General features: G+C 33.4%; 8 protein-coding genes across 8 annotated transcripts; 5 read left to right on the top strand and 3 right to left on the bottom strand.

The window, feature by feature from the left end:
- Positions 1-6,872: 6,872 nt before the first annotated feature.
- LOC125873346 (uncharacterized) lies at positions 6,873-11,011 on the bottom strand. Its single transcript, XM_049554258.1, has 9 exons — positions 10,753-11,011; positions 9,783-9,979; positions 9,332-9,513; positions 8,869-9,153; positions 8,730-8,788; positions 8,588-8,624; positions 8,408-8,479; positions 7,556-7,880; positions 6,873-7,460 (listed from the first exon to the last, which is right to left on the bottom strand). The coding sequence occupies exons 1-9, from the start codon at positions 10,865-10,867 to the stop codon at positions 7,068-7,070; spliced, it is 1,665 nt and encodes a 554-aa protein (XP_049410215.1). The 5' UTR covers positions 10,868-11,011; the 3' UTR covers positions 6,873-7,067.
- A 3,629-nt stretch (positions 11,012-14,640) lies between these two features.
- On the top strand, positions 14,641-17,566 carry LOC125873164 (flotillin-like protein 3). Its single transcript, XM_049554051.1, has 3 exons — positions 14,641-15,065; positions 15,818-16,446; positions 16,918-17,566. The coding sequence occupies exons 1-3, from the start codon at positions 14,768-14,770 to the stop codon at positions 17,443-17,445; spliced, it is 1,455 nt and encodes a 484-aa protein (XP_049410008.1). The 5' UTR covers positions 14,641-14,767; the 3' UTR covers positions 17,446-17,566.
- A 795-nt stretch (positions 17,567-18,361) lies between these two features.
- On the bottom strand, positions 18,362-32,765 carry LOC125875206 (trafficking protein particle complex II-specific subunit 120 homolog). The gene is made up of 10 exons (XM_049556305.1): positions 32,228-32,765; positions 30,326-30,532; positions 30,026-30,208; positions 28,641-28,750; positions 27,387-27,446; positions 25,914-26,199; positions 24,215-24,507; positions 20,978-21,855; positions 19,102-20,013; positions 18,362-18,815 (listed from the first exon to the last, which is right to left on the bottom strand). The coding sequence occupies exons 1-10, from the start codon at positions 32,636-32,638 to the stop codon at positions 18,595-18,597; spliced, it is 3,561 nt and encodes a 1,186-aa protein (XP_049412262.1). The 5' UTR covers positions 32,639-32,765; the 3' UTR covers positions 18,362-18,594.
- On the top strand, positions 32,167-58,546 carry LOC125875208 (uncharacterized protein At2g39795, mitochondrial). The gene is made up of 4 exons (XM_049556308.1): positions 32,167-32,171; positions 55,325-55,554; positions 57,577-57,905; positions 58,307-58,546. The coding sequence occupies exons 2-4, from the start codon at positions 55,333-55,335 to the stop codon at positions 58,464-58,466; spliced, it is 711 nt and encodes a 236-aa protein (XP_049412265.1). The 5' UTR covers positions 32,167-32,171; positions 55,325-55,332; the 3' UTR covers positions 58,467-58,546.
- LOC125875207 (transmembrane 9 superfamily member 11-like) lies at positions 33,562-35,712 on the top strand. The gene has a single exon (XM_049556306.1). The coding sequence runs from the start codon at positions 33,645-33,647 to the stop codon at positions 35,610-35,612; it is 1,968 nt and encodes a 655-aa protein (XP_049412263.1). The 5' UTR covers positions 33,562-33,644; the 3' UTR covers positions 35,613-35,712.
- LOC125875210 (uncharacterized) lies at positions 37,336-39,904 on the top strand. Its single transcript, XM_049556310.1, has 3 exons — positions 37,336-37,396; positions 39,280-39,456; positions 39,547-39,904. Exons 2-3 carry the CDS (start codon positions 39,283-39,285, stop codon positions 39,637-39,639), a joined length of 267 nt encoding a protein of 88 aa, XP_049412267.1. The 5' UTR covers positions 37,336-37,396; positions 39,280-39,282; the 3' UTR covers positions 39,640-39,904.
- On the top strand, positions 48,946-50,734 carry LOC125875209 (ethylene-responsive transcription factor ERF003-like). The gene is made up of 2 exons (XM_049556309.1): positions 48,946-49,181; positions 49,854-50,734. Exons 1-2 carry the CDS (start codon positions 49,099-49,101, stop codon positions 50,359-50,361), a joined length of 591 nt encoding a protein of 196 aa, XP_049412266.1. The 5' UTR covers positions 48,946-49,098; the 3' UTR covers positions 50,362-50,734.
- Positions 58,547-61,339: 2,793 nt separating the features above from the next.
- LOC125874214 (mitogen-activated protein kinase kinase kinase 20-like) lies at positions 61,340-62,468 on the bottom strand. Its single transcript, XM_049555061.1, has one exon. It carries the CDS (start codon positions 62,466-62,468, stop codon positions 61,437-61,439), a length of 1,032 nt encoding a protein of 343 aa, XP_049411018.1. The 3' UTR covers positions 61,340-61,436.
- Between the last annotated feature and the right edge of the window lie 2,016 nt (positions 62,469-64,484).

Raw genomic sequence — 64,484 nt, 5'->3', positions numbered from 1 at the left:
CCCCCCCCCCCCCCCAACCAAAGTACACATTATTTTTTATTACTCGATCTCTATTTATTTGTCAAATATTTTCTAATTTGATTTTCCTTTTTTAATTGTCATTTTTGACAAATCAGGAAGGAAAATTTTTTTCTTTCCTATTATATCCTCAACTTATTAACATTTTGAGTTAATATTTTTGAAAAATATAGTGTGTAAATATGTTTAACACTCTATCAATTAATAGGGATAAAATTATAAATTTTTTATATCAATCATTGTTTTCTTAATAGGTATGTCTAGTCAAAATTTGACAAATAAAAAGGGACTAAGGGAATAATTGTTTTTATATCTATACATGATTCAAGCTGAAAATAGTTAGTTTGACCTTTTATTTTATTTTTCTCTCATTGTTTCCTTTTTTACTTCTTGAGGTTGTTTGGCTGAAATTAATGTCAGAAAGTATCATGTTTAAAATTTGTAGAGCATGATCTAATATAATGTTATGTCTTTTTATTTGTTGAAAGGCATATTTAGACAATAGTATAAAAGGTTCATAAGTTATATTAAAAAATTAAAACAAAAAAAAGTCAATTACTAAATTGTCATCATGAAAAAGGACCACAAGGCAAAAATTATATTCATGGTAACGATCAAAAAGAAGTTGCAATAATTAGGTCATTTGGTTCTTTGATGATAAGAACAATAATGTTATTCAAATTATATTGTTGTTGACCTTATAAAATCACCCTTTGGGACACACTAGGGTTGCTTTATAAAATTCTTCAAGAATTTTCTTATCTTGTTAGTAACGTTATGTTGTTGTTGATGATTATCGATGGTCACTTTTTAAAAATAAACATTTTCTCTAGTGTTTTAAAAATTTGATCAGACAGTCTATATCATGATCTGATTAGTGAGATAATTATGTGGCATTAAACTAACTTAAGTACTCCTCAAAAAGTAATTACCCTATTCCTTTTAAATTAAAATACTTATTGGGGTTACTTTTAAATGAAGAGTAGTCAACAAGGAATAGCTCCACTTTTAAGACTTAATTAAGTTTTTAAATAACATAGAGCATAAAAGAAGCTTCTAAACGCTTGTTTATTGGTTAAAAATCATGTCAATTATATTTTTCTCTACACCAACTTGTTTAAGGTAATATAAATTATATCGTATGAGTTATGATCATACTTCTATCATTTTTTTTATTTTTATCAACCAACTTTTAGGTGGGGATTGGATTTGAAATTGTAATTGTGTGATACACAAGTGATTCAAATAAGATTAGGACGTGTGTCAAGACGGAATATCATATTACAAATAAGATATTTTCTTGTAGTTAGCTGATTTGAGCCGAGAGTCTATCGAAAATATATTTTCTACCTTCATATCATAAGATAAGTAAAAATTGTACACACACCTTCCTACTCTTGCACAATTTATAGGATTACACTGAGTAATGCATGTTGTTGTCTTTAAGTACTTATAAGATATATGTTTATTCAGAGAGCATATAGTTTATGCCATATATATAAATTAAATCCTATGATAATGTTAACGAGCCAATTTTTGGAGGGTACTGCTTTACTAAGATTTTAATTATGCTATTAAAGTGGTTAAAGCATTTTATTTTGTAAATATTCAATGAAGTTTTTTCTTTCTTTCATAATAAGATAGTTTATGCAACATTTATAGAATGAGTAAAATAAGTAAGTTATCTAACACCCATTCTTTATGACTACTGACTTTTCCTTCAAAGCAAAATTTTCAATGAAAACCTATTTTAGCCCAACCAGTACAACATTGTCTTTGACTCTGACATTTTGGCCATCAAACTATAGTTAGCCACAAAAAGAAGTAGTAATTAAGTGAATGGGAAAATTTTTAAAATGTCAAATATTTTGATATTTAATGGGTTTTCTTAGTCACATTTTTAATAATTATCTAAAATGTCAATATTTTAGTTTGTTATGTATTTGATTTATGTATTTTTTATTTGTTTGATTTTCAAGATTACAATTATTTAGAAAGGAGAAAATCAAGGGAGATAATATTTTTAAAAACAAGGAACATATCACTTAAAATTCTCATCAATTACAATTTCAAAAAAAATCCCTTTTTCATTCGATTGGATAAACTTTCCTTTTTATTGTGTTTTCATTATAATTGTATACCAATAATTTTTACATTTGATGTGCTCACTTTACCATTCAAATTAAAATTGATTTTTTTACTTTTATAGTGAAAACTACAAATTGTATTTCAGTAATCAAAATTGTATTACTTGTTTGCCAAATATATTTTTCTTTTATTTGTATTACAAAAATATTACTGATTGTATCTCAACATAATCTAATCATTACATATGAATATGATTTATGAAAGGATACAAGATTCTGAAAAAAAAAATAGCATACGGGTAGAAATAATACAATATGTTAAGGACGGATATAATATTCTAAAAAAATAAATACAAATTGACTATGAAAGAAATAGGGATACAAGATTCTGGAAAACAAATAGCATACATAGTGAAAATAATACAGTATGTTGAGGAAGGATACAATATTCTAAAAAAAATAAAATACAAATTGATTGTTAAAAAATAGGATACATCTATGCTTAAAAATAAAAATCCATTTGACATACCTATTTGAATGACTACAAACTAAAAAAGAAATACAATGTTCTTAATAAAAATACAAATGATGAGTAAAAGAAAAACAATTGACAAACAAAAATTAATATGAATACTATTATGTTATGAATACAATTTTGCAACCTTCTTCTTTGACTCTCTCTTTCTTCTTCGTCTGCTATGTTCCCTTTTTCCGATATCTTTCACCAATCCCAAATCTGAATTTGTATTCACTTGTGCATTAGTAATCCTATAAGCAAAATTCGAAATTATTAAATATGAATATATAAAAAAATCAAACAATATATTATGTATGAATGCTAATTTAGATTACTACAAATTACAATCTACTAAATCTCAAATATGTAGACAATATCACAAAAAAATCGAACAATAGTGTTTAAAATACTACAACAACAACAACAACAACAACAACATACCCAGTGAAATCCCACTAAGTGGGGAGTGTTTAAAATACTAAAAATCCAAAATGCATAAATATTTGATGAGTATGTTAACAAACTCACATAAAAAATTAAAATAAAAAGACGGAGATCCGTAATACATACAATCCAAAATTCAACATAATTTGTGATTTTGAAAACAAAATCTCATGAAATCTCGCAAAATAAATGATGACTTCGAAAATACCTTTATCAATTGAGAGATTTCTTGAATTAATTGATAGATCTGAACAAATTGGTATGAACTTGAATAATTAGTTCATCTTCAACAATGAGGGAGAGAATAATGGTGAAAATTTGATGAAAGAGAAAAAAATNAAAATTATATTCATGGTAACGATCAAAAAGAAGCTGCAATAATTAGGTCATTTGGTTCTTTGATGATAAGAACAATAATGTTATTCAAATTATATTGTTGTTGACCTTATAAAATCACCCTTTGGGACACACTAGGGTTGCTTTATAAAATTCTTCAAGAATTTTCTTATCTTGTTGGTAACGTTATGTTGTTGTTGATGATTATCGATGGTCACTTTTTAAAAATAAACATTTTCTCTAGTGTTTTAAAAATTTGATCAGACAGTCTATATCATGATCTGATTAGTGAGATAATTATGTGGCATTAAACTAACTTAAGTACTCCTCAAAAAGTAATTACCCTATTCCTTTTAAATTAAAATACTTATTGGGGTTACTTTTAAATGAAGAGTAGTCAACAAGGAATAGCTCCACTTTTAAGACTTAATTAAGTTTTTAAATAACATAGAGCATAAAAGAAGCTTCTAAACGCTTGTTTATTGGTTAAAAATCATGTCAATTATATTTTTCTCTACACCAACTTGTTTAAGGTAATATAAATTATATCGTATGAGTTATGATCATACTTCTATCATTTTTTTTATTTTTATCAACCAACTTTTAGGTGGGGATTGGATTTGAAATTGTAATTGTGTGATACACAAGTGATTCAAATAAGATTAGGACGTGTGTCAAGACGGAATATCATATTACAAATAAGATATTTTCTTGTAGTTAGCTGATTTGAGCCGAGAGTCTATCGAAAATATATTTTCTACCTTCATATCATAAGATAAGTAAAAATTGTACACACACCTTCCTACTCTTGCACAATTTATAGGATTACACTGAGTAATGCATGTTGTTGTCTTTAAGTACTTATAAGATATATGTTTATTCAGAGAGCATATAGTTTATGCCATATATATAAATTAAATCCTATGATAATGTTAACGAGCCAATTTTTGGAGGGTACTGCTTTACTAAGATTTTAATTATGCTATTAAAGTGGTTAAAGCATTTTATTTTGTAAATATTCAATGAAGTTTTTTCTTTCTTTCATAATAAGATAGTTTATGCAACATTTATAGAATGAGTAAAATAAGTAAGTTATCTAACACCCATTCTTTATGACTACTGACTTTTCCTTCAAAGCAAAATTTTCAATGAAAACCTATTTTAGCCCAACCAGTACAACATTGTCTTTGACTCTGACATTTTGGCCATCAAACTATAGTTAGCCACAAAAAGAACATAGTAATTAAGTGAATGGGAAAATTTTCAAAATGTCAATATTTTGATATTTAATGGGTTTTCTTAGTCACACTTTTAATAATTATCTAAAATGTCAATATTTTAGTTTGTTATGTATTTGATTTATGTATTTTTTATTTGTTCGATTTTCAAGATTACAATTATTTAGAAAGGAGAAAATCAAGGGAGATAATATTTTAAAAAAGAAGAACGAACATATCACTTAAAATTCTCATCAATTACAATTTCAAAAAAAATTTCTTTTTCATTCGATTGGATAAACTTTTCTTTTTATTATGTTTTCATTATAATTGTATACCAATAATTTTTACATTTTATGTGCTCACTTTACCATTCAAATTAAAATTGATTTTTTTACTTTCATAGTGAAAACTACAAATTGTATTTCAGTGATCAAAATTGTATTACTTGTTTGCCAAATATATTTTTCTTTTATTTGTATGACAAAAATATTACTGATTGTATCTCAACATAATCTAATCATTACAATTGAATATGATTTATGAAAGGATACAAGATTCTGGAAAAAAAATAGCATACGTGGTGGAAATAATACAATCTGTTAAGGACGGATATAATATTCTAAAAAAATAAATACAAATTGACTATAAAAGAAATAGGGATACAAGATTCTGGAAAACAAATAGCATACATAGTGAAAATAATACAATATGTTGAGGAAGGATACAATATTCTAAAAAAAAATAAATACAAATTGATTGTTAAAAAATAGGATACATCTATGCTTAAAAATAAAAATCCATTTGACATACCTATTTGAATGACTACAAACTAAAAAAGAAATACAATGTTCTTAATAAAAATACAAATGATGAGTAAAAGAAAAACAATTGACAAACAAAAATTATTATGAATACTATTCTGTTATGAATACAATTTTGCAACCTTCTTCTTTGACTCTCTCTTTCTTCTTCGTCTGCTATGTTCCTTTTTTCCGATATTTTTCACCAAACCCAAATCTGAATCTGTATTCACTTGTGCATTAGTAACCCTATAAGCAAAATTCGAAATTATTAAATTATGAATATATATAAAAATCAAACAATATATTATGTATGAATGCTAATTTAGATTACTACAAATTACAATCTACTAAATCTCAAATATGTAGACAATATCACAAAAAAATCGAACAATAGTGTTTAAAATACTAAAAATCCAAAATGCATAAATATTTCATGAGTATGTTAACAAACTCACATAAAAATAAAAATAAAAAGACGGAAATCCGTAATACATACAATCCAAAATTCAACATAATTTGTGATTTTGAAAACAAAAATCTCATGAAATCTCGCAAAATAAATGATGACTTCAAAAATGCCTTTATCAATTGAGAGTTTTCTTGAATTAATTGATAGATCTGAACAAATTGGTATGAACTTGAATAATTAGTTCTTCTTCAACAATGAGGAAGAGAATAATAGTGAAAATTTGATGAAAGAGAAAAAAAATGAAAAAACGGGAATGATGGGGATGGTGAAAATTGAAAAGTTGATGAAAGAGAAAAAAAATTGAAAACGTGAAAGATGGAAAATAAATTTAATGGTATTAAAGCCTAGGAAGAAGTGTAAATGGATAGTGGATGTATTTCATGTTGGATTGTTTTGAGAAATAAAAGGAAAGACAAGTAATAGTATTTGGATACAAATTATTTTCTAAAATATTGACATTTTGACATTTTAAATAATTATTTTAAAGTGTAGATGTTTTTACAAATTAAGTTAGGGATTGTGACTAGTTTGCTAATTTTCCCTTAAATAGAAGTATAGAACCTAACACTACCAAGAAATGCTAGAGTCGTGCATATCCAAATTATTTTATCGAGTACCTGCTAATAATATATGTTACAACTAATTATGTCCATCAAAGCTTAGATAGATAGATGAGAAGAGATCACCTATCGTTTGTTGTCTCTATTGAAATATGAACCCAATCTCTAAGATTTATATCCATTTCAATGACCATTAAGTCACCTAAAAGAAGAATAATATCGGTTTTAAGATTAAGCAAATTTATTATCTGAGTTACGGATTTGTTAGAACTCAACAATTTTGACTCAAATTCTGTATTTGTGTTAATGTATAAATATGTCCTGAATCCAAAAGCAAAAAATTTCATGATTCAACATAGTTAAACTAGAAATTTTGAATCCGCCTCTATGAGAATCATGGTTGGTTCACTAACATCAAAATACAATATTTGCTATGTTCAACACATTGATGGTTCAATCCCTCAAACTTTTTGGGAACCTCAACAATTAATACACCATAGGCTCTTTAAACTGCCACAAGTGATTCAGTATATACAAAAAAAACCAATACAAGTTACAACAATAACAATACATCTCTCAGCTAGTACTATTGCACAAAATGAAACAGATCACTTTACTCTTCATGAATAATTTTATCCCCTTCAACTTCAATTCCTTCATCAAGTTTGGACAAATGTTCTTTCTTATAGACGCGGTGGTGCCTCTCTCTCGCGTATATTATCCAGAATGTAAGAGAAAGTAACACTGCAACAGTTACCATCACTAGCCCAACATACACTCTTTTGCTGTAATGCAGCAGACCAGGACAATGTACATTATATATGTCACCAAAAGTTTGCCTAACAAAATCACAATTTTGCAGGTCAACCAGGAATGGACCATATTGATACAATCCATAGCTCATGTTTACAGCAGCAGCCATCTGGCTGTAGAGTGTTGGAGTCAGACGGCCTGGCGTGACACAAACACCACTCGGAGAAACTTGACAAACATAGCTGTTCAAAACCTTCACAGAGCAAAAATTGAGTTTACGTTATATACACTGACAGTATAAAGAAATTTTACACTATCAATGCAATTCAATCTGATAGCGGGTTATACCTGAGTTGCATTGTTTAAGTCCACTTCAGCAGGACCACAGTTGTGAGAAGTTAAGTCAGGATTAAACAGATTGCAAAGTATTGGCAACACAGGTCCTGATTGATTGTAGTAAAAAGGAGCAAAGTTGGGAGAGAAATTGATGTTAGAGACATTTGTAATAACCTGGTTGACAATATCGACCAGGTTATAAGTCACTTCCTTGCTTTTAGTAAGAGTCTCTTGTGCTGTGGCATAGTCCACACAAGGCAATATGTCATCCAAAGCTGTATGAGCTGTGGGGTTTTGGATCCACTCATCCATTGCTACACAAGTGTCTGCAGTCACACTGAAACGTTAAACAAAGAACGATTAGGGATGTCCAAATGCATGATATCGAAAGGACTCATTAATCAACTACTTGATTGTTCTTAACCTTCTATAACAAAAACCTATTAAACCATCACTGTTTAACATCATGCTGTCCTCCCTGTTAATTTCTGTATAGGGTTCGACACGACAGTATCCCAGGAGACAATATAAGTAATTACAACATGCCTCTTGAGACTGTTGAACAAGAATAAACACACAAACTCTCTATAGAGGACAATATTCGAATATTCGTGTATGTTAATCACTTCTAGGATGAGTCTGTTAGTTTATGTTTACGCAATCAGCAAACTCTGAAAGGTTCTTACGCAGCATTTTAGTTATACTAATACCAAAAGAAGCATCAGGAAGCACCAGTTAACTCTGTTTCCAGGAGAAGCTGAATGCATAAGACGAAGACTTGCCTAATCTGAGAAGAGGTGTCATGACTAACTCTCAATAGCTTAGTGAAACAGCAAAAATAGTGGAAAACTTGAAAGAGCTTACTTGTGGAGAACAAGAAATATGCCACATAAAATCAATGTCCCAGTGATGAGAATCCATCCAAAAATAACCAAGCTGCACAAATAGAACACGAGATCGTTCTTACAGAATGAAGTACGTGGGAAAGGAGTTAATGGAAAGACACGAGACATAATTATGTCGTGACGCACAACATTAACTCACATGTAGACAAAGACCTGCATGCCGAACATTGAGAATACTGAAAAGACAAAGTACCAGAGCATATTTATTAGGAAATTACGAAGAACTTGTTACAGAATTCTAAGGTATGCATAATTTAGTTTAATGGTCAAGGAAATCTTACCAAATCCAAGAAATGTCAAAGCAAGCATAGCAACAGATAGAACGATAAGAGCCGTTCTCCTGCATTTATATAGCCTCAGGATATTTAGTGGTAAATTAAGTGCCCTGAATTTTAAAATATTGAAATGCCATTCACTTACACTGATTCTATCAGGTGTTCTATGTCATCCTTATTATCAGCTGTTTTAGTGGAAAGGGTACTAGCAGAAGAAGTGATCTTCGTTTGAACGTAATCAATGTCTGTTTGGACATTAGCAGGGATCAAAATTCGATCCACCGCGAGCTGTTTGGCAGCTGCTAGATAAACAGACACATTCATGAGAGTATCAGCTGTGACATTTGCCTGATGCACCACATAATCCAAAGTGTTTAGTGTACTGCTGTGGAACTTCTCTTGGCCTGTGTACAATATGACACATCCAATGCTGCATATCGAAAATCAAATTAGAACCAAACTCCAAAAGAGAAAGCACATAAATGAGAAATTAATTCATTTAGCTATCCAAAAGAGAGAAAAAACGCTCTGCATCTTCCGAGGATATTAAGGTTGTGAACAAAGGAAAGTCATCCATTTTGTGAGGAGAAGGGAGAGAGAGAGCATACATTGTAGCAATGGTAAAAAGCGCAAGGAATATGAGGGACAGAGCATAAGCCATCGAAGAGTATCCATAAGGTTCTCTTTTGCAGCAACGCGAGCAGATACAGATGAACAATAAGCAAAGTCCAAAGATCACAAACCAGATCAGCGTGGTGATAAAGAATGGAACGGCTGTATATGCCACAGACTGCACAAGAAACAAAATTATAGCATGAAAAACAATCAAAGGAAAACCATGTTTAAGACCACAAGATTAATTCCAACTTTCTACGTAACACGTTTTAGACCATAAGATTAATGCACATTTTGGTACATTCTACATATATTTAGTTTAAGACTACAACATTCAAAGTCTTCACTAATTTCTTAAACTTTATGTCAAGTCAAAACCAGACAAACAAATTAAAACGAATGAAAATAGTACATTACAAGAAAGGTAAAATCTTGAGGACTTACAGCCCAATAATGGCGGTCATCGATGTTCCATCCTCCATTATATCTCTTAAAACCATTGAGAGGGTCTTTTCTGTATGTTCTCTCAGCAGCCAATATAAGTGATGAGCTCTGCACTGGAGCCTCAACAATATTGGGACCTTCAGCAAATAGCCTTGAAAATACCACATTATCTTCATTTCTTCCCTTCCTAAATTCATCTAAAATTGTCCCATTTAATCAGCAACAACAACATACACAGTGTATTCTCACAAATTGAGGTCTGAGGTTGTATGGCATACATAGACCTTGCCCCTACTTGGGGTAAAAGAGAAAAGGTCATTTTCAATAAACACTCGACTCGAGAAAAAACAGTTCAAAGTAGATCGAAAAAGGAAATAACGGAAATAAAGAATATGAAATTAGGTCTTAGGCCTAACTCACACCCCAAAAGCTTAGCTCAAAGGGAGGATGATTGTCAAGCCTTATAAGGAATCCAATCATCTCATTAACCACCAATGTTAGTATTCTTTTAGCATTTAGTGCATGGTCAATTTTTTGATTTTGGGGGACCCAACATTGGGTGAGATGGATTTTGCACTAGTTACCATATGAAATTTGGTCTTATGCCTAATTCACGCCAAAAGTTAGCTCAAAGGAAAGAGGATTGCTCAAGATTTATATTGAGTCCATCCATCTCATTAATCACCGACGCACGCGAGACTTTTATCATTCTTTAACAAAGAAACTATAACAAAATACAAAATACTATAGAGAACATGACAAAATATTCTAAACAGAAATTACAACAAAACAATACAGTAACGGAAGTATAAAACAGAATCTGAATAACAAGAAACTACAAAAGTAATGCTACGAAAGGATAAGCGACACCACACTCTACTAATCAACAAAAAAAGAAAAAAAAATCTTAAAATAAAAAAAGAAAAACTTTGAACATGGAAAGTAAAAAAGAAAGTGGTAAGTAAGCTACCTGATAAAGGTGGTGATTGAAAATGAGAGTCTTCCCCTCCATCTCCATGGGTGAAGTTAGAGAAAAAGATGAAAATGGTTAAAAGAGAAAGTAGCATTGGCCATTTACATAACATTGTTATAGTGAGTCAATTATTCTTCTTGTTCCTTAATGACTTCCAAAATGTTGGAAAAACAATGAACAAAGGAAAGTAACTTCTTGAATAAAGGTTGTGTACTCTGTACATACTCACTGATGAGAGTTTTAACTGTTCAAAAACATGTTGTAATAAAAGCATATGCGTTTACACTAACACTTCAACAAATGCCTTTACCACCTAGTCACAAATTATTTGTCATTTTACAAGTTTAAATATAAAATTAGTTATTTTATCCTTAATTGTTTTGAAGACTATAAATACTTCAATATCACACGTAAATACTCAGTGAGAGATTATATTATAAGATATAAATAAAGGTAAAATTACTCTAGTTTATATATTTTCTTAAGAGTTGTGTAAAAAAGAAACATGACAGATAATTTGAGACGAAGAGTATACACATGATCCATCCATTCTTAATTCGAGCTCTAATATAAAATAGCATCTTGCTATATGAAGGTATTTCCATTTTAATGAGTCTTACTTACTTAACACAGATTCATATTACTCAAAGGTTGATTATGCATACTTGACATCAGGTGGAAAAAATATATTTTTCAACGTGTTATACCAAGTAATCTGTTTTATTTTATTTTAAGAAATTCTAATTTCACTTAATATAAATGATTACCTATAATTATTTTTTTATTATTTAATAAAATTTACAAAATAAAAAAAAATTAAACAGGTTGAAAGCATGCTATGAAACCTAGTGAACCTGGGGATGCAAGTCCATTGCCCAGAATGTAAGGGACACATCCCCTCTCCCCCTCCCCAACACAACACACACAAAAAAAATTAAGTATATACTCTATTAATGTCTTTAAAAACAAAAAAACTTTTAGTGTTTGATTTTTGAAGAGTGAATTGGATAACTTTTTCCATTTTCACTACTAAATTCGAAAAAAAAATAGTCTCAACAAATTAATTTAGGACTATAAATTATTAATTATCAGTACTTTTGTAGGGCAATTTAATTTACAATCAATAATAATAAACTCAACGTATTAATTTAAGCTAAGTTTCATAATCAAAATCTAAGGTCACATTGTAGCCTTTTTTTTTTGGTAGTATAGTTATGTTACACTAAGCAATCAATACGTTAGAGATTTTAATGTTGCAACTGTCATATATAATTAAAGGAGTTTTTGTTGTTATCGACATGGTTGTATTAAATATTTTGTTTAGTTTCTTTCTTTCTTAAAATTAAGATTTGGCATTTTGTTTTTCTTTCATAATTGAATAACTTTGCACGCAATGCTACTTTCGGTGGTGACTGAGTTGATTGAGCAAGGTATTTCTCGGATAGGGAGTCCTAAGTTCGATACCATTTACATGCCTTTTCTAATAGAGTTTATCGCACGAAGCTTGTCTAGTGTAGTTTATATTTTTTTTTTTTATGTAACTATTATACTAGAGCAAACCTTACGTAAGTACACCAAAAAAATAGCCCAAATTTCTTGGTAGTTAAATATATATATAAAAAAAAAACTTTGCTCACAATTACACATCATCTTGAGAAATTCCTTGCAAGTTTTTTTTTTTTTTTTTGAATGAAAACTTTCTTGATTAAAAATTCAAAGAGCTTTTGGTATTTGGTGAGGCTTCCAAAAAAAAGGGGGAAAATGTTGGGGGCTCATTCTCCTAGACAAGAAAGATGGGGCAGCTAATTCGGCAACTTTTTGACTTTGGATACTAATGTGGGCCTACTATCATTCCAATTCACCTCAATCAGGGCTAAGTGTACAAATATCTGTTTTAGGTCGTCATTACATTTTGAGATAATTTACATAAATTTTATAGTGTTAAAAAAAAATTATATTATTTTTATATGACTTTCGGATACATAAGTAGACATGTGGATACATAGGGGAGAGGATAGGATAACTGGACACATATGAGAGAAATGTATCAGAGAATGGAGGGATGTATTCAAAAGGGGATAAAAATGTATCATAGGAGGTGAATGATGTATTAGAGAGGAGATTTTTGATTTTTTTTTTAAATGATAGGAAATTTTTGAAATTATAATAAAATAAGATTAGTATTTACTATTTAGGTAATTTTACATTTTTATGTAAAGTTAAATTATTTAAAATAAATTTATTGCTTCACACACAATTTTAGATATTCGTATTTGAAGCGTAGCATTGATAAGATTAACTATTAAATATTTTTTATCTGAAGTTTGGTATGATCTTCACCACTTTAGATGGATTCTTTGTCCCTTTTTTTTTAATTTGAAAGAGAGGGATCTAACTTATGAAAGACAAATAAATGAATCAAGAGGCAGAAAAAGAAACATGGTGTGATTGGTGTATCACTGAATCAATGGAACAATCTGTAAAAAGGCAAACCCATCAAATTCACGTCAGAAATCGCTAACATAAACGCAAATGAAATCTTGAACTGAATGGAGAAAAAAAAACGAACCACTTCTAATATTGTTAAAGCTGAGGTACTTAAAAAATAACACTTTCTCCTTTTTAACTATAGTTAGGACATGTCTTTTTATGTCTAAAAAGGCACAAATTTTTTTTCTTCAATTACCTCACTGGCCTTTCTTCAAATGTTACCTCTTAAATTCAGACCATTTTTTTAATTAATAGGACAAATCTTGAGTTTGAAAATCAATAACCGTGGCGGCAAAAAAGAATAGACTTTAAATTTTAGTCCTAAAAAAAATAATTAAAAATTAGGTGAGAAAAATATATTAAATAAGGCATATTAATCCAAAGAAGACTAGAGTAATTCTAAGTACGCAAGGGAAGAAAAGGTGACTGGGTCAGCGGAAAAGGGTGTGGGCAGTGATCAATAAATGGATGTAACGATGATCGATGGTGATAATTGTTAAACGATGAATGATAACTAATTTTGATGGATAACGATAATGATAATTGTGGATGATAATGATAGTTGATAATGGTAGATAGCAGTTCGGTATAAGGAAATTTTAAGCAAAACATTTCAAAACCAATACTTTGTTATTAATAAATTATCTATGAGTTGTAAAATAAAAATAAAAACAAGATACTTAACGGATAAGAACTTAGTAATAACATTCAGGCCTACAAAACCTGTACAATGATTGAAATCTAGTGATTTAAGATCAAGACCTTATTAATTGCAAATAAATGAAGCTTATGTTAATCTTATTTTTAGGTAACCGGTAAGTTTCCACTATTCTATCGAAATACTATTAGAGTTTAAACTATGTGCACGAGAAGTGTATAGAGTTTTTTATACATCAAATGAAATTGACCTATCAAAATAATATTTTTTTTGATTAATCCTGATATATTTAACCTTGAAAAAATACAATCAAAACTTGCTACTAATTCTACATGTTCCCACTTTTCTCTAACATTGATAATAAGCAGCCCTAGTATCGGGCTCCAAATCTATCTGACTCGTAAGAAGTTACTGCTTTTTCATTAGTCATTGTATTAGGCAATTGCTATGAAGCTGTAATACCGATTTAATTAGTTGTTAACTTGATGGTATGTCATTAGTCAGTTTTCTATAATCAATTGTATATTATATTAGAAGTCCAACAACTATTTTTAATGTACAACTTGTAGAATACTACTTGCATTACTTCGAAATTTCAGAAGTTCATTTTCATATGTACATCCAATGGTGTGTTCATATTTGACACATTCAAAGTAAACTTCCATATATATTAACTCTCTAGAATATCATCCTAATACACTACTAATTAGCCACATATAGTAAAAAATTGTTAGTTACGATCAATTCAACGACTGATCAGTGACACAGTTCGTAGCTAATTCCAGTTTTATTTGGTAGTGATACCTCCTCCACCACCTCTAATCCACCCAAAATACCAAAAGAAGTTGTGTCCAAAAACAAAAGATGTATAGAGTTGCAAAAGCATCAGAGTACTTGGTGGTGACAGGGGCAGGGATCAATGATATAAATATAACAAAGAAAGCATGGATACTTCCAGGACAATCATGGACAAAATTTGATGTTTCGCCTGTGAATTACACATTTGAAGTCCAAGCTATGAGTGCTGAAAAGCTCCCTTTTATTCTTCCAGCTGTTTTCACAGTTGGTCCTAGACTTGATGATGAAGCCAGCCTCTTGAAGTATGCAAAACTTATCTCTCCACATGACAAATACTCAAACCATGTCAATGATCTTGTTCAAGGTATGCCCCCACCAGCTCTTTTTTGTGTTAAATAACGGTGGTGACTGAAGCAACTTACGTGCAACTCGACTATTTTACAGGGTGCTTATATACCGATATCCCACTAATATTGGTACAAAGTAACTTTTCCCGCCAAGATTAGATAGATGGAAAAAATTCACTTTTATAATATTGTTTTTTCGCTCTATTGAGAATTGAACCATAGTCCCTCCATGATTTTGTAGTATTCCTCATTTTACCCTCCATTATACTTTGTGGTCATTTATACCCTTAACATTAAGCAAATTATCGTATAATTTCCCGATCTCTAACATGAAGTATAATAATGGAGAATAAATATGAGATGATTTGTCAACAACTATTTTCTTGGTGGGATTTTGGGAAGGGAATATAATGGGGTTCGAACCCCTATCATTAGGGTGAGGATGTAGGCAGCTCTCCAACTAAGCTATACCCCACTTGTTAAAGTATTTTAGATTATAGATGGAAAAATTTGGCCATGTACCCCCTTTTGGCAATGGCGATAATAAGGGCAGTTCGGGCACATATTTACTATTTCAATGCATACCTGCTAAATCCTATCAGCATAGGTACCAAGTAACTCTATCTACCAAAACATAGGCAGACGAAAGAATTTAACTTAGCGTTTCTTTTGCTGTTGATATTTGAATACTGATCTTTCGTGATTTTCACTCCACTTCATTAATAACTAAACCAGTGCTATATTAATTTGGTTATTCCTCTTTTTCAAGGTATCATTGAAGGAGAAACTAGAGTTCTTGCTGCATCAATGACAATGGAAGATATATTCAAAGGAACCAAACAGTTCAAACAAGAAGTATTCCAGAAAGTCCAACTCGAACTAAACCAATTCGGGCTCTTAATCTACAATGCCAACGTCAAACAACTCGTTGATGTTCCAGGACATGAGTACTTCTCCTACTTGGGTCAAAAGACTCAAATGGAAGCTGCAAACCAAGCTAAAATAGACGTGGCGGAAGCCAGAATGAAAGGGGAGATCGGGGCAAAGCTAAGATCAGGGCAAACGCTACAGAACGCAGCTAAGATCGATGCAGAAACAAGGATTATATCGACACAAAGGGAAGGAGAAGGGAAGAAAGAGGAGATAAAAGTGAAGACAGAAGTGAAGGTATTTGAAAACCAGAGAGAAGCAGAAGTTGCTGAAGCAAATGCAGTGTTGGCAAAGAAGAAAGCAGGGTGGGCTAAAGAAGCACAAGTGGCAGAGGTGGAGGCAGAGAAAGCAGTGGCATTGAGAGATGCTGAGTTGCAAAAGGAAGTTGAGAGGATGAATGCTTTAGCCATGACAGAGAAACTTAAGGCTGAGTTCTTGAGCAAAGCTAGTGTTGAATATGAAACTAAGGTTAGACTCATGACTCCTTTGACAACATGAAATAATTAACCTCTACTTAAATTGGCAATGCTTCGTGACAAAGTTTGAATAGACAAAGAGTTTAAGAAAAATATGGAGACTTTTGAAAATGATCATAAACATACCATAACGTTAGTGTGATTATAAGACTTTTGAAACTTAAAGAGTCTGAAAGTTTCTCATTAAGGGAAAAATGTGATGCTTAAAGTTTAATTATATCTAAATTTAATAAGTTGTCATTCTTTTTTGAAACGGACTTAAAAGAAAAAGTTACCCCATAAATTGGAATGGAGGAAGTAACATCTTTAATTATAAGAGAATCAACAATAATTCACACTATCTGTGTAGTTTAACATGAAAGTAGATTGGATACAATTATTATTAGGTTACTTTTTACATAAAGCTTAAAACTTACAAAAAAATGGTAACTTTGAAGTTTCTAATGCCTCATTGGTCTAAAAGGTGCAAGAAGCAAATTGGGAGCTCTACAAGAAACAAAAAGAAGCAGAAGCATTTCTCTACGAAAAGGAGAAAGAAGCAGAGGCACAGAAAGCAACTGCAGAGGCTGATTTCTACAGACGTAAACAGATCATCGATGGAGATTTATATGCAAAGATGAAGGAAGCGGAAGGACTTAAAGCTCTAGCAGAAGCTCAAGGCACATACTTGCGCACTCTCTTAGAATCTTTGGGCGGAAACTATGGTGCTCTAAGGGATTACTTAATGATCAGTGGTGGGATGTTTCAAGAACTTGCCAAGATTAACGGTGAAGCTATTCGAGGCCTACAACCCAAAATCAGCATTTGGACAAATGGAGGATCTGAGTCAAATGCAGAAGGTGGTGGAAGTGCCCTAAAAGAAGTTGCTGGTATCTACAAAACATTGCCACCACTGTTTAAGACTGTTCATGAACAGACTGGAATGATGCCACCTACATGGATGGGCACCTTGACAAATGATTCTTGTTCTCCTCAAGAAAAAATGCAATGATCAAAATGTCACACGTTCGTTATTTTGTTAAAATAAGAACACCAAGGGATTGGTATATTGGATAAGTGTTCAGTCAGGTCAAGAGTTTGATTCAATTGTTGAACTTAATGAAGTTCAACGGCTGCGATTTGTTTACATATCTTTCTTACATGTTGGGATTTTGAAATTAGGCATCTTTGAATTGATCAAATTATTTACTAGTTGAGCTCAGCAACATCAAATGACTACCTGTATCTGAGAGCACCAGCATTGAGAACCTTTAATCAAATGAGAAAAACCAGAGGAACATTAACAAAGACCTGGCAAGCCAAAAACAGAAAATAAATAAAAGAACACAAGACGTCTAAAAATAAATAAATTAAAGGAGATTCGAAGCAAAAGAAAGAGGTAATGTGTGTACTGCAATAGAAGACAGTATGTCTGCAACTCTAGATAAAACCACAAAATAAAAGAAAGTTTAAGTAGATGGAGAAATAAATGGAATAGGTAGTAATAAGAAAAAGGATATGCCTCGTTAACGAATTATAAAAAATCAAAACATATTTTTTTTTTTGATAAAGGTAACTCTAAAATCAAAACATATTTGAATGTCCTAGTTGGTGCTAAACAAGAAGTAGCTAACAGGGAAAGGCTGATAGCAGAAACCCAAATAGAAGAAGAAAAAGCTTCTGCTCATTTCTCTTTTCAAGACTTGGATCTGGCCAAAATAATATGGGCAGTATAGAGAGCAAACAATCAGTAGATCCCTTGGGATAATTCTTTTGCTTATATTTCAAGGTATCACGTAGACTCTTTAGTACCCGATTCCACAAGGACAAAATAAACAACTAGTCCACAGTTCATCATAGAAACATCCACTTTTAAGGCTAAAGCAACTCAGTCACAGCCACAGGCAACAAAATCATAAAGCTGTAAATTGCAGGAATAAATGTCCAGCTCTTGATTGAACAGTACAGCTTTACAAATCACTGTAGAATCCTATTGAATATCAATCGGAAACTGAGTGATACAGTTTTCTCCTAAACAAAATGGAACTCTATATAAGGAGGAATTACAAGAAATACCAAGTGCAAATAACAAGTTCTACAAATAGTTGAGGCTGGAAAGTTTCACCTGGTTTAGTAAACTATGGACACTTCAATAAGGACATCACATAGTCCCATTCACTCGGATATGGAACGGTGGCCCACGACAAAATATGGACTCATCACATGAAGTAGCTCTTGCTCTGGCTCGGAGCATTTCATTAGCATCATCAATCACAGCAGCAGCTAATAGTGTGTACTCACCTGGAACCAGGAAATACAAGGAGAACGAATGTCTATATTCCTTCAATGGAGGTACCTCCATGGTGACACCATTCAGAACACCTAAAAAAGATCAAGAAAGGTCAATACACATATCAGATCAAGAGTAAGTTTGGTCTTCAATTACACATTATGCGTATAGTTGCTCTCTTAGGATGTGTTTGGTACGAAGGGAAATGTTTTCTACGAAAATAAGTGGGTTTCTGGCTTATTTTTTCGTGTTCGGTACATAAGCAAAAAATATTATTCTAAAAGCAAATGCTTAAATGATACACATGCAGATACAAAATTACAGAGGTATTTTAACAAGAAAATGGAGATGGAAACGAGTAACGTTTTAGACTAGTACCTGCCCATAGCACTGTCGCTTTATCACCCTCGACGCAGTTCTCCCCAGCTATATCTCTGCATGTGATGCTAAGACTGACTCTAATCATTTCCTTGGTATTATTGCGAACCAGCACTTCTACTGGTGTCGTGTCATGAGCTCTTACTGAACCTTTACATGCACCCTGAATATTAGATCCTTCATCCAAATTAAGGTCAGCAAAATCTTGCGAAGTATTATTGCCACACCTAAACCCAAAGGTCAATGGATCAGGTAGTAATACATCCATCATGGATGATTGAAGCGCAGCCTGTATAGCGTCTTTTATGTTTAGTTCTCCTGAATTGTTTCGGCCAGATTGCCACCTGACTTTGATTTTAGAAATTAAATTTTTGATGGAAGCATTAAGTTCAGCTTTGCTACTTTTCTCAGAGAAGCTTGATTTTCTAGTAGCGGTCCCATTCATTTGAGACTCCTTAACCAGGAAAGTACCATCAAGAACCGGCAACTTAAAATGTTCTAATGGTATTAGCACCCTGGCAGTGTAATCTCTGTCAATCCTAGTTTTAGGATAATCATACTCAGGATTCTCCTCAGTGTTCGAATCCTCCATATTGACAGACACACCAATCTCAAAGACAACATCAGTCGGATTGGATAACTCAAGCTCGAGGAAACGCAGGCCCCAACTTCCTCTGTAAGGATCAATTTTCATGAACCTATCAGTACGAGGGGATCCTTCAGCAGAACTGGTTTCCACTTGAACTTTTGAATGATCCTCACCAACATGAGCAGGGATCTCCATTGATAACAAACGGGCCTTCATAAGAGATAATCCCTGTGAAACACATATATTAAGGGGAACAACCAAGCGCCTACCAGGAGGAATAGATCCATTTGTTGATGCATCTCCTCCAGCATAAGTAAGTGGACCTGATAAGAGAAGTAGATCAGTCAATATAGAAGAAATTCTATGCTACCCAGCCCCAAACACCAGTTAGTGAATCTAAATATCCAGGATGAGTTAATGGACAACAAGAGTAGCAAATCATTAGGTAATACAATTAGATGTTCATGAAATCCAACAAGTGGGGTCTGGGGAGTGTGGTGAGTATGCAGCCTTACCCCTACCTATGAGGTAGAGAGGCTGTTACTGATAACCAGTTAGAGAATCCAAATAGTAATAAATCATAACAACAAAAATTGGCAGGTAAACAACAGTCTAAATCATGAACCTCAAATGCCTGATTAAAGCATGAGGCTAATACATTTCAAAAACAAAACGAAAAGTCAAAACAAATAAAATCTCATCCCATGCTGCACAATGTTCTCTAACTAAAATTCTTCTGCACGTAATCATGTCATGATTAGTGACCAACTAATTGACATCCTACACTTCCATCATTTTACGTTGTCTCCTAGTATTGTGCAAAAATATTCCATGTATACCCACAGCGTAATTTCTATCTTTGTTCCCAATTTCGTGGCCAATATTTGATTTGATCCCTAACATTTATCTCTCTCAATTTTCATCCTAAACAAATATGATTCTCATGTTGGTGCTGAAGCTCACCACCAGCCTGACTGACCCTTCCAGATTGCAAAAACAAGTGGCTATGCAAGAAAAATTAAAAAGAATAGTCATATCAACATCCATATCCAAATCCACATGCATTGTGTACATTCTGAGTCATATGGAAACAAAGAAAAAACAGGACCCCTCAATATTGATGGGAAAGCAACACAAACAAGAGGGGCTCCTAGAGAGCAGGGACTTTCCCAGCTTGTTGCACTGATATATGTCAAATCGTAGAACCGGGATGCAGCATCCCAAGCACAGTGCTTCATTTTCCTAGTCTATCACATAACCTGCAACAATCAGTATTTGAATGCTCACCCGCATAGTGGATCAGCAGCACAGGACTGCATCCATCCTTGACTTGCCTCCCGGTGCTTCCAGATATGTTCTTACCAGGAGCAGCAGCTGGATCCAAAAATCCGAGCTGCCAAGCCTTTAAAGTGACAGGTATTCTTACTTCAGCACCGGGCTTCAAAGGAAGGGAAGACTTCAAGGTTTCATAAACAATTAACTGGATTGAATCTTGATTTTTCCCAGATAATGAGATGTGGGCTTGCTCTATTGGAACTGTACCTGCATTGGCCACGCTTATCTGTACTTCACGAATCTCTCCTTCATATAAAATTATAGCACCATCACTACCCACAACACGTGATATAAGCAATGGCAGCGGGGGGACCACTGAAATATTTGGAACCGTAACATTTTTCAACTTTGGTGACCCACAACAGCGGAAAGGGTCAGACAGCACAAGTCCTTGAGCTGCTCCCACTAGAAGATTATCCACATCTTTAAAATAATGTTCAGTGATAACACCAAAGCAATGAACAATGCATCCTGGAATTTTTAATGAACCTACTTCAGTAGGAATTCCAGATAATGCAATCACTTTGGAGGAATTAGGAGGCAGACTAACACTGATGGGAAAAGCATCAAAATTTCCAGAATGAACAGATAGATATATACTATCCACCTTCAAATCAAAACCACAAGGATTTGCCAACTCAACGAACACTTGTACTGCTTCACCCACAACCCAAATCAGCTCCTGCTTACTGCTTTGACTTGGCTCCCCTTTGCTGAAAGGAGTGTAAATAAAAGGTCCTGAAGGAGCAGACCCTGCCCACCAATCATCTCTCCCATGATTACGTTTTACTATGTCCTGTTGGGAGGAATGAAGTGGAAAAGAATGCAACCTGGGAGCATATGTATTGAGGAAAGGAAAATTAGGCTTTTGTGAAAAAGGAAAAAAAAAACTCTGATGATAAGGTCAGCAATTGCAGACACCATAAAACACAGAACAGTATCAGTCTGAAGAAAGAAATAAGCCAGCAACTGTAGACACCATAAAATTTAGAGTATCAGTATGCAGAAAGATCATTCTGAAACAGCAAAACTAATAATTGTAAAATCTGAGGGAACTATGAAGATTGAATCAGATTAAATTTACTGCTTTCTGGGGAGACTAGTGAAAAAAGTTCCAAATAATCCTTTGCAAGTTTACCACCATTAATAATAGTATGTTAGCTACAGGAATACATCAAAAGAATAGTTTTTATGATAATATAAGGCTATACCTGACGGAATTAGAATTGTTCTAATTTTTATGAGCTTATTGGTAAACTCCTAATTATATGCTGAAGATATGGTCAATACATGTATTGGACTAAAAACAGGTAATTTGAGAATCTTTCAAGCCTGATCTAGTTAGTAATGTGCAATACAATAAACGCTGAAGTTACACCAGCCTTTACAAAGGCAATTTGAGTATCTTTCAAGCAAGATCTAGTTAGCAGTGTCTAATACAAAAAACCCTGAAGAAATACCAGCATCGCCAACATACTTCTGATTCAACATAGAACATCTCACTCTAAATTTACATATACATGGATGCTTGGATTAGAAACTGAAAAGAATGAAGCAAGAAAGACAACTACCATATCAGTACATCTTTCTGAATTGGTAAGCTCAGTTCATTTACTCTACCTATTCCTCCTTTGCTCGTCTCATACACAATAAAAGATGATATAACACTGCAAGAGGAGAACCAAACACTTCTACGGTGTGTTCTGTATGGAGGAAAATATTTTCCAGAAAATATTCTGATTTTCTCATGTTTGGTAGGTCAAAATTTTTGGAGAATATTTTCTCTAGGAAAATAAGTTCCTTTAAAATGAGGAAAATGACTTCCCTAATGGAAGTAGGAAAACAAGTTACACAAGTGACATTTCACATTGATAGTGTCCTCCTCACCTTCCAACACACCTCATCTTCACCCCCACCCCCTACCTTCCACCTTCACCTCCTATAGTATATGTCTAGATTCTATACAAGTGCTTTTAGGATATTATTTTTTGCTTGCATACTGAACACAAGAAAATAAGTAATAAACCCACATCTTTTCCAAGAAAACATTTTCCATCATACCGAACACACCCTAAGCATCTAGTTGAGGGGCAACATAAGCAACCAACAAACAGAAAACCAAAATAGGAATCGAGGAAAGCAAACAATATCAAAAGATCCATGTAGACTATTAAAAGATATCCTTTATAGAAATACCATTTGTTTCATCCTTTTCTTCATCAGAGATAACAGAAAGGCCACAAATGACAAACATAAGTCTGGCATTACCAAGATAAAAGCTAGAATCACAACTCAGATGATATTTCAGCTCCTATTATCTATTGATACATCTCATCTCAGTTTCTCGTCTCCACTTATAGCCACCAGGAGAGGGAAATAGCTGCTACAGATCATTAGGTTAGCTGATCTGTCCTGATAGTCTGCTTTTCAAACTTACCCTTACTCGACATGGGCACAGGATGAGTCCATCACTGGCGTACAACTTAAATCTTTCATCAACTGCTAATGGTCTAGCACATACACAAGCCAGTGAAACAATTTCTTCTGACAATTCAAATCATTTTAATTCATGTCACACTGAAACGTTATCGTCTTTACAGAAGGTATAGCATTAATCATACACAAGTATCAATCCAGCTATCTATACAAAAGAGAACATTTTCTTGACACCAAATAAACAAATGAATCAAAAACCTTCTTTGGCAATTTAGTGACATGACTTAAAAGAAAACGAACTTCTCTTTTTGCACGTCACATTACATCAAACACAGGAAAAAGCAGAATTTTGTGAAAATTAGACACCAGCAATGACATATAGTACAAGGACCCCAAGCTTCCCCATCTGGCATAGGGCAATGTGCCATCTAACATCTAAAAAATACAAAGTGCAGAACAAGGTGATTTACATGGTTTCCGTGTACAAAACAATCTATTTCCTATTTTGATGCTTGGGTATTTGGAACCATACAGTTCAATGTAACAACTGGCTAGTGCGTGCCAAAGAATAAGACACCAGCTTCCTGTACCCCTGCCTCTGGAAATGAGGGGAATTTACCAGCTTTGAGACAAGATGAAAAAAACAGCTGAGCTGAAATTTTTGCTTAATTATGAAGAGACAGACTACTCTATAACAGAAAATATAAGAATCTCCATCACATAAGAAGCTTTGCTATACTTTACAAGCAATACCTTATAAAAGGCAATGCAGGATCAGCACAGCGAGTTCCTGAGGGAAGTCTCTCAGATGCATTTGAAAGTGCACTTGCAAGACCATTTTGCCCAGCAGGTGTAATAAGAGGATAATAGGACCTAAGAAGACGTGCTGCTGCACTCCATGCAGTAAGAGGATCTCCACCACGAACAGCTGATAGAAGTATTTCCCTCAGAACAACCATTTGAATGCTACTCCATTGAGATTCAAATAGTGATACTATCCAATTGTGATGCGCTTTTCCACCATCAGCATGATTTTGTCCACTTTCCTTCATATATAATGAAGAGAGACAGAAAATAAATGTTAACTCTTTTATTGACACCAGGGTGAGTTAAAAGAAACTATGATAAAGACGCTCATGACACATTCACTTAGCATGTATTTTGACTCCAAAATAATCTAAAATGTGCACAGACAAGATCTGCTAAAAAAGCCATTGATCCGATGTATATGACTGACAGCCAAGATGAATCCACATACAGACTCTAGCTTTCACTATAAATCATACCATAACTGATAATGATAGTTTAATCTAGTCTAATATCTCCAAAATTGAAGCACTGAACTGCAGATTCCCACAGCAAGCCACATGAATTCCTTTGGAAACTGCATCGTCCTATCTTGATATGCATTTTCAAGAAGTTTTTATGACAGTATCAAATCTCCATTATGTTATGGATCCAAGTCATGCTATATGCCATAGGAGGTACACCAATTCCAGTAGACACAATTTAAGTGCCCCTCCTTGTAAATACAAAATTATGCACTCTATCCTGAATGCTTGGGCATTTGAAATTTTAAATGTTTGAGGAAATATTAATCCATCAAGTAGATAGCTGTGACACTACATTTTCTCTCAAGGATCACGTCAGCAACACTACAAACCAAAACCCGTCGATAAACAATTTTAAGAGAATTTCTGTGAATGTCCAGTTTCTCACTACCCATACTCTTTGGTGCAACATAACACAATGCTAGTAAATCAAAACATTATATTCTTTTTGCCATATATTCAATGACTTCCCATTGATTTTTCTTTGTATTCACATGGAAACCTCCTACTGATGAATAAAATAAATTACTCCCTCCGTCCCATTTTATGTGGCGCTGCACAGTGTTTAAGAAAAAAAGGAAGACTTTTTTAACTTGTGGTCTAAAACAATCATTAGATATTTGTGTGGTTGTAAATCATGGAGAATTTTAAAGTGAAATTTCTAATAATTATAGTAAGATGACATTTTTTTGGGGACAAACTAAAAAGGAAAGGGGTGTTACATAAATTGGGATGGAGGGAGTAGTTGTTTTCTCAGTCATTCGCCAAAGTTATTATGGAACTGCAGGTGGTGACAGATCTATATTCCGTCTTCAATTGACACGCCCAAAGAAAGTATTCATTATTTGAAATTCATGTTTCATAAGCCTGAGAAGACAGTTCATTGGAAAAGTTATGAAGACTTTGTACAACCAATTATATCGGATCAAGTATGTGAACAAAAACAGTTCCCAACCCATACTGTAGAAAGATTTTTGCTTCTTTAAAAGCCAGTACAACGTGTTTGTGTCCTTCCCCCCTAAGAACCAGAAGGAGCAGGACTGTAGGGTGCAACTCAAAGTGAAGCCCTGCATGTAATCTGTTTGTTGCATCATGAAAAACAATATGAATTTTTGAGTCACCTGATAAAGAGCATGGTCAGTAGAGGCTCTACTTTGAACACGATAAGCTTGTGTGGTCATTGCCAGTACTTGCATTGAACTGATAGCAGCCAACCGATTTTCTTGTTGCAAGTATAGCTGAGCCACCTGCCTTGAGAAAAAAGCAGCCTTTCGGTGATAACCAAGAGTCCCAAAGAGGCGAGCTATTTCAATGAATAATATCAATCTGTCACTAGCATCAATCAAAGATTTTGCTCCATCAGCAGCCGTAGTCAACAAACCAACCACTTCCTTGGCCAACTCCTTTCTGCCAAACCAACAAGAACAAAAAACAAGGAAAGTAAAAGTCAAAAACTGCTCAAGAAGAACTAGATGACAGAAGTAGCTCTTCTTCTAAGTAATATTACATCACGATCTTCCAGATTTCTCCAAAAAGTTTGAAGTCATCTGGAAACAAGATGCATTTTGAAAAAGCGAGGTATCATTGGCTTCTCTTTGATGAACTACAGCAGATAAGCAAAAGATATACAGAAGGCATTATTTTAGTCTGAAGAGATGAAGCTACTTGTATGTTGCAGATTTAGGTACTAATATTTATTTTATTTTTTGTTTTTACCATTGATTTGAACTTTTTTTGTAAAGGCGATGTGATTTGAATTCAGATACATCATCAGTTTTATTGTTTCTCATTTTCTACAAAAACTGAAGTTCATAACTGTTGAGGAACATATTTCTGTAGCTTAGACTTAATGAGTAACCTAGATTAATCACAAACAGAAGCAAGTTCGAGGGAAACAAAATCTGCTGTTTGCTAAATGTGGAAATTTGTTAGTTTAATTTTTTTAACATTTAAAAAAAAAATTGGAATATAGAAATTTCTTAGTTCACTTCTTTTTCACTCTCCATCAAACCTTCTCCTCTTCACCCCACTCCACCTAGTTATTGGAGGGCCGTGGTCGTAGTCTGTAGCCAGTAAATCATAAGCACAGCATCATACCTCTATACTTAATTAAATCCCACCAAATTATTCAGCTCATGAACAAATATATACAGTGCAAAGTCCAGGTGAACTAATGATAAGAACCGCATTAAAGCTAGCAAGTGACCCCAGTTGCAGTATTTTGGCCTGAGTCGAGTTGACTGATATCAAAGCAATTTCAGATTTTCTATGACAAGTACTAATGCTCAAAAAGAGCTACTTATGATTATTCGAATACGAACATGCTCTTTTTTGTGTGGTAATTTCAAGTTTGTGTCATATCTCACAATTTATAAATTGGGCATCATTCAGAAGTTTAACCTCAACAAACATATCTTCCCCAAAAGGATCTCAATTAACATATAAGTACGTCAAAAGGAAAGAACAGAGAGAACACAGCAAGTTTACAGTGTAGCTGCAAGTCATTATTAAACTGGTTTTTATCAAGAAAAGAACATAACTAAACTGGTTACGAAGATCATTCCAGAATTATATTTGATCTTTATTAAGAGTACCTGCAGAGGTATCGTGCTAATTTGAGAGTAGCCTCGAGCTCAAAACTTAGAGGAGAAACTCTGCACCAAAAACAATATTAACAGTTATATATGCTGAATAAGAAAATAATCAGAAATTTAGATTAAGCAATATAGACCTATCGCTAGTTGAAAAGGGAAATCATCTAGGTTATACCACAAAGAAGATAAGAAGAGTAAATCCATTTTGAACCCCTACTAAAATGAGGATTATCTCAATCAACAGTCCACAACTGAGCCATACGGAGAAAAGGCATAGCAATGGCTCTTTGTTATATATGAACAATTTTAATGGTTAAACAGTTTGATCATAAGATAAAGATTCATATCACTAGTGTTATGTCATGCTAACTGTTTTGTTTGTTTGTTTTTGACAAAAAAGCTTGCAATTCAAGCTTTTCTTCAATATAGAAAGGTGGCAATCCCTCACAACCTATGGACAGTTCTTGTAATTTGCCCCACACAACATAGTTTTCCTCACACATTCAGTCATAAAAGTTTATCTGAGTCAGCCTCCAACTATTAGTTCATCTACCGATCTGTCAAAGCTGTTCAACATGCAAATTATGATAGATTTCACAGTAACTTGCCATGCATCATGGAGTTCTAGACTTCCTAAACAAGTGACTAAATTGTTCTGTGATCTGCTAAACTACCAAAAATAGGGTTTGGGAACTGAGTCATTTTACGAACAAAACTAAAATTAAGAACTTCTGAATAGCTGCACCACCAAAATAAGCAACTTAGTCCTTTTACTTTACTTTCATAGGACTTGCAGGTTCCTAACATAATGATTACAACATATCCATTATCAAGGAATCCTGTGACACTACTAAAATTAAGATGGAAATATAATTTGAAGTCCACTTTTATTCTCCCTGGGGTTACATCGCTGGTCCAGTTTGTTCCCAGTTAATAGTTCAGATCAACTATTAGACTTCATTAGTTCCCTCACTCTGTCATAGACAGTTTTTGTATAAGTGCCAGATTTTTTGAAAGCTTCAATGTCATATCTTGTAACTACTGCATCTTCTTGATGCATTTTTAATGATATCACTTACTTCATCGGAAAAAAGAAGATAGTGTTTTCCCTCTCAAACTCTTGTGCACGAATCAGAAAGAAAGGGATGGCAAATACAAATTATATACCCAATCATTATAAGAAAAAAATCATGATAAAGGTGCTTATGTAAGTTGTAACTACATCTATAGAAAGATTAAAAGACAGACATATACCTTTGAGCATTGTCTTGGATAAATGACTTTCTGTAATGCAAAATGACACTATTGTAACGGTCTTTGATCTCATCATCTAGAACTTGATCCCTCTGACCCATTTGATCTATCTAATCATCAAAATAGTAACCATGAGATTCAAGTAAGGATATAAAACTAAGAACTTGTGACTTTAAGAATGAATAAGCTCTTGAGAAGAAAGAGCCAAAATGGCAACATAATATACAATGCACTCAACTCTTTAATAAGTATTACTATTTCGTGGTTTTGACATCTGCAATATTGCATCATTTTTCACAAAAAGTTAGCATTCCTTCTAATTCAAGTTTTATGTGCCTGCCACTTTAGTTTGTATCAAAGGTAATAGAGGCATCCATAGATTGTCAACAGGAAACACAGAACAGGTTAGAACACATAAACCTTGAAACAATTTGAGCATCCCATACCTTTACTAGTCTCAATGTTCCCTCATCCTTCCTCAGGACCTTAGCAACCATGTTTTCTAGTCTCATTTGAAAGATATGCTCCACCACCCCAAAACATCCAAAATAAAACAAACACATATGGTCAATATTCATCCATGAACACACTGAAATGCCTTCAGTTGCAAACAGATGTATGTTTGCAATACTTATCAGGAGCTATATCCAGCCAACAATATCAATAAACCTAACTGATTGTTGTCATTTCAATTACAACACCTGATTGACTATAGAATTAAATTTGATGTGAGGACTAAAACATGGTTTGAATATACAGAATAATCCCCCTCTTAATGGTGTCCTCTCAAATTCATACAAAGAAATTTCTGTCCCTTTCTTAGACAGTATCATTGGTAATCATCTCTGTAGATAAAAAGGCACTGTGATCATTACATGCAAACAGTAATACTATGAAAGATTGAGAGGGTCCATAACACAAAAAGTACAAGACAGATATGATACCTTTCTTTTTTAACCCCTTGAAAACAAAGATGCATGTTCTTACATGAATGCAGGCTCAAGCAGGTAACAGAATTTTAAAATACCGAGCAAAACTGGAGAATACGTTGATTTAATAAATTACACCCCATACCAGAAAAAATTCCCTCTTCTCACCCCAAGAAGAAGGAAAAAGGAACAAGAAAGAACAGAAAATTGGGGATTTGCTCTGGAAGATGTTTAGCTGATAAACAGCATTCCCCATTGGTAGACAAACACGTGTGGATAAAATAAATCAAGAAGTATATGTGGGTGTGTAGGTATCAAATATGGTTTCCAACTCCAAAATGTAGTCTAAGATGTACAGATTATATTAGATGTTTGTCAAGCAATGACTTCTCGTGGATTATGAACTAAATTTCTAATAAGATGCACTGACATCACTGAGAGTATGTTCATACTCACCAACAGTGCACAAACACTGCCTTCCATTGCCCCAGCATACCAAAAGAAGTCTCCAGTCAATCTAGCAAGCTCCAATGAAGTTGTATAATGGGCATTAGCATCAACAGGTGACCCTGCCAACAGACAGTAATCCCCGATAGTTTTTTGTGCACGCCCCAATCTTCGTTTTTTAGCCTTGATGACCTATAAGGTTCTCCAATGCAATCAAGACGTTAATAATTTAAATGGTAATGAAATCCTACCAAGAAACTAAACAAGATAACTATAGAAATAAATCCTTAAAACACCTAAAATATGAACCTCCTCTGAGCTAAGACTCGCTTGGGAATCTAAAGGTGTCTTGAGAATAGTTCCACCAGACTCTGCTTGAAGAACTGATTTCTCAAATTTCATCAACAACGAGGCAGCAATATCTTGCATCATAGTTTGCAAGTGGAATTCTTGAGTTTGACGATCAGCTGGGGGAAACAAAATTAAGTTGCTCCCTTTGAAGCTTTCATCCTCTAGCTGCACAATAAAAAATGCATTTTAGGCATGTCATGCATGAAAAGAGCAAACTTGAAAACAAGGACACTCCGACAGTCAGGAGCTTTTGATCACAAACTTAACAGTACGCAAACTGATTATCTATTCAAGAATGCATCCAGAGAAGTATCTGAAGCACTGCATTTAATTATTCAAAAAGAAAATAATGAAAAATTAAGTTATATGAGCTTTCAAAAGCCTATCCTTTAAAAGAGTGCTCACACAAACACACAGACACACATATATATACTTATCTATTCATATCCGCCAAGAATCTTTTCAGTTTGTTAGTGAGTGTGTGTTGAGAGTATGGGTAAGAGTGAGACTTAGAGAACATTTGATTTCCAATAATCCTTAAATTATCTTTGAAAACATATTACTGTGTATCCAAATAAAATTAGGCCTGAATAGAGTTACAAGTACATAGAGTGTACATATCGGATCGCTTACCCCAATTAGTTTGGAACAGTGGAGCAACTGAAAGATTCATTGATTTATAAAACAATAGAGTCTAGTCATATTGTATGCACTGCATAACTTCTGTTTCTTTTTTTTTTTTGATTTGCACCGGGTGTCCGAGTCTCTTTGAGCCCCGACTAATCCCGGGGGTGCACAGGCCCTCGGCAAGGAGTTTCCCGCAAGTGCACCACGGTTAATTCAGGTTTTACCCAGTCCGATGGCCCTCAGAAATTGTTTGCACCTAGTGGGTTTCGAACTTGAGACCTTGAAAGGGAGCAAACCCCAAGGCTCAAGTCAATTGCCAGCAGGCCAACCCCTGAGGGTTAACTTTTGTTTCTTTTTTCTTTTTCTCTTTTTGGGGTACAAAGAGGACAAGACTTAAGTATCTGTAGTTTCTGCACAAAGGAGTAGATGGTTTGCTAGCTTATGATCCTCAAAGCCCTAAAGCATATTTAATTACTTTCAATTCGATCAAATTTTCTGCAAGTCAATTTTATATATATTGCAGAAATTCACATGTCCAATATCTAGTAATCAATTAATCAGCTATGTCTCAATCCCAAATAAGTTGGATTCAACTAAGTTGGAGTTGTTACATGAATCTCTGTATGACTTTTTTTTTTGAATGACCATATCCATTTCCTCTATTCAAGTCCAATCTCTACCAGCAATAGAACATTTCCAACCATCAATTATACAACAAAGAACACAAACAAAATTCAAACCTAAGAATAGCCAGGAAAAATACAAAGCAGTGTCAAACAACTGAATGAATATAAAAAAATCATATACCTGACCACAATTGATTTAGACTTGAGGCATAGTTGATTAATTGACTGAGAAAGAAGTGAAAACAATAAAGTATCTATGATTTGCTGCAAAATTGGAGTAAATTCCTTGCTAGTTTATGATCCTCCAAGTCCTAAAGCAGATGTCACAATTCTAAATTCAATATCCCCAAAACTTAATTCTACAAGTGGATTTCATCCTTATAACAAATTTTTTTTTTAAAATAGCACAGGCATTCAGTTCCTATCGTTACAACTATTAAATCTTTCCCAGACAGTCTTTTCTTCAAATTATTCTAGATACATATAGATATATCCAAGTTTAATTTATGTTGGTATAAGCTGCTTATATGCTAGGTCCTACTCAGTTACATGTATCAAATAGTATCAAACAGTTCCAACAATCGAAGAAGACAAACAGAACTAGAACCTGAGAGTCACCGGGGCAAAATGCAAAGCAACGCTGAACAACTGAAGACGAGTAACTCTTACATGCGGTCACAAACTGATCCATGACAGAATGCAGATCAGGGGAAGAAGGACAGTGACAAATGCCTATAACGGCAAAAATTTTCCGATTGGATTGGAAATCTTCCCAAGGACTAGCCGGTGAACCACCGACCATGTATTTGAACCGGAGGCTACCGGAATCCCAAGGTTGATGAGCGAAAGGAGATTTTTGATGTTCTGTGTAGAATGAACTGATGGAAGATAATGATACTGTGTAGTGACGAACTAGCATAGAAGTGTAGTCGCGGAATAAAGGGATTGCTATAGATCCGATTGGTAGAACTGCTACTCGGATCATACAGCTTGTTTCGATGCTCACGTCGGGTTCCATTTCGAACTCTGCCGGGAAATGATCGCCGGAGAAGGTGGAAAGTGGAGATTGGCAGCTCCGGCGAAGCGGTTTTAGATCAGATGTTAAGCATAGGACGGAGTATTGGTTTTTAATCCCAACAATTGAGAAATTGGTTTAATTCTTTTTGTGACTTTTTTTAAAATTTGAAATAGACCAAATTAATTGATTTTTTAAATTTTAACATTTTAAAGGTTTATCTTTATTTTTTAAATCTCGTGTCAAATTAAAATCACATAAACAAATTGAATCACGAGGATTATATATTTCTCTTGTATTAAACTGAATATTTTAAAATATTATTTAAACTTCAATTTACTTGAATGTTGAAAAAATTGAAAAATAAATAAAATAACTTTGAACAATATTCTAATCAACTAATTAAGTAGTGTTTCTATACAATCAAAACAATTATTTTTCAACTTGTAAAACATTTTTTTTGGTAGTATATGCATCCAAAGGTGTGTTTGATGGTTAATAAAGTTAGAGAAAACTTTTAGATTTAAATTTTAACGAAGATAAAAAAAAATTATGATCTCATCTCTTTTACCATGCACAAGTTTGGTAGTAAAATTCTCAATACTTAGCTAGTGGGAAATAACAAATATACACTATGAAATTAGTAAAGGCGAGTGCAGATTAACCCGATCGTCATAGTCAATATAAATAAAAAAACAATCCTTGAATATATAAGATTTAGCATATGATGAAAAGACATAACTCTAAATAGACCCAAATCCAACATACAACACAGACATATAAATAGTTAGTTACAAATTCCCACCTTTCTCTCATCATTCACTAACAAAATAGACCAAATCCACTTGTGCCATGCATGTATATTGAATCTAACACATTTTATGCTTTCATGCATTGTTTTCAATCAAAAAAGAAAAAAATTCTTCAAGATCTTCTGTTTTCTTTTTGGTTCAATTAAATCATTTTCATCTTTCAGATCTCTAAGAATTCATCCGAAACTTGGCGATCGATGGATAAATTAAAGAAGTGTCTATTGTTGTGTACCTTTTTTCTTGAATTTGCTAGTGGATTTTATCTACCTGGTAGTTTCCCACACAAATATTATGTAGGTGATCAATTATCTGTCAAAGTAAATTCCTTGACCTCAATTGATACAGAATTACCTTATGGATATTACAGTTTACCTTTTTGTAAACCTTTAGAAGGTGTCAAAGACAGTGCTGAAAACTTAGGTGAGCTTCTTATGGGAGATAGAATTGAGAACTCTCCTTATAGATTTAAAATGCACGTAAACGAAAGTGAGTTGTTTTTGTGTCAAACAAATGCATTATCAGTTGATGAATCCAAAGTTTTGAAAGAACGGATCGATGAGATGTATCAAGTTAATCTGAATCTTGATAATCTTCCTGCTATTCGGTATATGAACAAAGATGGATTCTTTCTTAGGTGGACGGGTTATCCGGTTGGTATTAAGGTTAAGGATGTGTATTATGTGTTCAACCATTTGAAATTTACTGTGTTGGTTCATAAGTATGAGAAGACTAATACTATGCCTGGTGTGATTGGGGCTGGAGATGGCGTTGAGTTAATTACAACGGATGATAAGTCTGTTATAGACACACCGGCTTACATGGTTGTTGGATTTGAAGTTGTCCCCTGTAGTTTTCAGCATAATATAGATTTGCTTAAGAATCTAAAACGATACGATAAGTATACTGCACCTATTAAATGTGAACCAGCTACTGTAGCCGGGGTGATCCAAGAGGGCAAGCCATTGGTTTATAGTTATGAGGTCAATTTTGTGGAGAGTGACATTAAATGGCCATCAAGATGGGATGCATATTTGAAGATGGAAGGTGCAAAAGTTCATTGGTTTTCGATTCTTAATTCCATGATGGTTATTACATTCTTAGCAGGGATAGTTCTCATTATTTTCTTGAGGACAATTCGAAGAGATCTAGCTCGTTATGAGGAGCTTGACAAAGAGGCTCAAGCTCAAATAAATGAGGAGTTATCAGGATGGAAACTAGTTGTTGGTGATGTCTTCAGGGTTCCGGAGAATGCAGAACTCCTCAGTATGATGGTTGCTGATGGATGTCGTATTTTAGGAATGGCAGTCGTGACAATATTATTCGCGGCTCTTGGATTTATGTCTCCAGCCTCTCGAGGCACACTTATTACTGGCATGCTTTTGTTCTACATGTTCTTAGGTATTATTGCTGGCTATGTTGCTGTTTGGCTAATGAAAACACTGAATGCTGGTAATACCAATGGATGGCTTTCGATTTCGTGGAGAGTTTCTTGTTTTGGCCCTGGAATTGCATTTCTTATACTAACTGTTCTGAATTTCCTCTTATGGGGAAGTCATAGCACTGGTGCAATTCCTTTCACTACTTACATTATTCTGTTGTTGTTGTGGTTTTGCATTTCCATGCCTCTTACACTCATAGGTGGATTCATCGGTACAAAGGCTCCACACCTTGAGTACCCTTGTCGTAGCAATCAAATTCCTCGTGAAATCCCATCAAACAGATTTCCTACTTGGGTGTTGGTAATTGGAGCAGGAACTCTGCCATTTGGAACTCTGTTTATTGAACTCTTTTTCATCATGTCTAGCATATGGCTCGGACGTGTTTACTATGTTTTCGGGTTTCTGTTGGTAGTATTGATACTGCTAGTGGTTGTTTGTGCTGAAGTGTCTTTGGTCCTGACTTATATGCATCTTTGTATGGAAGATTGGAGATGGTGGTGGAAATCATTCTTCGCATCTGGCTCAGTTGCACTTTACATTTTCTTCTACTCCGTCAACTATCTTGTTTTCGATCTCAAGAGCCTCAGTGGACCTGTTTCGGCTATGCTATACTTAGGTTACTCGCTTTTAATGGCGCTTGCTGTTATGCTAGCAACTGGTGCTATAGGGTTCTTGACGTCTTTTTTCTTTGTGCATCGTCTCTTTTCTTCCGTGAAGATAGATTGAAGAAGGTGACCTGTTTGAGTTCCATTTTCCATGCTATTGATGATAACATGAAGATCAGGTGGAGACTAATGTTAACCACTTGCAAATATTGCTAGCTTTTATGGTAGAGTACTTTTTTCTAAATATTTCAAATTTGTTGTCATGTTGTTTCATACATTTTAAAGGAAATAAGATCAGTTACTGAGAAATTCTGAGTGTGTGTATAGTGTAAGTTTAATTCTAGAACTAGGAATTTGCAGGCACAACATATGACTTCTCAGTTCTCAAAAACATATTTGAATGGTTTTCAAGATGCTTATTCATGTTTTGTTTAAAGACTTCTTATGAACACTTAAGACTCCACTAGAGTTTGTTGTTTCATTGCATAACCTTATACTATGTTGGTAAACTATTGGATCAATCATTATCTTTGATTTATCAAATTGATGTTATATTTTACCTTATATCTGACTTAAGTCGAGGGTACATCAGAAAAAATCTCTCTACTCATATCAGATAGGTGTAGGATTGCGTACACACCACCATTCTACTCTTAAGATTACATTGAGTCTATTGTTGTTGTTGTGTTTAGGAAAGATTCAACCTCGCGTGGTCAATAGCGACTTTCTCGGCGAATTCGTTTTCAATATGTTGTGACAGTACTATTAAAATTGCGACGTTATGGAGTAAAAATATAGAGATTTAGTTTTAGTATATAAGTTTCATAAGGATGGAAGGATGCCCTATGGTCGGTTGGTAATCGGTTAGAGTTATGCAGATATTAGTAATGTAGAAATTAATTAAGAGTAAATTTTAGGTTTAGCAAATATAAAAACCATATTGGTATGCTATAACTATAGTTTGTATAATTGCGCTTCATAACAAATTTTATGTTTGCTATGGCTATTAATCTGTATATTTTGGTGTACATATACATAAAAAATATGTATTTAGGTCGATTTGTATATTTCGGTATACAAATGGGTCCTTCATTTGTATATTTCGGTCTATTTGTATGTTTCGGTCTATTTGTATATTTCGGTATACAAACAGGTCATGCATTTGTATATTTCGGTATACAAATGAGATGACAAAAAAATATGACATGTTTGCTGTGAATTACAAATAAAAGAAACTATGACTATAACATTTAATTTGAATTAATAGTTTGTTATTTCATACAATTTTTCCAATTAATTATGAGTGAATCTATGTATTATTATTATTTTATGCATGTACTAGTTATACATGTATAAATTATTTCATCTTTGTCTATCTTGTATAAAATAATATATAGATTCATTCATAACTTATGCATATATTAATTAGTTTTGAACTTTGTCAATCAAATGTTGTACTAATTCTATACATGAATACGTTATTTTCTTTATATCTATCAAACGGTACAAGTCATACAAAAATTAATATATGAATAATTAGTTTCTTATACAGCTACCAACCGACCTACAATGGTAATTTTTTTGGCAAGATTTGACTTGAGCATTTGAGAGAACATATTTACAAGTGTCATATCTCCTACATCACGATGAAAATAATCTTTTATAATCTCTTACAAATTAAATAAAAAAATAATTCAAATCTTTTAATTTAAAATGACATAAAATTTTACTACGGCAAAACAAACTCTGGCACAAAAACTTGTTGTGAACCTCAGTGAAGTACGTGTATGTATTGTTAATTCAATAAACAACTCAAAATTAGGCGCTAAAGATGAACTAAATCTTTTACTATCTTTTGTTGTAGTAATTGATTTTCCGGTTGTCTCTCTGATTTCTTCAGCTCAGGTAACCAGAATCCTCTTTTTCTTACCCTAGTTCCCATTATTATTCCGTTTGTTGCTTCCGGTTAACCTAAGGGAATGTTGATACCAGCTTTATCTTTGTTAATCGCATTTTAGGTGCTTCGTTTTTGATGAAATGGAACGTATAGTTTGAAAATGCGGAATTGTATGTTGCTATTTATATGTTCGTGTTTTTATTTTTTGATTGATTCTTTTGTAGTTTATAATTTAGTGATTCTATGTTGATTATAACTCATTATCTGTTTACGATCGAGTGTTATGTGTTTAGAATTGAGTGATTATATATTGATAACTCTTATGTGTTTGTTTTGGATTACTTTTATGTTGATAACTCTAATGCATGTAATGTGTTTGAAGAAAGTTCTCTGTGATTTCCATCTGGTAGCTTATAGCCTTAACGAAAGAATTCCGCTTAGATCTCCTTTTCCTTTCTTTTAGAAAAAATTTTCTGAAATTTTGAACGGCTACCTAAATACATTGACAACTACTAATCCGAGGAAGGCCTTTCTCCGAAACAACTCTTCTCTAGACGTAGAATGTAATGGTTCATTTGATGATTTGAAAATAGTTTGCGACAACATGTTCAGCTTCCAGCAAGTTAATGCTGCTTTTTTAGTGTGCTGACAAATAGGAAAAGGTATTTGAAACAACGCTTCTCTTGACTTAGAAATAAATGGTGGTAGAATGTAATGGTCCATTTGCCAAGTAGCTTGCGACAACATGTGTATCTTCCAGCAAGTTAATGCTGCTTTTTTAGTGTGCTGACAAATAGGAAAAGGTATTTGAAACAACGCTTCTCTTGACTTAGAAATAAATGGTGGTAGAATGTAATGGTCCATTTGCCAAATAGCTTGTGCGACAACATATTCAGCTTCCAGCAAGTTAATGCTGCTTTTTTAGTGTGCTGACAAATAGGAAAAGGTATTTGAAGCAACTCTTCTGTTGACGTAGAAATAAATGGCGGTAGAATGTAATGGTCTATTTGCCAAATAGCTTGTGCGACAACATATTCAGCTTCCAGCAAGTTTATGCTTTCTAGCGTGCTGACTAATGAGAAACATGTATTTGTTGTGGATGCCCAAGTACTAACAAACAGAAGACATTTCAAATTATCTAGGTTGAATCTCTTTAGGCTGTTTGATTTGTAGATAGGCTTTGTTGCACCAAATGCGCTCAACTTCGACTTCCTTGTCCACCCCTCACCACCTACCCAAACTATATCTTTGGTGTTTAACTTTTTCAAATGGGTGTGCATTCAGTAAACCACAAAAGACGGACGGGGACGATTTCCCTATACTACTTCTTGTATCCTATCAATGCAATATCCGTTCCAGTGAGGTTTTAACATCCTTTCTGCTACTTCATCCGTATTGTCACCGTTAATAAGTTTACTGGGAACAACAATTGATTTTGATAGAATAAGTTAATCATTTACATATTACATTGACTGCACCATTATTTCAAATCGGAGTATTCGTGGAACTTATCTTCTTTTTTCTTCTGCCTTTAAAAATAATAATTCTAATGTACCTCATTCTAACCTAGCTAATATTTTTTAGACATACTCTGCTAAGTTTTTATCTAGACTTGCTCCTTCTCTTGGAAGAGGAACATAATTAATGTACTATAACACTTCGAGCATAGCCTAACCTAGCTGATATTTTAAGACATACCCTGCTAAGTTTTTATCTAGATTTGCTCCTTCTGTTGAAAGAGGGACATAGTTAATGCTCTAAAACACTTTGACGGTAGCCTTGTTTAGCAAGTGGACGGCTACTAGAACATTACTTCTGCCTTCTGGCACAGTTCTGCACCCAACTTAGCTGTTTATATCATGGTATTTCTCACTATTTATAACATAAGCAGAACATGTCGACTGAGAAGAGTCCGCTTGAGCAAACATCACCTGCTGTTGCATCATCATGCCGAAAAAAGAAGTCTGAAAGTGCCACATTTTTGGAGGATGTGAAGGATCATATTGATGAGTTTATACATGCCTCAATGGATGAACACACATCTTGCTTTAAGAAGACCATCAATAAGGTTAGTTCCAAATCAAAATAGCATTACGGATTATTCCTTTCTTAATAAGGCATTATGATTTATTCTTAACAGCTGTGGTTATGCCTTCAGATGTTTGGGATGTCTAAAATTGTTGCTGAAAGAAATGCTGAAGCAAAGGAGGTTGAGAGCTCACTTCCTCTCCAAACTGTTGTATCTGAGTAAAGATTCCATATGTAGAAAGAACTCGGGAGGGTGAGATTGTTGAGGGTCAAAATATGTATGCCGTCTAAAGCCCCTTCCCACATCTAGTTTTATCGTGCTATCCACATGTATCAATAAACAACAATTTGAGATGCTCTTGCCTAAGAAGTCTTGCTGCTTTTGCATCTGTTGGTTTTACCACACATTAGACATGTCTAGATAAAATAAATGGGCATTACAATAATTACTTGATGAATCTCCATAGTGATTGTTGGATCCTTTGTTTTTATGGTTTGAGCTCTTCCTTTTCTGTTAACACCCTTCTTGCTTTAGCTTTGGTCCATACTCTATGCTGCATTCTCTAGTTACACGCGTATTCAGAGATATCATCTGAGGGTTTGATCCAGGCTTGGATGGTAGGCTTGTGATGGTGCCCTTTGTGAAAATTTTGACTCATGAGTCATGACAATTGTTGCCTAATTTGGGATGCGCCTGTTCTTCTCCATCAGTTAGTTCAGTGAAGAAAATAACCTTTTCTAGAGTACTTAGTTTCTGTTAACTCCTAGTGTTAAATAATTTAAACCCATTTCTCACCAAAACATTGCTTTAAAAACAGTGATATTGATTTAAAATTTTCTAAATGTGGGGGAGAGAAAAATTTGACAAGAAAAAAGTGATTCTGAGGTCATTTTAAACGGAAAATACATTTCATTTTATCCAATGATGTAGGCTATTAAGGACAAAGAAAATACCTAATTCAACATAAGCATGACACATTTTCTTAATAGCTTATAGCTGCCATGACTTTCTTCTACCTTCATTTAAAAATTTATCTGTTCCTGTGAACCTTTGTAGATTTTGTTATCTCCTGTATTCAGATTAGCAAACCAGAAATAATAAAAGATGAAAAGAAAACACAAAGAACTATCCGAGTCCACAGAACCCACTATGTGTCCTTAAGAAATTTAATCCCCTCAAGTACCTGAGGTTGCAGATTAATTTCTCTCAAGATAAAACAGATTAACCATTAAAGAAGTACCGGAACCTCAAACTTCGATAATTCAACGAACTCAAAATGATAGCAACGAATCACACACAGAGACACGATCGATCAATATCGTTTTGTCAGAAATGTATGCAAAAGAAGGGAAGAATTCGATGCAAAAAAATGAGAGGAAGCCTCTCTATTTATGGCCAACAAAGGGTAAAGGTCACAACCCTTTGGAAAGAAGACAACCTTTCAGAAAGGTCACAACACTTTAGAAAAGGCACAACTTTTCAAACGGTCACAACCCTTTAGAAAGGACACAACCTTTCATAAAGGTCACAACCCTTCGGCCTAGTCACAACCCGTCATTTCCTGTTCGCACCTTTAAAACCCAACAATCCCCCACATGAATAGGGAATGACTATTGTTAAAACATATGCATGAAAAACTGTGTGATTCGTAAGTAAGGATTGATTGCATCTGGATAAGTGGGGTTCCCTTTGAACTTTCCATAGTGAATATATATCGGATATACTTGGTCAATCGGTAGATTTGATATCTTTGAACCGTTGAGCTTTGGTGTATACCTAGACAACATAAGTCACACAATCAACCCTTCAACTGTTTTTGGTTCTCATTGTTTTGTTCGTTTCATCCATGAATACGACTTGGTTTATAAGTGCGTAGAGAATTGGCCTTACTGGATTCTCCTTGAAGTGGCTTACACTTCACACTTACATAGGTGATTTCTAAATGTGTTATCCCGTAGATACACCATTTGATATACCCTGTATCAAACTTAGAAACCATTAAAAAGTACTAATGTCTTTATCCTTGTTACTAAACATTGTCTTATCATGAGAATGGACCATAAAAAAATATTTTGACAATGTTGAACCGTCATTAATGACTTTGTTTGTTATCCTTGAACCTTGATCTTGGGATCTCCAGTCTTCTAGATAGAGTTACCACCACAATGATTTGTCCTAAGCATTTATGTCACAAACAATTTGATTTAAGCAAGTAAGAACAAACAAAAATACTAAGTTTGAAAAGACCTTCTGTGAGGTAATCTTTTCCCACAAATATTTTATTCTTTACTTTTTATAACTTTCTCAAATACAGACATTGTTTTAGAGTCAACACCTTGTCATATGTCCTTTTCAGAAGGACCTTTCCATAACATTCAATTTGTTATAGAATGACCCATGATCAAAGTCTCATCGGTCCAATAAGGGCAATATGACCAAAATGTTTGTTTTACAACACAAACAGAACATATCACTTTTCACCAATGTTCATGTCTTTACAAAAATATATATATTTTAATAGACATATCTTTTCATGAAAAATCATAATATTTTAAGTGAAACTTTTTCATCAAAGAATACAATTCTTTTGAACGAATAATATAATTTTGTGATTTTATACTAGTCATATCATATACTAGTAAAGAGAGACTCAACGACCACAATATCAAATATACTCCAAGAATTTTGTGGGTCTAACATAATACAAGAATTTCATTAAATTTCATATCTTGTACTTTCAAATTTAAATTGGATAGTAAGTTTAATTTTATCTTTATCACAAGTAAAGAACCCCTCACAATTTAAATATGTTCTCAAAAATATTTTTCAAGTATTTGAAATTATTTTCCACATATTTTTTCCATGCTTTCATATTGTATACCATCAAAATACACATTGGCAACACGAAGCCTTCTTTTGGAGATTTAATCCATATAAACGCCCATTGCAGACACAAAATCACTAATTTTATGTCACTAGTGTTTTTTTTTCCTTTCTATCACAATTAGACAGACCACTTAGTATTTAGAATACTAACAATAAAGATTCAATCTTTATACAACTTGTTTCTAGTTTAACGATGAAGTTTTTATATTCTTCTAATCGGTAATCGAATGAACCTTGAATTCTAATGAAGTTTTTATATTCTTCTAATCGGTAATCGAATGAACCTTGAATTCTAATGAAGTTTTTATATTCTTCGAATTAGTTTCACATTCAGACAGAGTAGTAAACCAAAAATATTTTAATCTCCAGAAACCTCAAATACAACATTGTTTCTAGCTAACGATGAATATTTTATCTTTTTCAAATCATTTTGCCTTAATATTCCTGACGAAGATTTTGTACTCTTCAAGTCAGAATATTCATTCAAACAAAGTATTTAACAAATTGGTGAAGTTTCTATATTCTTCAAATCAATGCACAATCTGATTTGTTTGTGAAGTTCTTATATTCTTCAAACCAAAGAAGTAAAAAAATCAGAGGATTTTAGTCTCCAAAAGTCAAACACAATCAAATTTCACATGGAGTAGAAAACTAAAAAAGTTTTTTTCCCTCCTTTAAACAGAATACATATTAATAGTAATAAATATATATTCTGGGATCATCACATAATGACCATCTATCCTAAAATTTATGAAATAAATCTCATAACTTGTAAAGGATAGAGAAAAAAAATCAAGGGAAATAAAGATAAAACCTGATTTACCCCCATTGAATCATATTCTATTTGTCAGCAATGATTCCATGCAAATCACTTTTCCTGCTAATTTTTTCCTTCTTTCCCAGTTTCCGTCATATTCCAATTTTCCTCAGAAGACATTGAATTTCAACGAGAACTAAACTCATGTTCAAATATCGTTAGGAGACAACATCTGTTCATTTACTTCTTCTCATAGTTATATAAAACCAAGAATATAGAAAAAAAAAATTAAAATGCATATCTTAACCTTTATGCACAAAATAACTTTTCTTATTGAAAAGAAGACTGAAGGGGTGCAATGCTTCAATGCACTTGAGAAGAAAATAAAAATAATCTTACCGATTTGAGGAAAATTTACTACAGAAAATATACTCGAACATATTAAAGTAGTACTAATTCATCTCAAATCTCTTTTATCATATGATAAAATAATTCTCTTTTTCTTCTTTTTTTTTTCAATAAAAAGAGCACAGAAAATAAAAGTAATTTCCTTACCACAAAAAATACCATCAATAATAAATTTTTTAAGCTTGTTATCTCATGTATTCAGATTAACAAACCAGAAATAATAAAAGATGAAAAGAAAAACACAAAGAACTATCCGAGTCCACAGAACCCACTGTGTGTCCATAAGAAATTTAATCCCCTCAAGTACTCGAGGCTACAGATTAAATTCTCCCAAGATAAAACGGATTAACCATTAAAGAAGTAGCGGTACCTCAAATTTCGATAATTTCAACGAACTCAAAATGACAGCAACGAATCACACACAGGGATACGATCGATCGATTTTGTTTTGTAAGAAATGTATGCAAAAGAAGGGAAGAAGTTGATGCAGAAAAATGAGAGAAAGTCTCTCTATTTATAGCCAACAAAGGGTAAAGGTCACAACCTTTTGGAAAGAAGACAACCTTTTAGAAAGGTCACAACAATTTGAAAAAGGCATAACCTTTCAAACGGTCACAACCCTTTAGAAAGGACACAACCTTTCATAAAGATCACAACCCTTCAGCCTAGTTACAATCCTTCATTTCATGTTCGCACCTTTAAAACCCAATAGATTTTGCTTTAGATATGCCACTTGATTTCTTTTACTATATAACTTCAAGTATACTATTCTTTGAAAAAATTGAAAGTGACCGCTGTTACATTCTTGCATGTGGGTATTCCTTTTGTTGGATAGAAAGAACTACGTTCGATTGACAATTTAGAAATCTGCATAATTAATACATATATAAGTTAAAAGATATTATTGTATACAAGATAAAAACTAAAATAATTAATATGTACATAAAAAATGCATAGATTTACTCGTAACTAATCTCAACATCGTCGACCTTTGTAACCTGTGAAATAACAGTTCTCACCTGTGAGTCAGAGTCACTGTTTAATTCTCTTTTTGCACTTTTTAACTATACTGGTTAGTTATGGCTTTCACTAATATTACCACAACTTACCATGTCACATCACAGATGTTCTTTTTTTCTTACTCTCCTAATTTTTTAACCGCAGTTAAAGAACAAGAGTAATTAATTAAGAAATTTTCAGACACAAAACATTGCGAAATTAAAGGCTTTTTGGGGAATTTACTTTGAATAAGTACTAATCAATGAATGAGTGTGTTGATTTTTGCTATATTTTGGTTCATAAGTCCGAAGTTACACAGATAGGGGTGTGAAGCAACATGTTCAATATATATTTATACTACTCCCTCTGTCCCAATTTATGTGACTTACTTTCCTTTTTAGTCAGTCCCAAAAAAAATGACACATTTCTATAAAATGTCTATTCTAATCTTAATGAAATGATTTACAGCCACACAAATTTCTATCATTCATTTTGGACCACAAGTTTTAAAAGTCTTCCTTTCTTTCTTAAACTTCGTGCCGAGTCAAACTACCTCACATAAAATGGGACGGAGGGAGTAGTAGATTTAAAGGTTTTGAAAAATTTGAAATCATAGGTTCAAAACATATTTTTTTAATACTCCCTCCCTCCCAAAAAGATTAGTTGTTAGTTGGACCATTAAATAAAAGTAAATTTTCTTTTCAAAAATTTAAAGATTCTTTATCCGAAGTCATACTAAATAATTAGTTTGATCCTTATATTCTTAATCAAGACAAAAAAAATTTGGAACGGAGGAAGTGTATATGTACATTCATGTACACAAGTCACAACGCACTTTTAGCGTCCCAAATTTGGCCAAACAATTTATTGGTCAAACATGTTGTAAGCTAGGGTTTTTTTTGTTTTAAGATTTATAATTTCACCACTTGTAATCAAAACTTTTCGGGGAATCCTTCATTAGTGGTTGAAAATTACTGATTTTTTTTTCAATCTTTTCAACCTTGATTTCGGAGCAATTGATATTAATGCAAAAGTAAATATTTAAATTTGTATAATATTAAATAGGTAGGCACATGTGTTCTACATGACAATTCATGTGAGATACACTCGAACTGATTTGTATCATGTCAGGTAGAATATATGTGTTTACTTGTTCAATTTTACACAAATTTAAGTATCTATTTGTCCGCATTCAAAATTAAAGAACATTAATATTAGATGAGATCGAGTTAATTTATATATTAGGTCTATATTTTTCATTAACCATGTTATGTGTATACAATAGTGGGTCCTACTTTCACGCGTTTAATGATAAATAATATAGTGTAAGCGGGACCCAATTCTAAATTCACGAACTTTGTTTTGACTCAATTTAATTTCAAGGACTTTAGTCGACGGGCCTACATCATAATGGATTTCTTTTTTGTTCTTCATTTGGTTTGATGTATTAGAATTCGATTAATTTGAATTTACGTCGTGTAAGGTCTCATTCAGGAGAAACTCTTTTTAGGGATTTTTTCATGAGTTTGGAGCCAAAAGGGATGTAGTATCCGACATAAATTTGAAACTTCTTATTAAAGAAGGAATACCTTTATCTACTGCACCACAACCTTCGTGGTAGCATAACGGATTTGATGACTAGCTGGGGCAAACCAAAAGTCCAAATATACTATTATCCCTTTGAGATATATATTTTTTGTGCTACTAGCATTCACTTGGAATTGATTTCTAATCCTCACTCAACTCATAGTTATTACTTATTATCTCACAAAGTTATTATTTTTGGTGAAAAGATTTATTTATTTATTTTTAAAAAAAGTAATAATATGAGATAATAACTATGAGTTGAGTAATCAACCTGAAGTTTCAGTTAATGAATGAAGCAACATATCAATCATTTTATGGAGTTTGATACAAATTTTAAATTTCCAAAGTTTTGATAATTTTTGAAGTTATAAGATCAAAATTTAATCATTAATATACATTTTACAAGGATTGATCTTCATATATATATATATATATATGTTATAAGTGAAAAATGATGGGTAAAAATCAAACTTACATTCAAAACTATAGGGTCTACCTCTGACCCTTTTGTCTCAATAATAATAATGGATGTGAACCAAAGGAATGAGGTTAGGGACACAATAACACAAAGTATCATTTACATGTTTGATGTAGGATTCTTTTGTATTTAAATTATCCAAGAATTAAATTGATGTCATCCAAAGAACGCCACAGATAGAAATGCCTAAGGTTGAAATAAGCATAAAATGGAAGTTAGCACATGTGGGAGAAACAATAAAGCATGTTGTGTCCCAAGGACCAAAACAATTTAAAAGAATCATTTAAATAATTAACAACTACACATGTATATACCAACAATTTATAAATAGTGGGGTATAACATGTAGTGTACTAATATATATATATCGGATTCATCTGACCTCAATACTTTTAATACAAAGTGTGAATTTACATATATGATAATTGCAACATAAAATAAACATGAACCTATAACTCTAAATGAGCTCATCGCTAATATCTTAGAGTTGAACTCGTAAAATTTAAATCTTGAATCCGCTTTTGTCATAGAGCATGTAATTGCAAATTATGAGACATTGCACATTAATTTGTGTCTTTATCCTGGTACCCTAGCATATGACACTTTTTTCTTCTTTCAATTCAAGAATCCAAGGATGGGAGCAATGTGCTTTTGGATTTAAATAAATCATATCCAAACAAAAACCTTCATTACTTGGAACATGCATTGAGGTAACCTCCACATTCAAATTCACCATATTATTTTATAAAATAATTTTTTAAATTGAACCCATTTAATTTATATAAAACATATTTAGAAATTTTAAATGGGAATTTTAAAAAATATATATTTTAAAAAAAATTACGTCACGTAACTTAATATACAATTGCATAAAGCGTATTTTTTCCATTAAATCTACGAGCGCCAATACCGCTTTAGTCCTTATTACGATAGGTGTAAATTGCTCTAGATGACGAGAAATTTAGAGAAACTAGATATATATGTACAACTTCACATTTTGAAAAACTAATTAGATATCAATGGAGTGAGCTGACAGTATAAAATATTTTTAAGTGCGCAATGTATATAGCTTAAACTTTTTTATATTTAGAAATGATTTAACTTAAAAAATTTTATTTTGCCCTCACATAAAATGGAAGAAGGGAGTTTATGCAATTTGTACAATATTATAGATGAAAAGAGTTAAACACCAAATGTTTTTTTTTACAACTTTATTTTCAGTCAAACTCTTATTATTTTGATATAATTGTGAATCATGGCCTCACACATTGATCTCACATCGTCCTATCTGAACTAATCATTAAGTTCAAGCATTAATTAATATCATGGTTAATTATATCATACTTGTGTGATAGCCGTTAATAGATCATAAATCAGATAAATGGTTTGGACTAAATGTCTAATATATAGTTAACCCCACTTGTTTTCTGAACTAATCTGATCATAAATAAGATAAATAGTTTGTACTAAAATATAGTAAAGTAGTAAACACAGAGAAATTCACTGTTGTTATATTTTGGGTGTGGATCAGGTAAATTCGTTCTTATGCAATTGCTCACAAATCACATAGCTCAATACGATGAGTTCAATTGAGAATTCAGAAGGCATTGTCGGGGGAATCAATCTCTGACCTCTCTTATATGATACTCACTTATTAAACCAACTCAATAACCTTTATGGATTATTTTAATCTACCTTACTTTATCCATGATTTAACAAAAAACGAATCATTTGCTCAAAATGCTGTGTACTGACTTACGTTTAAGGGCTAATAATTCCACATAGATAATTGATCTCAAATAATAGTAAACAAGATTTGGTTAAATGATTCAAATCTAATTAATAATTATGATGGTCTAAGATCATTATTCTGTGTGTCTTGTCCATACCTTGGACTCAATAATAATGTCCAATATAAGTTACAAAATAATAATCATGATGTCCCTTAATTATTTTCCCTCTAATATATTTTAATTTAATTTTACAATCATAGGTTAATTAAGATTGAGATATTATGGAACAAAAAGTATTATAATAATCATGGGGACTGCATCTGGTCACCCTTTTTGAAAACCCAAATTGATGCTATCACACATTTTAATTCATTAATCAATCATGTCAATCCCCATGAGCCTTATCGTAATTAATAAAGTTAATGTCATATGAGACCAATTATGTCAATGCAGAATAAAACTGTGTACATTAGACCTTATGATCCGATACCAAAAACTTAGTGAGTGCTCTTTTTAATCAATTATGTCAATTACAATTAGCCAACTTGTAACTACTAATGATTAAAAAATAACCTTTGTAGGGTCCTTTTGCTTAATTTGGTTGACAGACCAAAAAAGCCTGGATGGGGAAAATGGCAATTTCACTGTGAATGTTCTTTCAAAAAATCCCAACTACATAAACCCCTCATATCTTCACACTTAACTAAATCTCCTTCCTCAACCAATTTCTTTTTCTATCTCATTCAGGCATTTCATCAAACACTTTTTGCAAACACAAAAAAAAAAAAAAAAGAAAGAAGTTTCAATTAACAACATTGTAACATTGTCAATATTATGGCTAGAGCACAACAAAGATATAGAGGAGTTCGACAGAGACATTGGGGTTCTTGGGTCTCCGAAATTCGCCATCCATTACTGTAAGTCATATTCTCTATTGAGATATCGTATCGTATGTCACACTGATCACACTCATTGTTTTCGACTTGAACTTTATAAATATAATGAAATATATGTGTCAAGTTCACCTCAATTGTTGTAAAAATATGTGGAAACAGTGACACGTTAGAGGCGAATCTAGAGTAAAACATATGGGGTCATGAAACCAGTAGTTGTTGCCTAGACTTACATACATATTAAGAAATTACTTGACATTAAACTATAAGTTATTTTTGTATATTAATTTAAGGTCAATGCAGGAATCATACACTTCAAATTCTAAATATCTGTCTCTGCTATTAGTGTAACTTAACCTTGATGTGACATGTTGTCTACCTTTATCTTTTAAATGACTAGTTCCATGAACAGTTAGTTACATGTAGTTATCTTTTAGCTGTTCTGATCAGGTGATTTTCTGTGAATTGAAATAAATCATATTTGTGACAACCCAACTTAAGATAAGAAATTCTATATCGACAAAACATAAGAAAAATGTTGGATATATTAGTAAGCAGACCTTACAAACTAGTGACGCGGACAATATTACCAGCGGACTGGACCTTTACAATATCCTTATCCTCCCAGCTAGCTCTGTCTCAAAGTTATTGAATTTTAGATAACATAAGTACTAAAAGTCTCTGTTTTGATTTCAGGAAGACAAGACTTTGGTTAGGCACATTTGAGACAGCAGAAGATGCAGCAAGAGCATATGATGAAGCAGCAAGGCTTATGTGTGGTCCAAGAGCTAGAACCAATTTCCCATACAACCCAAACATGCCACAAACATCTTCCTCTAAGCTTCTCTCAACTACATTAACTGCCAAGTTACACAAATGCTACATGGCTTCACTTCAAATGACCAAAACCTCACCACAAGAACAAAAAAGAGCAAAAAATGCAACCAATGTTCAAGAAAGTGTTATTAATTCCTATAAAATGAAACAACAAATGTTGGTACCAATGCCATCAGTACAATTGACTCATCATCATGAGGAAGCTAAAACAGTTAACTTGGGAGTAATTAGGAAAGTTGAAGATCAAGTACTTGAGGGCATACCACAATTTGTCAAGCCACTTGAAGATGATCACATTGAACAAATGATTGAAGAATTGTTGGATTATGGATCCATTGAGCTTTGCTCTAATGTTCCTTCTCACTAAATTCACGTATCTCGACTATTTTACTTAATACTTGTTACATTTGATCAGTACAGGTACCGGATAACACTTTACTGATGTTCTCTCTCAGTATTGTCTCCTCCCGGACCCCCTACATTGCTCTGCACTGGAAAGCTACTCATTTTGCTAATTTAACCCCATTTGTATAGCCGTTCCCGACTTGTTTGGGACTGAGGCATAATTATTGTTGTACTAAGTCTTTTAAGTAGTCTCCCTCCCCCTGTCTAAAATCTAAGTATCATTAGTAGGTCTAGGCATTTCCTCTTTTTGGTTCCTAGAGTTTTTGCTTTAAGAGAACCTTCTACTAGTTGTAAAATTCCAGTATAATATAATCTTTTTCCCTCACATTCTATAATCTTTTCACTTTATCAGTGGCTACATACTTGTAGCGATCAACAGACATATTATTTATTATTTATAATTGGAAAAGGTAATTATATGCTTTAAGAAAATCTATTAATGCCTCTGCAGCCTGCTTTTGCTTCGAGCTCTTGCCACCATTTTTTGATAAGTTCAATGACGTATAACATTTTTATGTAATTCCAAATCAAAAGGTAAATATTACTTGTACAAATTCAAATTATTATTTTTTGGTTTTCCATTCCGTATCCGATATTCAAATTGGAACTCGACTAAATTCAGATTCATGCAGAAAAGTTTTATAGTAAGGATAAAACGCTTCTTAACCCCCTTCATGCCCAAGGCCAAACTGGAGCATGGACCGAGAATTCAAACGGAGATGAGTTTGACTCTGATACCATATAAAGATATGACACCTAAGCCTAACTCAACCTCAAAAGTTAGCTCATGAAGAAATGATTGTTCAAGTTCATATAAGGAAATTATCAGTCCATTTTCCAATCAATATGAGACTTTTATCCACTCTAACACCCACTACCCAAGATGAAAAGAAAAGAAAAGAAAAGAAAAAAGTTTTTTTCTTAAATTTTGAACCGTCAATCACGGACGAGTAACATAAGGCATGCACATGGAAGAAAGACTTTTTTTTCTCTCTAATAATTTAACGAATAAACCATCAAAGAAAGAAACGCGTTTTTCAGTTCACTAAATTTTATTTTATTTTAATTTTGTTAAGCGCCATGTACAACTTGCAAGCAATAAATGTTGAATATTTGGTTTAATTTGTGTAACAGTGTTGGTAGGATTTATTTGCTTTGATCATTTCATTTTGATGAAAACATAACAATTGGTTGCTTCATTGTGTCATAATTTGGTCAAATACTAAAGAGTTTAATTCGTTGGATTAATTTTTTTTGTTGGATTATGCAATTATGAATCGAGGATTTATTAGAAACAATTTCTTTATCTGAGATAGATTGATGTAAAATTTGTATACTCTAATTTGTGGGATTATTATTGTGGTTGACTTCTTGTTACAATCAAGCATGTAATCAATGTGACCTAAATTGACAAGTTAAAGTGACAATGTCACAATTCAAATTCATGTCAAGTACGGTAATTTGTCCATTTTTGAATTGATACACCTATTAAGTAATTAATGATTTACATAATAAGTTTTTCATTTTATTCTGGGAAAATGCATAAGTACCCGAAAATGCATAAGTACCCCCTAGCCTATGCCCAAAATCCTTGAGACACACCTAACATCTACTAAGGTCCTATTACCCCCCGAACTTATTTTATATATAATTTTCTACCCCTTTTCGGCCTACGTGGCACTATCCTTGAAAAAATTGTCAACACGCGCTGAGCCCACAAGACTTTCTTAATCAAATATCTTTTTTCTTACTAGAGAATAGAAAATATTTTTGACCCGTAAATCAACCTCGATAACCGATCTAGGACATGACCCCAACACGCAAACTAGGACACAATCCCGATGACACATCTGAAATTCGACCCTGAGATCTAACCTCGACTTTCGAACCGACATTCGAAGTGAGACTAGATATCCGACCCAGGACCTAACCCCGACACCCGAACTTGAACATGATCCATCAATCCGGGTTTTGACTTAGACACTTGAATCGAGACCCGACTTCCGAATCAAGATCCAACCTCGACAACCGACAATTGAATAAACTTTTAAATCATTATTTTTAGAGGGGTGCTGGTAGAGGATGGGTAGAGTAAAAAATTAAAAAAATATTTTTTTAAAAAATAAACTTTTTAATAATTATTTTTTTGGAGGAGGGTGGTGTTAGGTGGTTGAGGTAGGTGTGAACTAAAGTAAACAAAAATTTAATTATTTTTTAAAAAAATAAACTTTTAATTTTTTTTGCGGGAAGCGGGGTAGGGATAGTCGGGGGTTGAGCAGGGTAAAGAAAAAAAAAATTAAATTTGAACTATTTTTCAAAAATAAATTTTTAAGTTATATGTTATTGGTTATTCTGATTACTGAAATCCATTTTGTTATAATTATATAATTTCTATTTATAAATTAAGGAACAAATGGATCAAAGATTAAAATCACAATGAGAGATAAGATGGGTAATGAAGGCTAAAATCTAAATGAGAGATAAAATGAGACAAGTAAAAGAGAAGTAAAGATATTGGAAGAAAGTAAAAAAAATAGGAATAAGGCACAAGTAGGGCAGTTCATGGTTATGGTTAAAAAACCAAATCGAACTGCAATCCGAATCAAACCGATTAAAAAAACTGACATTTGGTTTGATTTGGTTAGGTTTGGTTTTAAATTTTGAAAAAATGATACTATTTGGTTTGGTTTTGATTTTACTAAAAAATAACTGTAAAAATAATCAAACCGAACCGATAAATTATATAGATAAATTTTATAATTATTTATATATTATTCATAAATAAAATATAAATATTTTGTTAAATTTTAAGTAACTTAAGTCTTTAACTTTACCAATTTCTCAAACCTAACACTTAAATTTTAGCCAATCTATTACAATCATAAGTCCAAGTCCATCAAAATTCATTACTCTAGTCTTTACCTACCATACATTTTATAAGATAGTTACACCTTCTCTTAATTGAATCACTTTCGTGTAATGATAATTTTAGTATTGTTTAATTGCTTAATTGAATCAATAATAGCTTTTCAGTGGATTATTCATGTATTAGGTGTTTGTGTCTAACAAGATATGTATGTCCTCAATAATTTATTATATTCAAACTGAAAAAACCAGAAAAACCGAACCAAACCGACAGTTATTTTTTTTCATTTGGTTTGGTTTTAGATATTTAAAAAAACGATTAGGTTGGTTTGGTTTTTGTTTTAACCAATAACCGATTCAAACCAAACCATGAACACCCCTAGGCACAAGTACCCCCTAGACTATGACCGAAATTTCAGAGACACACCTTAATTAAACTAAGGTCCTATTACCCTCACTAAACTTTTTTTTTTGTAATTTTGTACACCTTTTGTCTTACGTGACACACTCTGTGACTTCACGTGAGAGATATTTGGATGCCACATAAGCCAAAAAAGGTGCAAAAAATTACAAAAATATGGGTTTAGGGGGGTAATAGGACGTTAGTTTAGATAAGGTTGATAAAGTGTAGAATCTATCCTTTCTTAAGCAAAAATCAAAGAATTTGAAACATTTTTTATTTCAGAATGTATACGAATTAGTGAATTAATATCTCATAAAGTTACTCAACTTTGAGGAATTATTTTGTAAGTCATCATCTTTGTTTTGTATCAACAAAATAACTCAACTTTGAGTTTTCTTTTTAGGGAAAATGCATANCCCCCCCCCCCCCCCCCAAACTTATGCTCGAAATCTCAGAGATGCACTTATACTATACTAAGTTCCTATTACCCCTCCTCCCGAACTTATTTTATAAATAATTTTCTACCCATTTTCGGTCTATGTGGCACTATCTTCTGGGCCTAGTACGTGTTGACAATTTTTTCAAGCTATCTGGTTGATAGTGTCACGTAGGCCGAAAAGGGGTAGAAAAATTATTTATAAAATAACTTTGGGGGATAATAGGACCTTATTATAGTATAAGTGTGTCTCTGAGATTTTGGGCATAGGTTGGAGGGGGGGGGAGGGGGTACTTATGCGTTTTTCCTTCTTTTTATAAAAACCCCTCAATAAAATTTATGATTAAAAATAATAATTTAACATGATAAAAGTTTCTCCGAGTTTTCCTCTTCTCTCTTATAGAGCTGTCAATATGGGCTGACTCAACCCTTCGGACTAACCCATACATACTTTGAAATTTGTCAAGTCGGGCTGACACATTTTCTTATGGGGCAAAAAACGGTCAGTCCAATCCACAAGTACGTGGGCTACGGGAAATGCCGAATCAACCTACTTTTTTTAAAAGTATATTTTTATAATTTTTTAAATCAAATTGTAATTTAAAAATATTATCATAAATATCGACAAGACAATATTACATGATGTTAGTGTTATTACTTGTTAATCAAACCCACATATAAAGTTATTTTTGTAATATTATTAAGTTTGATTTCAAGTGAAAATATAAATAGCTAAATAGAAATATTAACCTAATTGTTTTTCAATAATCATAATAAAATAGAAAAAATATGACAATATCCATTGGTTACAACCTATGTAGTGATTCCCTAGAAATTTTAAAGAATTTTTTCTGAAGTACATAATATAAACATAATTTGTATTTAAATTTTGATATTTAAAACTTTGAATAAATTTTGAGTTTGGACTCTTGTTATTTTTAATACTCTATTTTATTTATATTTTTAATTAATAAAAATAAATAAAATTTTGTCATGCGGGGCGGGGTGAGACAGATAAAAAATTTTGCGGGTTAAACTCAACCCGCCCCGCCCTTTGCCATCCCTAAGTATACAACTTGATAAACTAGGAGGAGAAAAGTGTAATTCCATCAAGCTAGATGGGAGGCTTGTGTAAATACCTAGAAAATATGAAATTCATCCTCCTAATTCCATCTAAATAGCCTAAACCCCTCAAAAACCCCTTCAAATTTTCAGTTAGAGTCCTGTTCATGGCGGCATTTCTTCGAGCATCTCGTAGATCACTTTTCTCGTCTTGTGGCATTCTATATTCTCACGGCCAACAATCCTCTCTCCATTCCAGCAAGCACATCTTCCAATTTTCCAGAAGTCACGCATCGCAGGCAATCCAAAAATCTCCGTTCGAATCAAACATACTCAGAATACTTCGCAATGAAATAGAGTATCAGTTGGATTACGCCCCTCCCCACCCGGTAAATCTTCAACGAATTACGCAATTTATCTATTTTGGGAAGACAATGAATTTCCCCCTTTCTGCTTTATTTTCGAGTCACGGAGTTTTGACTGCTCCGCCTTTACTGATTTTATTGTGTTTTTTTTTTTTTTGGAAATCGAGGCTAAGTATCTTAATTTTGGGGTTTTTTTAGTTATGATGCAATTTTTTTTGGAGAACATTTACATTATGTCAGGTTTTTAAGTTTGGTTGGAGATTGTTGAAATAAGTGTGAAATGTAAAGGATTTTTAACTTCTCCTAAGGCAAATTATTGAGTCGTAGTTATTGTTATTGTTATGAATGGTATTGGTCCGAATGGAGCGAAATGGATATAAGCGATTCCATAAAGCTGACTCCGACTAGTTTGGGTGAATGTAGGCTTGTTAACAGAGGCGTATCCAGGATTTCGGAATGATTGATGCATTATTGTGAAAAGGTGGATCTAATTGGTTACAGTTCTTATTGAAAATAATTAATATTTTAAAATTATAGGTCCAAAAGTGAAATGCTTAATAAATTAAAACACCACAAGTGCTATCAATAACCACTTAGAGATGTGTTATCTAATTTTAGAAAGAAAAATAAAATAGGATAGATATAAAATTTAAATTTCTAACTTCACTTAGGTGCACCCAATCATTGTCGCATTAAATGATACTTCGAGTGTAAGTTCACACATCTATATTTAACAAAAAATTAAAAATGTAATACTATTATACATAATTTTGGGACGGAAGCATGGGTTCATGTGAACCCAGTGACCCTCTCCTGCATATGCCTCTGGGCTTGCAAATGCTACTACTACAAAAGAACATTCACTTTTTGGCTTTTTCCTAGCAATGGCTCCAACTCGAGATTTTGATTCATAGAACTGTCCATTGGGTCATATATCACCATTGGATACTCATTATCAAGTACCAAAAAATGTCGGATATTGTGGTACACTTGATAGGGTCAACCAAGCTGGTTTATTATGGCTGAAGGCCAATTTGAAACTCTTTTTGGTTCGACTTGAGCTTTACTTCATGGTGTTGTCATGAAGAAGTTGAATTAGTCCGTGCTACCTGGTAAGCTAGTTTGGTTTGCTTGAACCCCTAATGTGATGAGGTGGTTAAAGATGAGCTAATGATGTGCAGATCTTTAGGGACTGATGAAGAATATATCTCAGTTTTATGTAGGCAAAGGAAATTCTGAAAACACATATTATATTTTTTCTTTTTGTGGATATCATGGGAGAGAAACCCTCGAGAGTGGTTCAAAAGGTTTTGACTTCTGAATCTCTTTTCTTATTCGAAATCCTGTGCCTGAAGCCATAATCTTAAGTTTATGCCATTGGACAATTTGGAGGCCAATAGAATGTAAGTGAAGCTGTATGATCAATTCAGGGACTAGTCACCTGTATAAACTTTCTTTCGAATTAAGCCAATTGGTTTTCAAATGAACTTATCATTTGGTCACTAGAGGTAGCTTTATCTTTGGACTGGTGTGCATTTGGTTCTGTAGGCTTGTCTATTTATGTGTTTGAATGTCTTCAGGCATGTGCATATCTTTTATGTGTCTATGCTGTTTCATACATCCATGTGCGTGTATATATATCATTACAATGCAGATACAGTTCACTATCCTTAATAGGAGAAACAAATTCTTATAAATGACGAGTGTTTTTTATGGTGTGGCTGTCGACACGTTTAGTTGAATTGTTTACTATGAAAGGTGAACAGTTCTCTGTATCAATTGACTGCAGATTCAATTTTTTCCATCCTTTGGTTTATTCTATCCAAAGAGAAAGGATATATTCCTTGTCAACATATTTCTTTTGTTATTCTGCAGTGCTTATTTATGCTATAAAAATCTCTATTAGCTTACCTAGGTGCCTTTCTGCATTTTGGGCAAGGAAACTGTAAGATAGCTCTGTTATTTCTTTTAAGCCCTTTTTAATGTTCAATTCAATGGTGATATTTGCATCCCTGTTGTTTCTCACACTGTGTTGGCTTTCTCCAGCCTGTTACAAAGTTTAATACATTTATGGTGGAAGATCGGCCAGGTGAGCAGTGGGTTACCTTGAGGAGAAAATTTGGCGAGGATGAACATATCAAAATCGAGGCAACAATGATTGATGGAGCAATTACTGTTCCAAAAGCAAATGATGAGAATTTAGCGGAGGATGTGCGGCTTCACATAAGTGTGCTAGTTGACATATGGAAGGGTGAAGGTAGTGAGTTCTTGGAGTTCGTCTGTTCATCCTGGCCAAATTCCTTGGAAATTCAGAAAGTTTACTTACTCAGAAGCGACAGTTCTCGAGCTCAACCTTATATGGGCCCCAATGTTAAGTATGAGACATCTTCTAACTTTATTATATTGTGTATGCATTACACTTGCACTGATCTATTTCACCCCTTTAAAGAGTAAAAATCCCCAAAATAAGAGAAAAGAAAAGGAGCTGAATTTCTTTCCTTTTTCTCATTGAAGTTCTTTTTTTATTAAGTTTCTGCGGGCAAGGCCTTAAACATGATCCCTTTCATGTTTGAGGATGGTGATCAACTATCGTAAATCAGATCATCCTGATAGCACGCTATACTCTTCTTTAGAGAATAAAATAAAAGGAGTTGCAAGTTTTCTCTGGATATTGTCTACCTATTCATTCTGACATACTGTGTATGTTCATTATTTCATTGCAGTTTCTTATGCTTGCTCCTGACTTTTTGATACTTCTTAGTGTTTTTTCTATCAGGGATTTGAACAGTGGCTTCCAAGATGGCCTAAACGAATTCCTAAAGGCAAGAGGGGTAGATGATGAACTTTCTGCATTCCTTCATGAATTTATGATGAATAAGGATAGAATTGAAGCAATTGGATGGTTGAAAAAAATCCAGTCTTTTATTGAAAATTAGAGGCACGTCTCTGCTCTCTCAATTTCTCTGTAAAATTGATCTATTATAACTTATGCTTAGCTTTGCTATGATTTTTTGCATGAGGTTTCTACTCTTCTTCTTACCTCTGTGTTTACCTACGCATCAATCCGAAAACTGGTTGATTCGTAGATGTTAAACGACGACATCATAAATATTGTTTCTCAAGTCATTAGGTACTTTGCAACCTTAAGTTGATGGACTTTCTCAGAGGTGAAAAATCTACTGACTCGGTAACTCTGATGGAAACCAAATTTGATATATTATTTGCTTCAATTTGGGAATCAGAAGAGTGGCTGCAAATTAAATGGAATCAGACTTACCAACAAGGGTTGTGGTGGAGTGATAAGTACTCCTTCATCCTTAACCAAGAGGTCTCGGGTTTGAGCCTCCTTCGGTATGGAGTCGCCTTTGTTAGGGAGCGCTTTACCCCTCAATGGGACTTCCCGGTGCGAATCCGTTGAAGTAGGGATGACAATATGGCGGGGCAGGGCAGGCTTACACATATGCGGGGTGGGGCGGGTTTAGGCATATGCGGGTTAAAACTAAATTTTCTAAGTTCAAAGCGGGTGCGGGGTAGTTGCGGGTTTGAAAAAACCCAATTCATTTATCTTTTTTGAATTCTCATTTCTGTGTCTTTCTTGAGTCCTAGAAAAGAAAACTTACTAATTAATCAACATTATCCCAACATTTTTATGATTTGAGTCTAAACCTATTAATTATTTATGCCAAATATGACTTGATTAGTCCAAAATCTAAAGTTGGTAGAGGTAATAAATAGAATTAAAATGGGTGATATTATTTAAGAGATTAAATGAGCAGTTAAAAGAATGTCATTAAATTATTATTTTTTTAAGTTTATAAAGGACCATATACATTTAGTGATTTTATTCAAGGACACTTGAATAATTTAGTAGTAGTTGAAATTTTTTACAGTTAATAACATTATACGAGACTAATAACATAAGCATTGTAATTTGTAACTCAATATTATGTATTTTAGTTAGTTAACAAAATGAAGAGAAAAAAAATCTTACGTGGAGCGGGTCTATAATTTAAAAAATGGGTTGAATTTTTTGCAGGTTAAGCTCAACCCGCTCCACCCCCGCCCCATTGCCATCCCAACATTGAAATTTTCAAAGTGAAGTGAGTAGCTCTTTCATTTGGATTTTGGAGTACTTGCTCTTCAGCTTCAGTGCAAAACAATTTTCTTGCAAGAATATTAAAGGAGTAATCGGCTTGTAAGTTCATGCAGTCATAGGCTTAGGCCTTAGTGAGAAGTTAAGTTCCATTTTTAACTTAGGCATGAAAGCATATGCGAGCATCAAAACCAAGTTAGATACCATCTTACATGTATAAAAATGGATAGTTACAAGAGGCAAACGAGTAAAGACGGTGCTCGAAGCTCTATCAAGAGTCTGATTAGATGTGTAGAATGCGTATTACAGTCCATCAAATTCACGTTGGAGCTACGTTAATGGTGAGGGCAAATATGAGACGATAAGCTAAATGAGAAGGGTATAAATGGATCAAAAGTGTAACGAAGGGTAAGATTATGAAATTACAGATAGTACAGTGACAAATTTGAACCTTGACCCTTTTTTTCTTTATGGCGGTGATGTAGATCAACTTGCCGGTGCTCCAATTGATTAGTGAGGACCTGTTACTCTAACAGCCCGTGTAGTAAACCTGTTCACCAAAATGGATTTGGTATTCTGCCTGGGATACAAGCTGGAATCTCCAGATTGTTTCTTCTAAGCATCAATACCCAACATCCCGTCGAGGACACTTTGGAAGGATAACATACAACAGGTTCATATGTCTCCAGGTAAGTATTCGTTTCTACCAAAGCAAGGAGAGTTGTCAAACTAAATAGTAGTTTTAAGAATTGTTTTTGCTTAGAATAGTACCTGTTGCAATGTTGTTTCTTTGCCAGGAAGCTGCTGAGGCATGATGTACAGCAATACTCCTTTTTATGTACTGAGTATATATTGACCGTTTGGTAATGAAATCATTTAGTTACCAAAAAAATAATAATCTTCGTTTCTAAATATAAACTTGATCCATGTATTTTATCTATCCATCTGGTTTTACGAGTATGTGAACTGTCAAATGTCTAATTTATAATCAGGAGGTCTGATTCACCTTAGAGATGAGCCAATTCTTAATATGTTACTGGCACAGCTTTTCTGTTCAGTGCTTATAGTGATTATCTAGCAAAGTACAAGCAAACGGTCAGCTGTGGTAATCAAAAGTTCAATTCTGCTGATCTCAAGGACTTTGCCAAGCAACAGGTAGTGAATTTGTTCATATTAGTAGCACTTTTTTGATGCATCTCACTATTTACTTAGCTGTTTCAATCAAAAAATGTAGATGGACTATCTCTAGGGCAATCAATTTCCATTTTTTTCCAGGGAAGAGCACATAAATAGGAGGAGTGACGCTGATGAATTTATATTAACGTTTGTACTGGAGATAATCACAATGGGAGGCTTCAAGCTTAGAGTTCGAGCATGACTATAAAATTCTCTCGAGTCAAGATAACATTCCCCAAAACCAATAGTACTTGACAGATAAAACATTGTTTCTAAATTGGTGACAAAAGAGAGGGCACAAATATGGAAAAACACAACAGATGAGTCATATTAATAAGGAAACCATAAATTTCTAACCCAGCAATTCAATCATAATAACAAACTCAACTTTGCAACACAAATATAACAATTCACCTTTCTTTATAAAGAATGTTGATCAACTATACAACTTTTTTTTTATTATTAAACTAGTAAGGAGCAGCACGTGAGGTCATCTTCGTCACACGTTGCCTACAGACCCCAAAAGAAATCCTAAAGAGGGATCAAACCCATACATACTTCTCTATATATATACAAATCAATTTTTATTATGTATCTATCTATTGTCAGTACCCAGTACTCTTCCACAAGTTTCATTCTATACTTCCTTCAGATCTGGGGATTGCCTCATGAATTTATGATTGCCGATCTTGAATGTTATCTTCTGGATTGGTTTGTGTAGAAGGGGCTTCGGATCCGGCAATTGCCTCGAGAATTTATGATGGCCGATCTTGAATGTTATCTTCTGGATTGGTTTGTGTAGAAGGGACATTGAATCACTTTTCTTCTTCCTTGTCTTTGCTGTGTTGGCTACTTTGGATGAATTCTGCAGAAAAATATGGTTCAAGAGCATGTCCGCAGTCCAACGCGTGCTCGGATTCTTCACAAGACATTTTTCCAGAAAATTTTGAGCCTCATTTGACAACTTTGAATTCTGAAACTTTGGTTCCTCAAACTCGATTTTGTCCAACACATCATCACCATCTGCGTCTTCCCACAGCGGTGTCCCCGTAATCAGCTCATAGACAGTACAGCCAAGAGCCCAAATATCAACTTGTGAGGTATACTCAGTGTTAATCACGGATTCAGGTGCCATATACCTTTCTGTTCCCCTGATAACTCCCTGTTTTTGGTTCATGCCCTGTTCCAATGTCACGGAGAGCCCGAAATCAGCGATCTTGGCAGTTTTATCCCTGCCCACAAGGAGAATATTGCCAGGCTTGATGTCACAGTGAATAATTCCATTGTTGTGTATGCAACTGAGCCCTAAAAGAACATTCTTCGTGTGTTTCTTAACTTCAGACTCCGACAGTGAATTGCAGTTCTGAAGACGATCAGCAAGGCTTCCCCCTGAAGCATACTCGAGCAATAAGTTGTAAAGATTGACGTTATCTTCAAATGAGACATTAGCTCCGAAACAGTGAACAATGTAAGGTGAATGTTTGAACATTCGGAGGATTTCGACTTCTTCTTTCAACGATTGAGAAGCACTGTAGTTGCATGACTTGAGGGCGATGAGAGATGGAAGAGTAACACCACGAAATAGTGCATTAGACGTAGAAGCTAACGAGACAACACCGAATCCACCTTGACCAAGAGTTGTGCCTCTCTTCCACAATAATCCCGCCATTGGAAATTAAGAATTGAATGTTAGTAGTATATTATTATAACAATACATTAGATAGTAATTTATAGATGATATGTTTTCCTTTCCTATACCTAAATGGATTCTTACAGTTTCTTAAAAGATGAAAATCCTCCAGAAAAAAGATTTGTTTCCTATTTTTTCCTTCTATACTATTCTTCTCCTGTGTTTTCCTATTCCTTCAGGATTAATTTAATTCAATTTCGTTTTTATTTTCCTAAATAAAATTTAAATTTATTCTTTATTAAAAAAATCCATGTATGGGTATGTTAGATCCTTCTAGTGAAGTTCATGTTTTTTTTTAGTTCACGGATATTTTTTATTCTTCTCACACGTGAATTATTTTTTCACTTCTTTGATTCACGAATAATTTGAATTTTGAATATCTCCCCTAAAAATCTATTTGTTTATCATTATTTGAGATTCTTATTCTTATTTCATTTTAGTGTGAAAATATAAGAAACAAAAAGAAAGAATTGTAAATGGAAAAAAAAATTAAGACTAATTTTTTGAGATTATACTGTAAATCAAATTTGATACTACCGCTCACAACTCTCTAATTGTAGTTACTCCTAGTAACAAATTTATTATCCATTTTCAGTCAACTTGACGAACCCAAACTTCTTAATTCCTTCATAAATAGTTTTTAATTTCTAAGAAACTAAACCAAACATGCAATAACGTTTAAAATAAACTATGATGAAATAAAATATGCCAATTTTTTTAGGCAGTTGAAGAGAGAATTTTTTTTTTTTTTTTAAAACAAAACATGACTTTGCTAATATTCTTATAAAAATAAAGCAATTAGCAGATACATAAGTGAAAGGAATGGCAGACTAAGTTGCTCGGACTCGAGAGTGGATGTCCGATACGGGTGCGGATCTAAAGGTCGTGTGAAATTGATGATCAAGAATAAGAGATTCAACTAATATGCTTAAGAACTACAGAACTCCATCGAAGGATGTATGAGAGAAAACGAAAGAGAAACTTCTTTGCTTGTATTGAATCAATTGAACTAACTATTACAACTGAGTACATTCTATTTATATAGATCTAACTAACTACGCGTGGACATATCAACTAATTAGTTAACTAACTCAATACCCCCCCTCAAGTTGGAGGTGAGACCAACACAACCAACTTGTCCAAAACTACTTAATGTTTGACTACTGTAAGAGCCTTAGTAAGGATGTCAGCCAGTTGGTCATGAGTTCCAATGTGATGCAGTGATATAAGACCTTTTTGTAGCTTGGTTTGCACAAAAATGACAATCGATCTCAATGTGTTTGGTCCTTTCGTGAAACACAGAATTTCTAGCAATTTGTAGAGCTGATTGACTGTCACAAAAGATAGGAAAAGGTCTGCTTCTAGGAATAGTAAGCTCTTCAAATAGTCTATCTAACCAAACCAACTCTCCAACCACTTTTCGAAGGGATCTATATTCAACCTCAGCTGAGGAAAGAGATATAGTTTCATGTTTCTTAGATTTCCAGCTTATAGGACTGGAACCAAGCAACACAATATACCTGTGATGGACTATATGGAATCAGGACAAGCACCCCAATCTGAATCACAAAAATCCTGTACGTTGTAATCATCAGTAGATGTCATAAGCAATCCTAAGGTGGGATCCTTCTTGAGATACCTCAGCATGTGGTATGTTGCTTTCATATGTGGTTCTCTGGGGTCTTACATGAACTGACTAAGGTGCTGAACTCCATAAGCAATATCTAGTCTAGTATTAGTTAAGAAATTAAGTTTCCCAACTAATTTACTGTATGCATTGGGATCAGAAATAGGCTTCCCCTCATTTGCCTTGAGCTTGACTGTCATATCTAGTGGTGAGGTGAGGCTGGAAAGTTCAGAACAATGGTACTCTTTGAGAAGATCAAGCACAAATTTCCTTTGTGAAATAAGCAATCCAGCTTCAGTGTAAGGATCTCTAACACCAACAAATAATGCAGTTTCCCCAAATCTTTAATTTTGAATTGATTATGGAGA

Source organism: Solanum stenotomum, chromosome 8 (genome assembly GCF_019186545.1).
Source record: "Solanum stenotomum isolate F172 chromosome 8, ASM1918654v1, whole genome shotgun sequence".
Classification (NCBI taxonomy): Eukaryota; Viridiplantae; Streptophyta; class Magnoliopsida; order Solanales; family Solanaceae; genus Solanum; species Solanum stenotomum.
This window is presented reverse-complemented; position numbering and strand designations above follow the sequence as displayed.

Coding starts and splice junctions, on each gene's coding strand:
- LOC125873346 (XM_049554258.1), bottom strand. CDS start 10,867: ATGTTATGTAAATGGCCAATGCTACTTTCTCTTTTAACCATTTTCATC. Junction 9,980..10,752: donor TCAATCACCACCTTTATCAG/GTAGCTTACTTA, acceptor GGACAATTTTAG/ATGAATTTAGGAAGGGAAGA. Junction 9,514..9,782: donor ATGACCGCCATTATTGGGCT/GTAAGTCCTCAA, acceptor TTTCTTGTGCAG/TCTGTGGCATATACAGCCGT.
- LOC125873164 (XM_049554051.1), top strand. CDS start 14,768: ATGTATAGAGTTGCAAAAGCATCAGAGTACTTGGTGGTGACAGGGGCA. Junction 15,066..15,817: donor TGTCAATGATCTTGTTCAAG/GTATGCCCCCAC, acceptor CTCTTTTTCAAG/GTATCATTGAAGGAGAAACT. Junction 16,447..16,917: donor GTGTTGAATATGAAACTAAG/GTTAGACTCATG, acceptor TTGGTCTAAAAG/GTGCAAGAAGCAAATTGGGA.
- LOC125875206 (XM_049556305.1), bottom strand. CDS start 32,638: ATGGAACCCGACGTGAGCATCGAAACAAGCTGTATGATCCGAGTAGCA. Junction 30,533..32,227: donor TTTGCCCCGGTGACTCTCAG/GTTCTAGTTCTG, acceptor TTTATTGTGCAG/CTAGAGGATGAAAGCTTCAA. Junction 26,200..27,386: donor TTAGCACGATACCTCTGCAG/GTACTCTTAATA, acceptor TTGGTTTGGCAG/AAAGGAGTTGGCCAAGGAAG.
- LOC125875207 (XM_049556306.1), top strand. CDS start 33,645: ATGGATAAATTAAAGAAGTGTCTATTGTTGTGTACCTTTTTTCTTGAA.
- LOC125875210 (XM_049556310.1), top strand. CDS start 39,283: ATGTCGACTGAGAAGAGTCCGCTTGAGCAAACATCACCTGCTGTTGCA. Junction 39,457..39,546: donor TTAAGAAGACCATCAATAAG/GTTAGTTCCAAA, acceptor TTATGCCTTCAG/ATGTTTGGGATGTCTAAAAT.
- LOC125875209 (XM_049556309.1), top strand. CDS start 49,099: ATGGCTAGAGCACAACAAAGATATAGAGGAGTTCGACAGAGACATTGG. Junction 49,182..49,853: donor GAAATTCGCCATCCATTACT/GTAAGTCATATT, acceptor TTTTGATTTCAG/GAAGACAAGACTTTGGTTAG.
- LOC125875208 (XM_049556308.1), top strand. CDS start 55,333: ATGGCGGCATTTCTTCGAGCATCTCGTAGATCACTTTTCTCGTCTTGT. Junction 55,555..57,576: donor ATTACGCCCCTCCCCACCCG/GTAAATCTTCAA, acceptor GGCTTTCTCCAG/CCTGTTACAAAGTTTAATAC. Junction 57,906..58,306: donor TATATGGGCCCCAATGTTAA/GTATGAGACATC, acceptor TTTTTCTATCAG/GGATTTGAACAGTGGCTTCC.
- LOC125874214 (XM_049555061.1), bottom strand. CDS start 62,468: ATGGCGGGATTATTGTGGAAGAGAGGCACAACTCTTGGTCAAGGTGGA.